The following is a 61,984-nucleotide window of genomic DNA, read 5'->3' as shown; positions in this document are numbered from 1 at the left end:
CAGTGTGTGAAACGTTGATGAACTGGGCACTTTGTACTGATGTGGTGTTTGAGTTCTGAGATCATCTCCTGACAGTCCTTAAAGACTTAGATTTGATATTTATCACTGAATTTAAATGGATTTATTTTTAATGATCTTAATGATATGCATGTAGTCAGTCCAGTGAAATCATTTTTAGAATTTAACAAGGAAGAATCTATGATCATGTACAGATTTACTTTCTTACAAATGCCATCAAAAGACTGAACAGTGTTTACCAGCCTGTGTTAACTCCTGTTCTAAATCTTTATCAGACAACATTACACACCACACTGTACATTCTGAGTTCAGTCTGCTCTAGGACAGGGAAATTATCTGACACTGTCTTGTATCTGGACCGAAGTAGCTCTAAATTCTCTCTTTTTTTTTCATTCAAATTTTCAGATGTTAGTTCAGATGTTCTGATGAACATCTTTCAGTAAGTGTTTTATTTTATGTTAACCGACTAGACACTGTGAGTTACTGTGCATGTGAGTCTCTGATGCTTCTCTCTGTGGTCAGTAAGTTGTCTGTGGTCAGTGAGCTGTCTGTGATCATTAAGTTGTGTTTGATCAGTATGCTGTCTGTGATCATTAAGCTGTCTGTGGTCAGTGAGCTGTCTGCTGTCAGTGAGCTGTCTGTGATCATTAAGCTGTCTGTGGTCAGTGAGCTGTCTGTGGTCAGTGAGCTGTCTGTGATCATTAAGCTGTCTGTGGTCATTAAGCTGTCTGTGGTCTCAGGCTTGCTAGTGACTGACTGTTTCTTGTGTCGGGGGATGTTTTTGTTCAGAGTAGACAGTGTTTGAACATGTGGACGGTGAAATTCTGTGTAGGCGGAAGGAGAGAGAGAGAAACAGAGAGAGGGAGAGGAATCAAAAGGGACAGATTAGGAAAAGGAACAGAGGAGAAAAGGGAGAAACTAGGAAAAGGAACAGAGGAGAAAAGGGAGAGATTAGGAAAAGGAGATGACCAACAAAAGACGATTTCTTTTGTGGCCTCTTTTTGTTGGTCTTTGTGTAGCTGTGATTAAATCAGTCAGCACTGACACACTAAACCACAGAGTGATACTGTCCTAAACAACAGCAGGTCACAATACTTTTGTTGGAGAAATGGAAGAAGGGCTCTGAATGTTGAAGTCAACGGTATACCAAAAAAGGGAATGGTTCGCATGGTTCGAGTCCTAGCTGGCTGACCGTTCTTACTAGGTTTCTTGGAGGGAATCGGTCTCCTCCCCCCGCCCTTTCCAGACTGTTGTCCAACAAGGTTCTGTACTTGGTCTGTTGGAGAAATGGAAGAAGGCCTCTGAAATGGAAGAAGGCCTCTGTAAGTTGAAGCCAACGGAAGAGGGCCTCGGTATACCAAAAAGGGAAAATGCAAAATCAGCAAAACATATGAAAAGAGTGAAAGAGTAAAATCTAGGTTATAGTGACAGGGAAGTATAAGTAATGGCCAGGATGTAGTTGCTTGGATGGACTAGCCCATCGCTTGATAACAAACACCTGCATTAAGGGTAAAGTATCTGAGGTGAGATTGGGGATATGGTTGAGCATTCAAGGTAAAATGAGGACACTGTTGAATATTATTTTTTTATTTAAACAAAAAAGGAAACTGCAGAAATAGTGATGTATGGAATAATGAATTCTGGGAAAATCCAGGGAAAATTCTGGAAGCGAATGGGTTGGACCATGCAAAAGCGGATGATGTAAGGGGTGTTACCATACAACCGTGTTATGCGCTTATTGGATACATAGGTTTAGCATGCAGGTAAAATTTTAGATATAAGTGCATGATTTTCTGTATTAGATTCAGTCACTCCCTGGGACCTGACTCAGTTTGTTGTATTTTGTTCACTACTGAATGCAATAAACTTACACTGCATTGGACTCCTGAAGATTTTGACTGCTTTTTGAAACTTAGCATTCATTTTAAACTCAGCATAAGAAGTTCAGCATTTAGTGTGGAGAAGGGTCTCGGTCATATCTGGCCCAGACCTGGGAGTCTCTCCCACAACAACATACATGTCTCAATGTCACACATATCAGAAGAGTCTCTCCCACACATTACGTCTCAGTGACAAATGTTTGTCCTCATACAGACACCGTAGAGTGTAAAATATACACACTTGTCTTGTGTTTTCTTGTGTTTCCATTATGTCATTATATGTGTAACATGTCATTATATGAGGAGAAATATGATGGACACCATATCAGCATATGTAACAGCATCACCATCACTCTACAGACACACGCTGTGGCCTTTATGAAGGATTTGGCATCAAAAACTTTTATTTAGGCATCAACTGAAATGGTTTACTGTTAGGACAAACTTAAGTGTAGTTTCCTACTGAAACAGACAAGCAACAAACAAAGCAAACCCTCTTAGAACAGAACAAAGGTCATAAAAACAGGAGAAGAAAAGGATTATAGCTAGTTAGCGCCCCCTTGTGGCCCGACATTGTATGGCCCTCTATATTGTTTTCCACTGCATGAGTCTAATCCAAAGAACAGACTGAATCTGGTCTCCATTTGAAAATGTCTTGATTGTTAGTGAACAGTTGCAAACACTGTTCTCTCCTCCTTTTATCCACTTGCACCTCTGACTGGCACAGCCTCAAACCAATCACTGTCTACTTACAGTTTCCTCAGGCAGCCAATGAGAGAGAGGGAAGACAGTAACCAAAACAAACAGACACACAGATGTGTATTAACCTGTCTGTCAGACAGAGTCAGTACAGATCATGTGTGGTTTTTCGCAGAGGAATGAAAATGTTTTGCTGATATTGTGAATATGTAAGTTCACATTCAGTCATACAGACACATTCACTGAATCAATACTCAAAACCTCAGCCCTCAGTTTAATGAGTTTAATATTCACTCAGTAGTTTGTTCTGAATAAAGAACAGACCAGGGGATTTAGAGAATCAGCCTCATTTGTAGGAACAGAGGAGTATGAGTGAACATTCAATTATAGAATAAATACAGTATACAGTAGTGTATATACTCTCTCTCTCTCACACACACACACACACAGAAAATAGCTGAGAGAGTTATAAAGGTTTTCACTGTATTATTCTACTCTATCTGATTACAACTGGATATTCAGCCTCTGTAAATACACAGGATGTAGCATGAATATGAATAAATAAATAAATAAATGACTAAATAAATAAACAGAATTACTTATCAACATGTGTTCAGTGTTTAGATAAAAAGATTGGCCACTAGATGTCACTCTGTCCATTGGATCAAGGTGCTGGCAGAACCCTACTGTAGCACTTGTGCAACTTATTCTCTATAATTACAGTAAATATGGAGAAATGTCACTCAGACTAGTCTGTGTGTTGTCAGATGGACGACAGGAGAGGAGGAAAACAGAGAGTGTGTGAACTGATTAATATGTTTATCATATGTTTAACCGGTTTAATATGATCAGGTCGTAGACGTTCTCGTTTGAAGATGAACGTCTGATCAGTTACTTAAACCAGTCAGTCAGATAAATCAGTCAGACAGAATGTTTTATCTGATCATGTGTTGTTGTCACAGTGGGCAAATGGCCAAACTGGTGATGCTGGAATTGGCTGATGTACCAGGTTACTCAATTAGAACATACGCAGCTCAAATAAAATCTTAGATACAATCTTCACTTTAGACTTGTTTCTCTTTAGTCTAAATGTTCTCTACTTTCATTTTCCTTTCACACTGTCCTACCTGTCATCAGGAGTGAAAACACTCCTCCACTCAAAGTCAGAAACAAACAACTTCTGAACAGACAGGTTTATCAGGATCCATGTAGAACTGGGAGGGACAGAAAACACAGCTAGACACAGTCAAAGATTTAATGCAGGACAATGTCACAGTTAAACACAGTCATAGATTTAACACAGGGCTCCATCACTGTTAAACACAGTAATAGATTTAACACAGGGCTCTGACTGAATGCAGTCCATAAGAGATCTGGTCACATGTTTCTGATTTCTCACATGGTGAAGAGTTTACTCCTGTGTGAGATTCAGATTTCTTACAGATGACTGTGGATTTCTCTTCTGTCCAATGCAGTTTTCTCATGTTCATCATTTTGGATGCAGTTTAATACCCTTTCACTTCTGTGCTGGAAATTTTACAGATTTTATAGCACAATATTCTTCCTTGACCTGGGTGAAATAAGTTATATTTTCAGTTTTTATGTACATCTTCAAAACAGTTTTTTTCTTCTAATAACTTTTAATCAAAACACAGTAATGTCTCAGATTTACAGCAGTCTGCTGATAGTTAAATATGGACCTACTGACACAGTGTTGATGAACAGCAGTCAAATATGTTTAACAGAGTTGAAAATAAGCCATGTGTACCCCCACGACAGAAAATGCTGATGCAAAAAACTGACTGGCACTTAAATATTTATTAAAACTGTATCAAAGCACTTTGAAATGTACAAATCATATACAAATCAGGGGGATATACAGATCAGGCCATCTACTCAAGATCGCACCACGGTTGCCTTTGGGTGGATAAGTAGACCTACTCTGTGTTGTATGGCATTAATGAGATTAATTGTTTCTTTCAGAACAACACCAGAACGACTAAACGCTGCCTGTGTCATTCTCCGTTCTCACTGTACGTGCACACTGAGAGCGGCGAGAGCGTCAAAGTGACCGGAAGTCATTCATTCTCTATGAGAGCCAGCGTCTTTAAGCGGCGAAGAGCGTCGCGGCAAAGGGCGTCACGGCGAGGGTGGTTTGGGCGTCAAAACACAGTTGAAGTTCGGTTAACTTTATGGTAATGAGATATGACGCGGCAACCAATAGGAATTTGGAAGTGCTCCGCTCTAGAGAATTTTAGAGAACACAACAGTATAAACTATTGTTCCCACAAAACTTTTGGTCCTAAGCAAAATGGAGGAGAAACTGATCATATCTGTGGCGGGTTTCCCTATGTTGTACTGTAATTTAGGTTATGCAGAAACGTTAGTGTTAATTAAAGACCCAGGCTAGTAAACGTGTCCTATAAACTCCATGCTGGAATTTGACCTAGCCTAGCATTAACACAAAAGACACACAACAAAAAAGCTTTTAAGTCGTGTTTTTCGTTAGTTTATTTTGTTACGAAATATGTAATTAGCATTGTTAATTTATTTCTGTCATCGATCGATTTCTGACCTTCACAATTGAAATATCTCATAAGGTTAACTTATAGCCTGCTGGTGGTCAGTCAGCACAAACATACCGCTCGACCTGTTTGTTTGCTTTGTGGCCCCTTTAAAAAACATTTGCATAACCAAGCTTTCCGAAGGAACTTGTACCCGCCTATTTCATCAACGTCAGAGCGTCCACAGTGTTCAACAGCGTTGTTGGCAGGGAGGTTTCAGCGTCTTTTAACGCTCTCGCCGCGCTCAGTGTGAACGTACAGTTATAGTCCCTACACTGTACTTGCTGCGTTTGTCTGCTATTACAAAGAGGAAGCAGAGACGTAAACTGGCGCTTTGTAGCGTGGACGTCACCTCATACACATTGTTAGGACTCTCCTAGCCGCGTGCTGTGCCCTTTTTCTATGACTGTAGAAAACGAGGAAGTTAGTCAGGGATTCAAGTTTCTGTATGTGACTGTGTCGATAATCATAATTAAACAATACACAAAACTATTAATCTTATAATGTCGCTCAAAAATGGGGTCTTTTTAGGGCGAAATAGATCTTCGATGCACGCTTCTTTGTCCGTTTGTCCGAAATGCACGGATTCTGGCATTTACGAGCAAGTTACGGTAGCAAGTGGCACGCAGCTATGCGTTTAAGTACGCTCACAGAAATGGAGACAGACAATTGTTACTGTAACATATTTCCACAGAATTCTCTTGTTTGTGACGCCCAAATACGAGGGCTGTATCTAGTTTGATAAACGTATGTAGGGGAGGTGTAAGAATGAGTTCGTCTTTTGTGATGTCATGAGTGGGCGGTGTCTTTTCTGTTGACTTTTTACCTGCCGCGTGGTGTTAAATGTGTTCTGACATGTTTCAGATAAAACGGTTAAACCTAAAGTCTCAGTTCGACCTCATTCACCAAGTCAGAAGTCTCTAATGCACACAGACACACTCACCTGCCTGATACGACACAGATGTGTAGTCAAAGTGACCTAAAGCAGGGCCACTGTGTAGAGTTCAAGTTCAGGTTCTTAGTTTATTTAAAGCCCAATATCACTGTTTACAGTCTCAAAGGGCTTCACATGCCCACAGGTTTAAAGCAAACAAAACAGGACAACACCGCCTGACTTAATCCTCAGGAGGATGATGTGCTGTACTTTCTAAATGGTTTATCAGATATGGATTCATATAATCTCAAATTAAAGATGAGTTCATAGTGAGTCAGATTACTGATTAGAACTACTGTAAAAGTCTAGATTTCATACAAAAAGTCAGGCCCAGTTAACCAACAGGGAGAAAAAGGATTTTATGTTTCACACATTACAATATCAGGGTCTCTCAATGCTTCATTATTAGGACATTTAACAAAAATATTTCATTGCAAAAAAAGAACTTTAACTGTTTTACTTTAAAACCCCATAACAATTTACCAAATAAAACACACAATTTAAGTTTTGATCTTTGGGACAGATTTCTTAAACATTTCATTTTTAGTATGAACACAGTAAAACACAGGTGCTGTCACTGTCTCACTCATAATCTCAGGATATTATTATAAATACAGAATAAGTTTAATTCATTAAGTTCAAACACTCTGTCATTGTCTTACTGTCGACATCAGGGAAAAACACGATCAGAATATTATTACTGATTGCTGATGTAGATGTCTGATAAATGAATCATGTGGTGTAATTATCACACATGTACAGTAATGTCTGACTGTGGTATAATTATCACTGATGGACAGTAATATCTGACTGTGGTGTAATTATCACTGATGGACAGTAATATCTGACTGTGGTGTAATTATCACTGATGGACAGTAATAACTGACTGTGGTATAATTATCACTGATGGACAGTAATATCTGACTGTGGTGTAATTATCACTGATGGACAGTAATGTCTGACTGTGGTGTAATTATCACTGATGGACAGTAATATCTGACTGTGATGTAATTATGACTGATGGACAGTAATATCTGACTGTGGTATAATTATCACTGATGGACAGTAATATCTGACTGTGGTGTAATTATCACTGATGGACAGTAATATCTGACTGTGGTGTAATTATCACTGATGGACAGTAATAACTGACTGTGGTATAATTATCACTGATGGACAGTAATGTCTGACTGTGGTATAATTATGACTGATGGACAGTAATGTCTGACTGTGGTGTAATTATCACTGATGGACAGTAATATCTGACTGTAGTGTAATTATCACTGATGGACAGTAATATCTGACTGTGGTGTAATTATCACTGATGGACAGTAATATCTGACTGTAGTGTAATTATCACTGATGGACAGTAATATCTGACTGTGGTGTAATTATCACTGATGGACAGTAATATCTGACTGTGGTATAATTATCACTGATGGACAGTAATATCTGACTGTGGTATAATTATCACTGATGGACAGTAATATCTGACTGTGGTATAATTATCACTGATGGACAGTAATATCTGACTGTGGTGTAATTATCACTGATGGACAGTAATATCTGACTGTGGTATAATTATCACTGATGGACAGTAATGTCTGACTGTGGTATAATTATCACTGATGGTGGACAGTAATGTCTGACTGTGATGTAATTATCACTGATGGACAGTAATATCTGACTGTGATGTAATTATCACTGATGGACAGTAATATCTGACTGTGGTATAATTATCACTGATGGACAGTAATATCTGACTGTGGTATAATTATCACTGATGGACAGTAATATCTGACTGTGGTATAATTATCACTGATGGACAGTAATGTCTGACCGTGGTATAATTATCATTGATGGACAGTAATGTCTGACTGTGGTATAATTATCACTGATGGACAGTAAAGTCTGAATGTGGTATAATTATCATTGATGGACAGTAATATCTGACTGTAGTATAATTATCACTGATGGACAGTAATATCTGACTGTAGTATAGGCCTAATTATCACTGATGGACAGTAATATCTGACTGATACACTGACATGAGAACATGCTCTAATGTTTACTTAACTGTTATTCTATACATGTCCTTTTCTATGAAATATGTGTTTTTAGATCATTTTTATGTATATTTTCAACACAGAATCTAAAAATGTCTGTGTTTCAGTATGTAAGCATTATCATCCTCTAAGGTTAAAAAGTGTCTACATTATTCCGATATTAAAATATTTCTTTGAAAAAAAGAAACTTTTTCCTGTGAAGATCCAAAAACATAGTTTAAAAAATAAATGAAAAAGAAAGAATGATATCTGAGGGCAAGGTGAAGACAGGAAATAAACATGTGGAAATCGTCACACTGGTAAACAACCAGCAAAACTCTTGACCCTGTAACTCAGAGAATGTCATAGACCTGAGCATGTCACTTCAGTAAACAGACATATTCATACAAGGTGTTTAGAGTAGAGTACAAGAAACATGTGGAACTAAAGATTGAACAGTGAGTCCAATGGCAGGTAGACCTATTAGACGAGAGAAGTCGATCAGTGATAGCCAAACTGAGACAAAGGTCTAAATGAGAGTGAAATAAGAACACTCCTGTTAATAAAAACAAGACAATTAATAACAGGAGAACTCTTCAAAAATGAGCTGGAAAAACTAACCCTATTGTCACTGAATTTCTGATCAGCATCCCCACAACTGCATAATTCATTTAGCCTGTAAGTTATTGTAATGACCAAAAAATTAAATCCAGTATTAGACGCTGTTTCAGTTGTTACACACCTCTTAATAGATACTGTTGGGCTGTGAGTCATACCTGTGTTCAGTGATGGTGGGAGAGAGGTGAGCAGGCAGGCAGGCAAAGGGGTAGGTGGGCAAGCAGACAAATATGCAGGCAGAAGATACACGGTGGTTTAAATCAAATTTTCTTGAAGGGTTCAAAGTAACCAAAAAACAGGTTTCTAAGCTTCCAAAAGTATAGAGCTTTCAAAATGGCAAAGTGGCCTGAGTCTGTAGAGGCGTATAAGCGAATTAGCGGTAAAAAAACAAAACAAAAACAAAACTGTTTGCTCTCCAGTGTCTAAATTGTCCCCGTGTTCAAAATGCTCACTTATTCACTCACTCACTCACTCACTACATAGTGTTTGCTACATGGAACACTCACTAGGGGATAATGGTTAACTGCTGTTGATATTTCATACACTATTTGGACGTTACGCTGCAACATAATTATGCGCCGGATATTCGAAATTATTATCTCTGTCGCACAGAAAAACGCCAAAATATCTACACCTAATTGGTCTGTAAAGACTCATTCGTTCTGTTGATGATCTCTCACTGTGCTGACAGCACTGAGTGAAGGTGTGTAGGTGTTCATTGTTTAAATACTTTAGATTTATCAGTAGCTAAGACAAAGGAAATGTTGATCAGAACCTGGATAATTATGATGGTGTTTGAAATTTACAAATACAAATACAAATATAAAATGTATAAGAGAAGGTAAAAACAGCAGTGTGACTGTGTCTGGAGTAAAGTGTAGATATGTGAAGTTTATGTGCAAGACAGTGGACTGGGTAACATCAGGCTGAGGTAATTTAGTGAAATGAGATGAATAAAGGACATGTACAATAAACAGTGTAGATGGAGGGTGTAGTGTAAAGGCCCAGGGTCCAGGGTCCAGTCCTAGTGATAGGTGATAAACAGTTTTAATTAGAACAGGCTCTAGCTAACACCTGACCCTTAGCTTTTATCCAACATCCTGTTAGCATCTGTTGGCATTGCATTATTAAATAAGGACATCTTTATTTTCAAATACCAAATGCATCACAACAGACAATACAAACTTATCATTCTGATTATTTATCACTCAGTTATGTTTGCCTAGCAGAATGAATTCTAACACAACTTAAGTTAAAAGTGTGTTATCTATGTAGGTGTTATTTATGGCATCATCTTGACGAAATATTTCAACATCGACCCAACACTGACTCTTTAGGATTTTGTTTGATTCAGTGTGGACTGTTGTGTCTGTTGGGTCAGTTTAACCACCAACAGTGTGGTAAAAGGCAGTGCAACTGAGTGAAAGGTGTATATATAGACAGATAAAAACAACATATGTGAGAGGAAAAGAAAGGAAAGAAACAATGAGAGGATTTAAAAAAAAAATTCTCCCTTTTATTATATTCTATTTTTATCCTTTATCTCTATCTTTTGCTCTTTTTATCATTCGGACAGTCGTAATAAGCATTTCACTGCACGCGGTACTGTGGTTGGGTGTGTGACAAATAAAATTTGAATTTCATTTGTTTTGAAATAATTCAGCGGGAAAAATAAAGTCTAGTAAACAGTCAGTTCATTCTTTTCTACCTACACAAAGAGTCAGCTGTTTATTTTCCCTGTATGAGGGCTGGTAGGCCATGCCTCTCTGGTCCCCATCACAAAAACGAAAGTGAAAGTCACCTGTAGTGTCAGAGCAGAACTACACTACTGTCATTATCTGATCATCTTATTATCACTGGGAACATCTGACACACCACCATCACACAGTTTGTTTATGGAAATGAACTGTCCTGTCGTGTGATGTGGGGATTTGACCTGTGTGTTATAAAGTGTAGAGCAATAAAACCTATAACTGGGATTCTGTGATTAACTAGATGTAAGTTCTAAAGGTGAAACAGGGAAGTAAAGATGAGTTTGTGGTAGTTGTGATGTCATTAGTGGGCGGTGTCTTTTCTGTGGAGTTTATATTTACAGTATGAGGTCTGAAGATTGTCTGGAATGTGTTAGTTGGTCAGTAGTGTTTCAGTCCTATATGATGCAGTGAAAGGTCATTGTTTTATCTCTGTCTAAAACTGGACACTCAGTGTGGACTTAGTCAGATCAGAGTGGATTTATATGTGTTTATAAGAGAATTCACACTACAGTCATATGACACACCACAGAACTTACTGTTTCACTTCTCACACATGAGAACTCACCCTCCTGTTCTGTTTCCTCATTCTAAACCAGACCAGGACTCTGAGGTCTCAGATCCAGACTGTGTTTATGTGGTTTTCAGACAGAAGACAAGAAATCAGTCAGCATTTTACATTACAGAGAATGAAAAATCAGTCAGCACAGAAACACAGAAGATAAATAGGTTTTTTGGCAAATATTTTAATATATGAAAAGTGAATGATTAATTTGTTTGTCTTAAAACAACATTTTTTTACAGATTAAATAACACACACACTGTAGGTCCTCTTGTATGCAAGTGGAAAAAATCACATTAACATTCAGTAACGATCTCATTCCCACATCCACCACACTCTAATATTAACCAGCAAAGCAAACACACACATACACACAGACACACACACATAGATAGATAGATAGATAGATACATACATACATACATACGTGTGTGTGTGGGTCACTCCGTGTCAAATTAGACAGAATCCAGGAAAGTGGTTGCAGCACCATCTCAGATTTAGTTTAAAGTTTGTCAATATAATGTTTGGCTTCCAAAACTAAAGCCTGTAAAATATTTTTGTTCAGTTCCAATTTTTTTATATTGTTTTCGCCCTTGATATTTTTTCATTTTTACACTCTCAAAAACGACTTATCTGGGAAACCATATTTGAGCATTAATATCTTGGCAGGTATAGAGCCTCACCAAACTTTGTAGGATGGAAGATAAACATGTTCTTAGTATGACTGAACCACTACAAGTTTGTGCTGCATGCCTGTTGATTGCATCCAGCCTCCTCCTCCAAGCCTGACAGAACACAAGACCGACCTTTGGATGCAGCAGGTGAACGCCAGATGGACCACAGACCAGGACGCAACAACGGGTCTCCTGAGAGGTGCAAGGAGTTTCTGGAGGAATGCCTCCTGTACTTCTCTTTCAAGGGGATCCGTGGGGACCAGGAGCAAACAAGTGTCATCATCGGTTGCCTGGGGTGGCAAGCCCTGGAACGCTTGATGGTGTCCCCAGCATGCTACCCAGAATTTTTCTGTGAAGCCAGCTTTGAGGAGTTTGTCACCCAGTTTCTCTTCTCACTTTTGACCCCCAGTTCATGGAGTTGGGGCCAAAGATTGGAGAAACTGGGAATACTCTGATGCCAGGGTGGCTTAGTGGAGGAGTTAGCAGCCAGGAACTGAACGAACGGGGTTCGAGTCTGGCCTGGGTGGTTCTGGAGCTAGCTCCTGGTCTTGATCTCTGGTCCTCTTGACTCCCTAGAGCCACCTTTAAAAGTTTCCAAAAAGACGCGTGGCTCTAAAAGACATTAGGTCTCTCTGCTGCCCCGTGCAATGGATGACGTCAAGCCCGCTCCAGTGCCTGTGCCTGATTTGCCCGCTCCCGAGTCCTGTCCTGCCCCTGTTTCTGTTCTAGGTCCTGCTCGTGTTGCCTCAGAGATCGTATACTCTTCTGGGCTTCCCATACCTGCTGATTTATGACCATGCTCCAGTTCCTGGTCCTCCCTCCCTCCCTCGGCTGCCGTTCTGGTTGCCTCGGAGGCCCCTCCTCCAGCTCCTGTCCCTGCTCCAGTCGCCTCAGAGGCTCCGCTCTTGGCTCCAGTCACCTTGGAAGTCCCCACTTCTGTTGCATGGGAGGCTTCTCCTTCGGCTCCAATCCCCACTTCAGTTGCCTCTGGGGTCCCTCCTGTACTGGCTCCAGTTGCCTATTCACACCCTCTGAACTCCAGGAAGAACACATAGATCTACAGAGGGAGTGTTTGGTCAGAAGTTACTGTTTTACTGAGACTGGTCTCACTGGTCATACCGGTCTCACTGGTCAGACTCCTGCTCTCTCTAAAACACAGTGATGTGGGTGATAATGGTATACTGTGAGACCAGAACAGAGTCAATGTCAGAACTGAGAGGTTTTCCCATGTTCCCCATATGTTAAACATATGACATTTATCAGTTAAACTGCCTTCATCACACAGCAGTTAAAAGTTGCGGTGAATGTTGTTGACCAGCAGATGTCAGTATCTTACAAATTTCACAAAAGATTCTCCTTTTGATTCTTATCAGTTCAAAGAGTCAAAAGGTCTAGAAGTCTACATGCTCCAGAGGTCTTTGCTCTGGCAATCGGTACAATACGCTCCCACTCCAGTGACTGTTCATTTACCAAAAGGAAAACTACCTAAAAAATGGGAAAGCATATGAAACAGGGTTCCTACACATTTTCCATTTCAAAATTCCATACTTTTCCAGACTCAAATTTCCAGACTTCTCGGTACATTTTTCAGACCATATTTGACATTGAGAACAAATGGCTAGATGTTTATTATGTAAATAAATGGTATTAAAATCCAACTGTTAACATGTATGCTACATTCTGACTATGTATGCTATTACTGCATGTTGCCAAATAATTGCCAGAGGATTGTAGCTATGTACTGTATCTCATACAAATCAGTTAACACCAAACCCAGACAAATTCACAGCATTTTATTTAAGCTACAATGCTAAAACAGTGCAGTGTTATTCGTTTTTTGTCATGTAAATTTAAATAGCTGTATTGGGCAGGGGGTGAGACACCAATTTACCCCCAAATGTTCAAAGAGAGGATCAGGGAGGTGCCCTGAGCCCCATAGTCTTGTACAGTAAATAAGAGAGAAATTCATGTTTTAGGTTACCAGGGGACCGGAGGTCAAAATTTAAATTTTTGTATTTGCCTCTCTATAGCAGGGGCTATGACAGACCAATTTACCCCTAAGAGGTTAGGGAGAACCCAAGGGAGCTCCCCTGAGCTCCAGAGCCTGAAATGTTGATTTATTTTTGATTTAGGAGTCTTCTAGTAATTTGGATTATCAGGGGCCAGAGAAATTTATACCTATTTTCTACGAGGATGGTGTTCGTGCCAGTGCCAGTGCCATGTTCAAGTTCAAGTTCAAGTTCAAGTTTATTTAGAGCCCAATATCACTGTTTACAGTCTCAAAGGGCTTTACAGGCCACAACAGTCAAATCAAAATATGACGGCACCCCCTGACTTAATCCTCATGGCGGGCAAGAAAAAACTCCCCAAAAACCCAAGAGGGAAATGGGAAAATGGGAGAAATCTTGAGGAGGACCACAGAGAGAGGAGACCCCTCCTTAGTCAGACAGGTGTGCAATAGGTGCCGACCACGTGGGCAGTTACAGCTGAAAGTAAATTGGGGCATGAACAAAGGGGATGGCGATGTAGACAGGAGGCTGACGGGGGATGGAAGATGATAACACCAGGATGGGTCGGTCCACAGGGCGGGAGGAGTCAGGATCACTGGTGTCTCAGGAGTAGCATGTGTGGCTCGACAGAGAGAGAGAGAGAGAGAGAGAGAGAGAGAGAGAGAGAGAGAGAGAGAGAGGGAGAGAGAGAGAGGGAGAGAGAGAGAGAGAGAGCGAGAGAGAGAGGCACATTGTTAGATGTTCATTTCCACATAATGGTTAAGGTAAATATACATCGTGTGCCGAGTGCAGGCAGGGACTCCAGCAAGACTAACTAGTACAGCATAGCTAAAAGGGAGAGCTAGAAGGTAATATGGACATGATGGCACTCTGGGACACAAGGCGGCCACCCACTCCACAGTCAACAAACCTGAGTGAACATGTTAAAGTGGGGGGGCGACAGCATCCAAACATCCCAGTTCACCAAACAATCTATGCCCGAGAACCCTCCAGATCTGCTCCTTTGCCTAGTAAAGAGCTATTAGCAAAAGGCTTGGCTAAACAGATAAGTTTTCAGCCTTGACTTAAACATAGAGACTGTGTCTGAGTCTCGAACATTAATTGGGAGGCTATTCCATAACTGTGGGGCTCTGTAAGAGAAGGCTCTGCCCCCTGCTGTAGCCATCATAACTCGAGGTACCAACAAATAGCCTGCACCTTTTGATCTAAGTAGGCGTGGTGGATCATAAAAGACCAGGAGTTCGCGCAGGTACTGTGGCGCAAGACCATTTAATGCTCTATATGTTAATAGTAAGATTTTATAATCAATACGAGATTTGACTGGGAGCCAGTGCAGTGTGGATAAGATAGGGGTGATGTGATCATATTTTTTGGTTCTAGTAAGAACTCTGGCCGCTGCATTCTGAACTAACTGTAGCTTATTTATACACCTAATAGAGCATCCAGACAGTAAGGCATTACAGTAGTCTAATCTAGAGGTAATGAAAGCATGAACCAATTTTTCAGCATCTTGAAATGACAATGCATTTCTTATCTTGTTAATATTTCTAAGATGAAAGAAGGCTATCTTGGTAATATTATCTACATGAGCTTCAAATGAAAGACTGGAGTCAATAATTACACCAAGATCTTTTACTGCCACACCTGATGAAAGACAAAGGCCATCCAGAGTAACTATGTGGTCGGAAAGCTTACTCCTAGCTGCATGTGATCCTAGTACAAGTACTTCTGTTTTTTCAGTGTTGAGTGAGAGGAAATTCATAAGCATCCAGTGCCTAATATCCTTTAGACATTCCTCAATTTTGTTAAGTTGGTGTCTCTCGTCTGGCTTCGCTGAGACATACAACTGTGTGTCATCAGCATAGCAGTGGAAGCTAATACCGTGTTTACGAATAACATTACCTAGAGGTAGCATATATAAAGAGAAAAGCAGTGGGCCTAAAACAGAACCTTGCGGGACTCCGAACTTTACCTCAGTATGTGCAGAGGACTCACCATTTACATCAACAAACTGATAACGATCAGTTAAGTAGGACCTAAGCCATAAGAGGGCCGTTCCCTTAACTCCAACAACATTTTCTAGTCTATCAAGGAGAATGGTATGATCAATGGTGTCAAAGGCTGCACTAAGGTCAAGTAGCACAAGCAAGGAGACACAACCCTGATCAGAGGCCAGTAATAGGTCATTTGCAACTTTAACCAGTGCTGTCTCTGTGCTGTGATGAGGCCTAAATCCTGACTGATACAGTTCATGGATGTTATTCTTATGTAAGTATGAGCATAACTGCTGTGCTACAGCCCTTTCTAGGATCTTGGAAATAAAGGGGAGGTTAGATATTGGCCTGTAGTTGGACAATGAACAGGGGTCAAGGTCAGGTTTTTTAATTAGGGGTTTGATAACTGCTAGTTTAAAAGATTTTGGTACATAGCCAGTACTAAGGGAGGAATTGATTATTTTTAGAAGCGGTTCGATGACTACTGGCAGTATCTGCTTAAGGAAACGTGTAGGTAAGGGATCTAGTACGCAAGTTGGTGATTTTGATGAAGAAATTAGTGAGGTCAATTCAGTCGCCTGAAGGGGAGTAAAACATTCTAATCGCTGATCTGATATAGGCCTAGTTATATTGTTATCTACAGTGTTAGTGATCAAATTATCTGGTTTAAAATTTATAGCCTGGATTGTTTGCCTGATATTTTCAATTTTGCTATTGAAAAAATTCATAAATGCGTCGCCACTGAACATTGATGGTGTGCCTGTTTCCGAGGTGCTTTTATTCCCAGTTAGTTTTGATACGATATTAAATAAAAATCTAGGATTATTTTTGTTGTCTTCTATTAGGGTGGAGAGATACATTGATCTAGCGGCACTAAGAGCTTTTCTATAGCTCAAGAGGCTCTCCTTCCATGCTAACTGGAATACTACCAATTTAGTTTGGCGCCATTTACGTTCTAATTTTCGAGTGGTAAGTTTTAAGGCGCGTGTGTGCTCATTATACCAGGGAGCTAGTTTTTTCTCTCTGATTATTTTCCTTTTAAGTGGGGCCACATTATCTAAGGTGTTGCGGAATGTTAACTCTAAAGATTCAGTTGCCTGATCAAGTTCTGTGGGGTGTGACATTGTTCCAGTCAAAGTTGATAACTCTGGGAGATTATTGATAAAGTTCTGCGTAGTAGCTGGCGTAAACGTACGTTTATTATGATAGCGTGGCGAGCTGCATATATTATTACTAAGAAATATTTTGAATGAGATAAGATAATGATCTGAGATAGCTTCAGATTGTGGAAATGTGACTATACTTCCTACATTTAGTCCGAGTGTTAGTATAAGATCGAGGGTGTGGCCACCATTATGAGTGGGCCCTATGACCGTCTGATTAATCCCTACTGAATCTAGAATGGACACGAACGCTGTTCTCAGAGGGTCCTGTGGGTTATCAAAATGAATGTTAAAGTCTCCGACAATTAGAGCTTTGTCTAAAGAAATAACAAGGTTTGAGATAAAATCTGCAAATTCACAGAGGAATTCAGAGTACGGCCCAGGCGGTCTATAGATAATAATTAGTGTGATAGACTGGGTATTTTTTTTGGCTACATATGTTATGTTTGTATAATGAACTTCAAACGCATTGAATTTATGTAGAGGTTTTTGTATGATGCCTAGATCATCATTATAAATAACTGCAACGCCTCCTCCTCTGCTAGTTACACGAGGCTGGTGTATATAACTGTATCCGGGAGGACTAGCTTCATTTAATGCGACGTACTCATTTGGTTTGATCCACGTTTCTGTTAAACACAGTACATTAAACTCCTGATCAGTAATAATTTCATTGACAATGAGCACTTTAGGAGTAAGAGATCTAATATTTAACAGTCCTAGTTTTAGATCGAAGGTGCTGGCGGTACATTCAGTATGATTTAAATCTATGTTAATTAGGTTACTAGAACAAATTCTCTGAGTATTTCTACATTTTCGTATAGGTCGGGGAACAGACACAGTCTCAATATAGTTTAACCTGGGTGACGACTCTGTGCAGCTAGCAGACGGTCGGTTTAGCCTTTTTGCCTGCTCCCTGGCCTTGGCTCTGGATTGTCACGGATTAACTGTTCTGAGACTATGCGCTATGTTACAAGAAATGAGAGCAGCACCTTCCCGAGTGGGCTCTGCCTCAGTGCCTTTTGAGAAGCAGCCCACATTGTGACAGGTTTCAGAACTGAATGTTACGTAGGGAAAGTTGGGTTGATTTCCATGGGGAAAAAATCAAGGTGGACAGAACGCATCTGCTTTGCTTGCTTTTTATAATCTTACTTTTACAGTCATGAATGCTCTCCATTTGTAGATTATTTGCCTCACAGGGTGGAGCTGAAATCTTTTGGAGATGATTTCAGATAGCTTTCCCCAGACTGATGTCCTCTGAGATCTCCTTTCTTCTCGGCATGGTTCACCTGTATGGCTTTGGTAAGACTAACCTGACCCGGTTTCTTCTCCAGTTTAATCAGTGCTGCCCAAACTCTTTCATAAAGATCTCTGATTTGATTGGTTAATTAAGCACCCAATTATGTCCCACCTGATTCTATTACCTACTTGAATCAACCAATGCAGCTAGGGGTTCACTTACTTTTGCACCTACATTAATTCTTTTTTGATTTCGTTTTTTGACTACGCACACGAGTCCCTTTAAACAAATCAAAGTAAAACAAAAGCACTCAAGGGGTCCATGCATGTATGTGCAAAAAAAATCTAAAATTTTTTTTTATTAAGAACAGACTGAGTGTGAAATACTTCCCATGAAACATTATGTCACATTCTGAATTCAGAAAAGCAGAAGTTTGAGTCATAACAACAGAAGAGTTAAACTCTGAGAACCTTTCACAGTTTTCACACCTACGTACAGACGTTTTTTAAAAACGGTGTCATTTTCTAAAACCTGTGACCTCAGTTGTTTTATGAGTTCCCTCTGTGTGTGTGAGTGTGAGTGTATGAGTGTGTGTATGTGAGTGTGTGTGTGTGTGTGTGTGTGTGTGTGTGAGTGTGTGTGTGCGTGTGTGTGTGATACACAGGGAGAATGTGGATGATGAGGGATTTAAGAGGCTTTAAATGGTCCGTGGCTGTCAGTGTCTGATCCACTGGAATGAGAAACAGGAACCTGCTGGTGTTTTCACAGATCAGACTCACAGACATATAGAGAAAAGTCATCCACACAAAACACACCCAGCCAACAGTCTGATACATCTGACTGAAGAAGCTGATAACATGACCAACACACAGATTACAGTCAGTCACTAATAACACAACCAACACACAGATTACAGTCAGTCACATAATGAAACACCAACACACAGATTACAGTCAGTCAAATAATAACACGCTAACACTCAGATTACAGTCAATCAGACAATAACACACTAACACACAGATTACAGTCAGTCAGATAATAACACACTAACACACAGATTACAGTCAGTCAGGTATTAACACACTAACACACAGATTACAGTCAGATAATAATACACAAACACAGAGATTACAGTCAATCAGATAACAGCACACTAACACACAGATTACAGTCAATCAGCTATTAACACATGGGGGGGGGTCTTGTTCCAGTGAAAAGGATGAAATGAACAGAATATAAGTGTGTTTGAATGTTGTAGGGTCACTGGTATCAGTCACTCCAGTATAACCATGTGAGTAACAGAAACTCTGTTGGGTTACTGACACACAGCAGTGTCTGTGGTTTATACCCAGCATTGTCCACCTCTCAGATAAACATCCGGCCAACAGTACAGCCTGTGGTTGGAAAAAGATGATTGGTTACAGAGACTGACGGAGACAGACAGGCATTGGGCAGAGTGACGGACAGGTTAATAATCAGACTGATCTCACTATGTCTGAATGTAGAACTCTAGTTTTAAAAAATATCCACTTTAACTGTTCAAAGTGGAGTTTAATAACACTAATAAAGAATGTGAAACAAACTCAACCCAGCATTTGTCTGTTATGCATGAAAAGAGTTTTAAGAGGGTTTGAGTGGTACATAGTTGCATGAGGAGAGTGAATAGTGAGGTGTGAATAACCGTTAACAGTCAGGGCTGTGGTATAAACCAAGAACAACAACACTGCTAGTGTTTTTCACACTTAGTAACGTCACAGGCGTATGGAGAAGAGTCCAGCACTGAGAAAACATCCACACAACAGCAGGTCTGTGGTCAGAAACAGTTTACGGTGAAAGAGACACAAACAGAGGCTGACATGAGATGGTCAGAGACAAACACAACATTAAAGTCACTAACTAACAGCTCTGTATAACAGTCACACTCAAGAAAATACACAATACACACATCATAGTTTCAAACACATAAGAAAACACAACACACTTGTCACAATGTCACACACATCAAAATACACAACACACATGTCAAAAAACAATAGTACTGAAAATGAAAATAAAAATCTAGAGAAAAGCTTTTGACAGCTTCTTCAGGTTTAGTTAAATCATGAAATGTCATTTCACTCATTCATGGATGTAGAGTTTTTGTGTTAGTTTGACTGTTACTGTCTGTTATAATTGCTGCGGACAGTCATATTAGCTGAATTTTTATTGTTGTCATAGTAACTGATATCCTATTGTCGATACATAAACTGAAATCTAATCATCTGAAAAGGGAAAATGTTGAGGAGAGAGAGACCTTACAGACAAACTCTGGCTGAACAAGACTAATGAAGTAACACAGTCATGAATGACCATGGATATGACAAATATATAGACAGGAGAGATTTTTAACAAAAATAACCTCAGGTTCCTTTTTGATACAGTATCTAAACTTACCCAGAATCACTCCCCTCAATCTAGCCCTTTTACTGCAAATGATTTTGTTGAATTTTTCTTAATTAATTTTCTTAATTTTCTTTGACTTAATTGGTCGTGATATTCAAATTAGTCTCTCAAATCAGACTGCCTGCACACTGCTCTCCGTCACTGCACCTGAGATTAATCATGATATGTACCCTTTAACTCAATTTAACCCTACCTCTCTAGATGCGCTGTCGAAATTTGTGCACTCTGGTCAAACAGTCAGTGAGAAATTTTCCTGTCTGGATGCCACTTTTCTGCTTTTAATTATATCTCACAACAGCCATAGACTTGTGTTCAGCTCCCCACAGAACAGAGACCTGGGGGTAGTCCTGGAAAAAAGAAAAGCTGACCTATGAACTTTCATCATATAAATGTGCTAATTGGTTTTTTTTTGGTGGGGGGGGGGTGGCTGAACATAGATGTGAGGTGTTTAAGCTCAATTATGAATCGTTTACAAACTTCCATCTGAAAGTAGGAGACATGGTGATAAAAACTGTATTTAGACTTACAGTTGTGTGTGTGCGTGGACGCGTGCATGCGTGTGTGTGTGGGCCCACTCAATGCGGCCTGTATGTATGTGAATAGTGTGTAAATAGTGTAAATTTACTGTTTAAGTGGTGTATAACTGGGGAGGAGAACTTCTATTTTTGACAAAGTTTTATTTTGTTTTAATATTTAATAAATAACTCATCATTATTAAGTCTGTGAGCAGTGCCATTTGTGTTTATCGTCAGGTCAAAGTTTTTCCTCTGATTAAGCAGATCTTTGGGGTCCTGCATCACCCTGATCACCTTATTTCACTATAGTAACCTGCTCGCGGTAGGTTATCCTGCTAATTACATGGCTACTTACAAAAGAAATCAATCATTTGACACAAAATATTGATCTAAAAATGACTTCCACTAAAAATAGTTCCATAGCAATGGTCTGTTTTACATAGCAGCGGTCTGCTATTCAGAAATAACAGACTACAGAATGCCGTAATTGACCAATCAGAATCGAGTGTTCAACAAAGCCATGCAATTAACATACTGATACTATTTAATATTATACAGTGGACAGAAAAAGTCTACACCACCCTGTTAAAATGGCATGTTTTTGTCATGCAAAAAATGAAACCAAGCTAAATCGTGTCAGAACCTTTTATACCTTATGGTGAAATATAAATTAAAGTGAAAAACAATAAGAATGATTTTAGGGGAAAAAATGAAAAATAAAAAATATATAGATGATAATATATATAAATATATGAAGCAGGCCCAAGATTATCGATATTCAGCATTAGAAAATATCCCAGGGACCTTCCCATACTGTATACATGAGAGGGTAGGAGAACTACAGTTAAACTATCCTTTATACACACATCATAATTGCGCGCATACACAGTATTTTTAGGTACAGATTGGTAAAATTAATCTGAGTTATAACTTTAGATAGAATGAGAGCTGAAACTGGATGGAACTGTAATAGTTTGGACTGAACATATTGTACTGTTTACATATAACAGGTCAAAGGCACTTTATAGTAAAACAGGACAGAGGAATGATGGTAAGTGTGTGAGGAGGGCAGTGTCAGTGTGGTGGTTCAGATGAAAACTGTTCTAATTTTATCACTGTGGTTTTGACAGTTCCTTTAACGGAAATGATACCGTAGTTTCTTTGAGCTTTGACATTTGAGGTCAACTTCCTCTTTTTTTTCATCCCTCTCTCTGTCCTTTTCAATGGCTTGTATCTGCAATTTGTAATTTACTTTACACAGCTTTACAGCTATAGTTTGTTTTATATTTGTTTATATTCACTATTTCACTTTATTCTTTATTCGTTAAGTTTATTTACATACATAGAGACACACACACAAATATACTCACAGAGCTTTACTTACAACACAGAACAAACGCACATAAAAGAGTGTTAAACTGCCCAGTGAAAGGAGTTGTCTTATTCCAATATTTATCTTACAAATGAAATCAATTACTAATCCTTTACATGCACTTTAAATCTGCTCTTAATACATTTCATGTATTTCTTTATGACAAGAACTCTTATTCTCAATATGAATAATTTGCATAATCAGATCAATTAATTCAGCAGAGCATACCACCATTAGAATATATTAGTCTCTGAATAATTCACCATTTTCAGCTCTCAAACACAGTCTGGAAGGTATCAGGGATAAACTCACATTTTTATCTACTTTAATTAAAGTTTTCAGAATAAATATTGTTGTGTTTTCTTCACAAGCATGTGAAGAAGAGTAAACCAGGTGAGTGACTATGTGAGAGGCAGCAAGAGAGAGAGAGAGAGAGAGACAGAGAGAGAGAGAACACTTTAGACATCAGATGAAAATACTTCTCATCCAATTTCATTTACAGGATATTCTGACCTAAAAACTACATAGAAACCAGTTTGACCCACAGAAACCAGTTTAATCCACAGAAACCAGTCATAACCAGTCTAAACCTCGAAAATGAAGACAGTTTATTTATTCAGTCAAAGCAAATATTACAGAATAATATAATAGGAAAATATTTTTTATTGAAAAGTAGCACTACAGATAAACCACAACAACACCAGCTGTAAAATCTCTGCTAGCACTGAAGAGGCCAACAGCGTTAAGTTAAATCTAACTACAGGACAAGGCAAGCTTGCATGTCAACACATCCTCAACATCCAAAAAACCAAAATAAAACAAAAAAACAGCACACACTGTGATGGGGATGGAAAATTTAATTTCAAATCTGATTTTCTTTAGGGACTTAGTTATTGAACTCCTCTCTTAAAGACATCACAGAAGTCAGTTTTACGGTCTGGCAAACAGAAGGGTGTCACTAGTATGTGATGGACAAAAGGAAGCCAGCTGGTGTCACATGACAAATGGAATGATGGGAAATGTAGTACAGGTACAACATGTCACCTTTAGTTACAGGAAATATGTCAAATTGAATCGACACTTAAATTTCTACTTCAAAATGCACTGTGAGATTTCCGTTGCTATGGAAAGTAACTAACAACTTTGAGGTCTGAACAAGATTAGTAACAAGACACCTAAATGTCAATTAGTCACACTACAAGTTTACAACAATAGTATTATTCATAATATTTAAAATACATTTTGTATCATCCCCACCATTTTTGATATGTTTATTGAAGACAAGGCATATCTCATTATTAGCTAGCTCCGCTAACCAATTGTAATATAAACATGTAAATCGATTTGATACACTGGTATGGTACTGAAATTGTTTTTCATTTACGACTCCACATGTAAATGATGCTGTTCAAAACTCTTTAAAAATTACTTGGTATTTTTAACAATCAGTTCAGTTCTTCTCACTGTCATTACTGTCTATGTTAATGCTTGTCTCCTGTAAAGACAGGTCACTTGTTGCACCTGTTTCATATTTCACACTGTCCACAGAACAATTAACTCCTAACCCATGTGTGTGAAGTCAGAGACAGGAACACCACAGGTAAATACTCTTCACACCTCCAAAACTTTCATCCAATCAGAGCCAGTGGTCAGTTCTTTACCTGTGCATAAATGACATCTGATATTTGGAGGCCAGATGTGACACCTAATTCATAAAAAATATTAAAATATAGATCAATTCAAATGTTCATTAATGTAGAAAAACAAATTTCCATGACAACAAGCTCCATGCATTTGTTCATAACAGTGAGGAACTGAGGTGTCCATGTAAGGGTGGGGCTAGAGTGACATCACTGACCTGAGATGACCTGTGGAGCTCTCTGATTGGCTGCAGAGTTGCATTTGACTTCAGAGTACACTGAGACATTTGCTCCCACGATTCCTAGCTGCACCTGCTTCCTATTGGCCCTCTGGAAATGTCTGACAACAGCATAGGTTAATTCCTGATAGAGAGAGAGAGAGAGATCGAGATCAAACAAACAAACAAAAAAAAAAATAGGATAATCTCTGGACCATCAGGCACTGGCCTCTCTGCTGATCTTTTACCTCAGGAGTAATGAGTTACAGTAAAATGTGAAACAGTTTTCTCTTCACACCAGTTTGTAATAAACATGAGGGCGGAGCTACAGTGACATCACTGACCTGAGAGTTCTGTATTGGTCTCATAGACTCATATACTGAACTGTCTCCTCCCACTGTCCCCTGATCCACCTCCCCACTGGTCTTCTGGAGATGTCTGACATCAGCATAGTTTAACTCCTGACAGAGAGAGAGAGAGAGAGAGAGAGAGAGAGACAGAGAGCGAGAGAATGAATTCATTATCACTAGTATAAACATCTGCATGTCCAATTTGCGACACCTGAACTCATATAGCGCTATTCCACTAGGACGGTGCTGGTGCCCGTGCCGGTGCGGAGCCAGCGCTGCCTTGGTGCCTTTTGAGAACCGGCCCGCATTTCCACAGGTTTGGGAACCGAATGCTACGTGGCGAAAGTCTGGGTAAATTCCGTGGGGAAATAATAATGTCAGACAGAAGGCATCTGCTTGCTTCTTACTTTTATGCTAGGCTTCCACACAGCGAAACACCTCACAAATTTTGCCCAAAAACTTTGCGCTCTGGGGCGTAATTCATGAAAATAGTAAGCCTGTCACCTAGCTCAAAAGTTTAAAAGAGTGTTCAAATGATGGTCTGCAGTGACCTATTTGCACCAGCCAGAGCCGAGAGAGTGAGTGTTTTTTCTACCACTCTGGGTCTGACTACGTTCATGTAACATGTAAACAACAGCCCGTATTGATGTAGACACAAACTGTTGTCCATACATCTTTTAATCATATGCATATTTCCATGCTACATACAGCCTTTAGCCTACCACTATCTTGGTCAGATTTTTTTTTTTGTTACTCCTGCCTCTCTAGAGAATGTAACGTAGCAAAGGCATCAAACGCTGAACTGATTGGTTCTCGTGTAGTTTTTATTTGCATAGTCTCTGACATCAGCGGTTCCAACTTTTAGGACCAGCAATTCTGTGGTGCCGTGCCGGTGCCAGCTTTTCGGCTCCGGCACCAGTATTTTGTCAGTGGAAAAGCGCGGCCCCGGTGCCCGATTAGGCACCGGCACCGCGGCAGTAGAAAAGGGGTAATAGAGGCAGATATTAACATGGACTGAGAGCAGGGGTTGGTTTCCATGACTACCGCATTGTACCCTAGAGAGATTTAAAATAAGATGAAAATCACATTAATATCAAAAATAAGTCTGTGTTTAATAGCTGTCCTGAATGGTCATTATATTTATATCACAAATAAATCTATGATGGGAATCGGTTTTCATTAACACTCAGACACTGACACAGTAAAATACCCTGCAGTGTTCACAGACACAGACACAGACACAGACACACCCACACACACACACACACACACACACACATACACTCACCATTTCTCCTTCAGTCTGTTGGTCTGATGCTGTATAAGAGAGAAAATAAAATGAATAAATGAACATAGAAACAGAGAATAATTGTTAGAGGAACAAAAACAAAAATATGGTTTTCTAACATAAAACACAGAAGATAATGTAATGATCATACAAATTATACATGGTGAAGAAACACACACACACATGCACACACACTTACCATCATTCCTCTGTCCTGTTTTACTATAAAGTGCCTTTGACCTGTTATATGTAAACAGTACAATATGTTCAGTCCAAACTATTACAGTTTCATCCAGTTTTAGCTCTCATTCTATCTAAAGTTATAACTCAGATTAATTTTACCAATCTGTACCTAAAAATACTGTGAATATTAATCTGGCTGTAAGGCAGTGAACTTTGAGCCCCTGTAGTCCAGTCCTGAGCTGTGATATGTGTATAAACAGGTTGGTGAAAGATGCCATCTCTTTACACACTGTTCTGGAACATGTGAACAGGTCAGACACCTATGACAAAATTTTATTTACAAACTAAAATCTTTAATAATATTATCTGTCTTATAGTGTTACTGACACTCAGAGATCTGGACAGTGCAGGTCCATCTGTGAAGACTGACTGGATTTTCTCACAGTCAAACCAACCCCTCACTGAAATGTTCACCTGAACTCTTCAGACAAACAGAGAAACACAGCAATTTCACTAATCTTTTACAGTGATGACACCCCAGTAATGTGACTGATCTTTTACAGTGATGAGGGCTGGACAGCACATTCCAGAAGTCACATCTTGATCAATACTGATGGTGAATTAGTGATAGTGAGTCACTCCCCAGGTTACAGATCTCTGAGCAACCAGTCTACAATAAAAACCAGTTTAAACCCTAAACTGGCCTGGACCAAGTCTGCAATAAAAACCAGTTTAAACCTTCAACAGGCCTGGGCCCAGACTGGAAGAAACCTCCAAAAATGCCTCCGGTTTGTCCTGCTATAGAACTGTGTAAGTCCACAGACACTGGTTTGTACCTCAGAACCAGAGACAGTCCTGACTGGTGTCCACATTGTGCAGTATGATAACTCCACACAGTACAAGACCTTACAGTGTGGGATGATCTGAACTGAACATCACATAAGATCTCACCAATTAATCTGATCTACACCATCCACTGTTAGAACAAAGTAAATACTATGAGACTGTATGGAGTCTGACTGCTGCTTCTTTCTGAGACAAAAAAGACACTCAACTCATGGAGGTCCAATACATTTAAAGTAATGGGATTAGGTTAAGTATAAATAAGTTATGTGTAACAGTTCATTTACATTTAGCTTGCTGGAGTAAGAACTACAACACAGAAAGGACATTAGATTTAATATAAACGGTATGGAACCCAGGGCACCCCGTGCAGTAACAAGTATATGGGCTGGGGGGTGTTACACTTGTAACAGATAGAGGATTCCAGTCACCACAAACAGAGACTGCTCTCCCCTGTGAATATATTCTTCTTAAAAAAAGGGTCATACAAAAACATTCATAATCATCTCATACAAAATAAAAGATCACTCACCCAATTCTATTTTTCATAAAGCAGAACACCAAGGCTACAGCTACTGCCACTGATACAGTAATTCCCCCAATGATGATTATACTGACACCTTCTCCACGGAGAGGCTCTCTCACTGTAGACAAACAGGAGGTTTATTGCTTTATTACTGAATTCTGTTATATAGTGATTTCTGTGTTGACAATTTTCAAGCACGTTAACAGAGCTGCGTTATAGCGGTAAAAACGGCCGACTATGAAGACTTTTTAGTTGGGCGCCAGACGCCTTCCAGGAGGGTCACAGAGAAAGAGAGAAGAAGGGAAAACTAGAGAACATGGGCAAGTCTACAATAGGCCACTTTTTCCCCTATCAGACTGGCATATTATGTCTAATAGGGCCAAGGTTCCTATGCAGCCTGTTGTAGGGCTTGCACAGAGTACTCGAGCATTCAAGTTCTAGAGCAGTTACATCAGTTATCGAGTTTCTACATTATCGTCAAGTACTTGCTAGTCGCGTGATGCTACATCTCGCGCAGACTCAGTTTCCAGTTAAAGCCCTTGGCAAACAAGAGGAGCGATGGCTACAGCATAAAAGGGTGAATTTATTGTTTGTTTGTTTTATTGTTGTATTTCACTGTGCAAATGTTCTTTCCCACCTGTCGTTGTGATGAAATAAACGTGTAGCATTTGTGAGTTGTGGACGGATTTCTCATGGATGACTCTAACATCGAGTCTGTCATACTACAGACTAGGCTAAACAAATTAATGTTGTTAAAAGAGAGATGCAAGCAAATATGACTAATTTCATTTTTAAGTAGGTTAGGCTTTCTAATGAGACCAAGCAAAAAACAGCCACTAAATCTAAACACAATAAGAACATTTAACGGAGAAATAATTGTGCGTTTCCAAATTTACCTTTAACCCACTACAGTGTGCACAACACACTTTGTTAACAGAGTTTTTCAGGAAAGGAGTACTGGAGTTGTAAACTTATGTTCTTGTGCAACCCCTAGCCTGTTTCAGCCAATTTCTTTTCACATATTGAATTAAGATTTGTTTAAGGTATGAATAATTATTGAATGATTGGGATCGATAGTTTTGAGTTTATATTTATGTTTCATGTGCCTAATATCGTGTTCGATGCCACGTAAGAGGGCAAAGGCTGTCTGACGTAAGGCAGTTGAATTTTTGGGTTGAGCCGATGGAAAATGGGTAGCTTGGTTAAACACACTATATTGACCACACTACTCCTCACCAATTCATATTGCAACCAGTTTTCCGTTATGTATGACTACAGTGATTCATTTACAACCACTTTTCATTCATCTTTTGTTGATGTAAACAGACAAAATAAATTATATTTTCAAGTGAGTGAGAACTCTGCGTTAATCCAGCCAGGCTTCTACATTTTTCTACGGCAATGGTTGTCATACTCTGTGTCGTGCGCTACAGTGTTTATAAACTCACAGTGAAACGTTACCTGTAACTGTTAGATGATGGTGAACTGTTGTGTTGAGTGAGGTGACACTGTTCCAGGCTGTGCAGGTGTAATTCCCACTGTGTGTGGAGTCAATCTCCTCTATGGAATATGAGGCTGTAGTTTCTCCTGTTTCTCTTCCATTCAACATCCAGATGAAGGAGGCAGGAGGTTTGGATTCAGCGGAGCACGTCAGAGTCACCTTTGACCCCACCTCCACCTCATTCTGTCCACTGATGGAAACGTTCTCTGGTCCATCTGAAACACAGAGGCATCATGGGATGGTGTTAATCTGCTACTCTGTTAATTTCCATTGTCTCTGCTATTCTATTCATTTCTATAGTGTCTGTGTTAGTGAATTATCAGTAAAGTGAATGTGTGTGACACTCACAGTTGACCGTCATTGTGTAGGCTGCATTGTCAGAGCTGACAGGGTTACTGAGTCTACACTGGTATTCTCCACTGCCCGATCTCCTCACTGGACTGATGGACACTGATCTCAGATCAGCAGAGAAGATGATGCTGCTGCTAGGAGACAGAGGTTGACCATCCTTCATCCACTCTGTGGTGATGATGGAGCCAATTCCCTCACAGGTTAAATTAGCAGAACTTTGATCTTCTATAAGGGGTTCTGCTGGACCAGTGAGGGAAACTCCAGATATTCTCTCTGTAGGAGAAAAAGAGAGTGATTTTTATTTTGTAACAAGGCATAAATAAATGTCATTGGAAATCTGTGTTCTATAGAGAATCATTGTGTCAGTGTATAGTCTATAGAGAAACATTTTGTCAGTGTGTAGCCTATAGAGAAACATTGTGTCAGTGTATAGTCTATAGAGAAACGATGTATCAGTGTGTAGTCTATACAGAAACATTATATCAGTGTGTAGTGTTTAGCTCTGATCTGCATATCAGAAGATTTCTATAAGTACCTTCTTTCTCAGTTTGTGATTCTGGGTTTAATGTAGATACTGAATTTGGCATCTACAGCCAGATCCTCGCATGTAATATTAATGTTTTTTATGTAATGTTCATGTTTGTTTACTGAAAACTAGAAAACTTTGTCTGAGATGTTTTTTATTTTAAATTGTTGATTTATTTTTAATCCTATCATGTACTGATCAGTCATTAGCCTTAAAGGAAACAAAACTTGACATTTGAAAACAGGTGTCTTGGTTTCTAATGTCCACTACAAAAGCTGTATACATTCATTTTCCACTTTATTAGAAACACCTACATTTGACACACATTCTCTGGCCACTCTATGAAATATATCTACCATATACCTACCACCCTAACCTCCCTCATACCTACCACCCTAACCTCCCTCATACCTACCACCCTAACCTCCCTCATACCTACCACCCTAACCTCCCTCATACCTACCACCCTAACCTACCAAATACCTACCACCCTAACCTCCCTCATACCTACCACCCTAACCACCCTCATAGCTACCACCCTAACCTCCCTCATACCTACCACCCTAACCTCCCTCATACCTACCACCCTAACCTCCCTTATACCTACCACCCTAACCTCCCTCATACCTACTTACCTAACCTCCCTCATACCCACCACCCTAACCTCCCTCATACCTACCACCCTAACCTCCCTCATACCTACTTACCTAACCTCCCTAATACCTACCACCCTAACCTCCCTCATACCTACCACCCTAACCTCCCTCATACCTACCACCCTAACCTCCCTCATACCTACTTACCTAACCTACCACCCTAACCTCCCTCATACCTACCACCCTAACCTCCCTCATACCTACCACCCTAACCTCCCTCATACCTACTTACCTAACCTACCACCCTAACCTCCCTCATACCTACCACCCTAACTTCCCTCATACCTACCACCCTAACCTCCCTCATACCTACCACCCTAACTTCCCTCATACCTTCCACCCTAACCTCCCTTATACCTACCACCCTAACCTCCCTCATATATACCACCCTAACCTCCCTCATACCTACTTACCTAACCTCCCTCATACCTACCACCCTAACCTCCCTCATACCTACTTACCTAACCTCCCTAATACCTACCACCCTAACCTCCCTAATACCTACCACCCTAACCTCCCTCTTACCTACTTACCTAACCTCCCTCATACCTACCACCCTAACCTCCCTCATACCTACTTACCTAACCTACTTACCTAACCTCCCTCATACCTACTTACCTAACCTCCCTCATACCTACCACCCTAACTTCCCTCATACCTATCATCCTAACTTCCCTCATACCTACCACCCTAACCTCCCTCATACCTACCACCCTAACTTCCCTCATACCTACCACCCTAACCTCCCTTATACCTACCACCCTAACTTCCCTCATACCTACCACCCTAACCTCCCTCATACCTACCACCCTAACCTCCCTCATACCTACCACCCTAACCTCCCTCATACCTACTTACCTAACCTCCCTAATACCTACCACCCTAACCTCCCTCATACCTACCACCCTAACCTCCCTCATACCTACTTACCTAACCTCCCTCATACCTACCACCCTAACCTCCCTCATACCTACCACCCTAACCTACCAAATACCTACCACCCTAACCTCCCTCATACCTACCACCCTAACCTCCCTCATACCTACCACCCTAACCTCCCTCATACCTACTTACCTAACCTCCCTAATACCTACCACCCTAACCTCCCTCATACCTACTTACCTAACCTCCCTCATACTTACCACCCTAACCTCCCTCATACCTACCACCCTGGCCTCCCTCATACCTACTTACCTAACCTCCCTCATACCTACCACCCTAACCTCCCTCATACCTACTTACCTAACCTCCCTAATACCTACCACCCTAACCTCCCTAATACCTACCACCCTAACCTCCCTCTTACCTACTTACCTAACCTCCCTCATACCTACCACCCTAACCTCCCTCATACCTACTTACCTAACCTACTTACCTAACCTCCCTCATACCTACCACCCTAACCTCCCTCATACCTACCACCCTAACGTCCCTCATACCTACCATCCTAACTTCCCTCATACCTACCACCCTAACCTCCCTCATACCTACTTACCTAACCTCCCTAATACCTACCACCCTAACCTCCCTAATACCTACCACCCTAACCTCCCTCATACCTACTTACCTAACCTCCCTCATACCTACCACTCTAACCTCCCTCATACCTACTTACCTAACCTACTTACCTAACCTCCCTCATACCTACCACCCTAACCTCCCTCATACCTACCACCCTAACGTCCCTCATACCTACCATCCTAACTTCCCTCATACCTACCACCCTAACCTCCCTCATACCTACCACCCTAACTTCCCTCATACCTACCACCCTAACCTCCCTTATACCTACCACCCTAACTTCCCTCATACCTACCACCCTAACCTCCCTCATACCTACCACCCTAACCTCCCTCATACCTACCACCCTAACCTCCCTCATACCTACTTACCTAACCTCCCTAATACCTACCACCCTAACCTCCCTCATACCTACCACCCTAACCTCCCTCATACCTACTTACCTAACCTCCCTCATACCTACCACCCTAACCTCCCTCATACCTACCACCCTAACCTCCCTCATACCTACCACCCTAACCTCCCTCATACCTACCACCCTGACCTCCCTCATACCTACTTACCTAACCTCCCTAATACCTACCACCCTAACCTCCCTCATACCTACTTACCTAACCTCCCTCATACTTACCACCCTAACCTACCTCATACCTACCACCCTGACCTCCCTCATACCGACTTACCTAACCTCCCTAATACCTACCACCCTAACCTCCCTCATAGCTACGCTGTGTGAGTGTCTAATTACAGACCACAGCCTGTCTGTTGGCATGCACAGTTTGCCAGTCACTGTTTACCCTGTTCATCACTGGTATGAGCTGGTGTGAGTGCGTCACACACAGCAGTTTTACTGGGGCTTTTACACACGTCAGTGTTCCTGCTGGGCTGACAGTGAACCAGCCAACAGTGGTCCTGTGGTCAGAACCAGACCGCTGATGAAGAGCTACAAAATGGATAACATACACTGTGCATGACAACAGATGGGCCATGGTCTCTAACTGTGCACTAATGAGGTGTCTCCAGAACATAGGTGTTAGTAAGAATGTGACCAGTGAGTGTTTGTGTTGTCGGACAGAGAAGTAAAAACACTGTATGAAATGATTAATTAAGACTCATTTTGTCCTGTGCAGTTTCAAACTTCTAATGAAACTGCTACAACCACTGTAAGATAATTCACATAAAACTACCCCAAGGAGATCAAAACCTGGCCCTTAAATCCAGATTCGGTCCTGCTTTTTCATATCACTGGTAATTAACTGAATCATCTGTGTCCCTGATTCATCACCCTGTCATAACCCTTGACCACGAGAAAGGAGGTTTGTTCAGTGTGAGTTCAGCGATTCAGACTTAAATAATAATAATCATCAGAAATCTGTTTTTGACAAATTAGCCAGGCCCTGAAGGGTAATAAGAAAAACAAAAAGGAGGATGTGACCAGTGTGGTGATGCAGTGATTCTTACCAATCACGTCTAGTGTAGTTTTGCCTCTCATCTCTGGATCATTAAGAGTTTTGGTTATGGTCACTGTGTACTGTCCACTGTCACTCACAGTCACACTTAGTAACTCTAGTGAACCAGTGTGTCTGTTCAGTCTGACTCTGCCACGGTAAACTGGGTCTGGAAGGACACCAACAGAATCAGATGTGATAACAGGTTTTCCATTAAATGTCCAGTGGACTGCTATAAGTGGTTTGTCAGCAGGACTGATGGTGGTGTTGATCCAAACACTTCCTCCTACTGCTCCATACACAGGTCCAGTAGACAACACCACATCACCACCTAAATACACACCTGAGGAGACAACACAGAGTCACGTTGTATAATCACAATTGGTTTATGTAATATAAACAGTCTTATTGTAGGGAAATTTGGAAAGTTTAGACCTCTCAGTTTACTAAGCTTTAAACTGTGTGCAAAACAGATATTAACACAAACTTTTTTTTTCAGTTTTCTGTTCATCTCGGCAGCAGAGATTAAATCATAGTTTTGTTTTTATATTTGGGTTATATTTATATTTACTTTCTTTTCTTGACTGCCTAGTCTAATGTCTCTAATTTCTATATATCCAATATTATTAGTGATAGATAGATCTGTGTGTCTAAATTTATATTTATAGTTATATTTATACTTAGTTATGTTTTGACTATGTTTCTCACCAGTCATCAAAGATTCTGTATGGTGCTACAGGTTAAGTATTCTCTTTCCTGGTGTGGTTTACTTAAACTGACATGACAGAGACAAAATCAGATTTTTAAAACAGCAGAAATAATATATTCAAAATATGTTTATGGTTTATAAGCTACAACTCTAACCACTTCATCCAGACTATATCTGAGAGGTGCAGTGATGGTAGGAAGAGAATCAATTCTATCAGAATCAATCATGTTGAAATAACAAATGATCAATGAATCATATTCAAAAATGTAAACACCCTCAGACATATTTGAACGATTTTTAAAGAGAACAGAAACGTCCAGAAGGAATACTTCCTTTTTCTGTTTGAGGGAGGTATGAAGCATCGTGGTGAATCTTAGTGATTTTTAGTAAAAATGAAAAATAAAACCTTAGATGAAAAATGAAACTGTGAAATACATCAGAATTAAAAAATGTCCTGGATTGGACAAGAAGAGATTTGTTTCTTTATTTGAATCTGTCATTAAAAAATGTTCAGCTATTCCTAAAAATGGAGCTTAATACTGTTCTTTTCTACTGTATACAAAGGTACAGGGGAAATTATTCTTCACCAGGGGTCTATGTTAAGGGCAAAACAGCAAAATTCACTTTCAAAACATTTAATACTCCATCACTAACACACACATTTAATAAATCATCACTAAAACACATATTTAATACTCCATCATTAACACCCACATTTAATACTCCATCTCTAACAGACACAATTAATACTCCATCACTAACGCACACATTTAATACACTATCACTAACACACACATTTAATACTCTGTCACTAACACACACAGCTAATACACCATCACTAACACACATATTTAATACTCCATCACTAACACACACATTTAATACTCCATCACTAACACACACATTTAATACTCCATCACTAACACACACATTTAATACACCATCACTAACACACACATTTAATACACCATCACTAACACACACATTTAATGCACCATCACTAACACACACATTTAATACTCCATCACTAACACACACATTTAATACTCCATCACTAACACACACATTTAATACACTATCACTAACACACACATTTAATACTCCATCACTAACACACACATTTAATACACCATCACTAACAGACACATGACGGACAAAAGCCCAGAGTTCACCTCTAAATCTGAAAACAGATCATTTCATTGACAGAGACATTTTATCTTACAGGGTTCGCAACAACCCTCAGAAAACACAATCAGCTCCACCATCAAATTACTCTACTGCTTCAGGTTTATCTGGAGACTGTTTGATTTGAAATATGAATCCTCTTAAAGGAGATCCACACGTATATAGTAAGACATGCTCAAATGATCATAGACAAGTCCAATTCACCAAGTCACTCATATGATACAATATAAAGTAGAGTGTAGTAAATACTGTGTGTTGATTCTTACCGTGAAGATAAAGTGAAAAGATGAAATAGCTGAACATATTCAGATCCATTGTGAGTTGGAGTAGAGGTGTGATTGTTACTGTAGTTATAACAGACTGTGTTGTGTTCTTACTCTACCTGACTAACACACACAGTCATTAGAGAACCTCCCCTACACATTTTAACTCACACTGCTCTACTGACACACACGGTCATTAGAGAACCTCCCCTACACATTTAACCTGACACTGCTCTACTGACACACACAGTCATTAGAGAACCTCCCCTACACATTTAACCTGACACTGCTCTACTGACACACACAGTCATTAGAGAACCTCCCCTACACATTTTAACTCACACTGCTCTACTGACACACACAGTCATTAGAGAACCTCCCCTACACATTTAACTCACACTACTCTACTGACACACACAGTCATTAGAGAACCTCCCCTACACATTTAACCTGACACTGCTCTACTGACACACACTGTCATTAGAGAACCTCCCCTACACATTTTAACTCACACTATTCTACTGACACACACAGTCATTAGAGAACCTCCCCTACACATTTAACCTGACACTGCTCTACTGACACACACAGTCATTAGAGAACCTCCCCTACACATTTTAACTCACACTGCTCTACTGACACACACAGTCATTAGAGAACCTCCCCTACACATTTAACCTGACACTGCTCTACTGACACACACAGTCATTAGAGAACCTCCCCTACACATTTAACCTGACACTGCTCTACTGACACACACAGTCATTAGAGAACCTCCCCTACACATTTTAACTCACACTGCTCTACTGACACACACAGTCATTAGAGAACCTCCCCTACACATTTAAACTCACACTGCTCTACTGACACACACAGTCATTAGAGAACCTCCCCCACACATTTAAACTCACACTGCTCTACTGACACACACAGTCATTAGAGAACCTCCCCCACACATTTAAACTCACAGTGTTCTACTGACACACACAGTCATTAGAGAACCTCCCCTACACATTTTAATGCCTAATATCAGGGTTTTAGTCTCTTACAGGCTGACATTTCTATAATGCTGATGTGCAGTTATGTTTGTGTTTCAGATGAAAATCACACTAATCTTCACATCTGTGACTGACAGTAAACTATATATTTACATATTTCAAGTATTTTAAGACACTTTGCAGCAGTTTAAGACACTAATATAGATAATCAGGTCAGATCATTATTCAGGTCTGGATTTTACTGCCCCTGTGTGGCTGAGTGAACTGTCATTTCACCAGAGAGAGAGTTTTTTTATGTGTTTCAGAGTAGTAACACTGAATGGTACAAACACATGCAAATTCTGTTAAACTCATCTTTCCCAGATTAATTTATGCAGAGTCATTAACATCAAGCGGAAGAAACAACAGGCCATGAAGTTTGGAATATTTCCACTAATTCTTTTAAAATGGCAGAGACCATCTGCTGACTTTGACATGAATTTACTCGTCCTCTGTACCCAGTGGGTCTCCTACAGGAACATTTGTGTAACCAAAGATCGTTCAACTTTGTCATGTCAGATTTAATAACCAATCCTAACTTCAAAAAATTATTGCAAATTAACCGCGTAATGAACCTTATCCATTCGTAAATGAAGGTGTGTTTACAAGAATTCTGAATAAACTTAATTGACAGTCCCATATATGGCCCGCCTAATTGTCTTGGCACATTTTAATAAAACGACGTTCTAAACATGTGTATTGATGCGTTTTCTTCGTTTATTCCGTAACGGCACAGAAACATACGTCACTCCGACAGTTTTTCCGTGTCTGTTCTCGCCCCCTCCCAAGCCTTTCCTTCTACACGTTACTGTCCCAGCCAAGACCGCGCTTCATCCATTTACCTCTATTCCCACCTAGTGCTCAACACATGCAACAGCATGAATAATAACGCAAAAAACCCTCTACAAAATCCTGGAGGGGACACAAAAAGCGCGGGCATGGGGGATGTGCCACATAAACAACATGTTTGCAGACCATTTATGAACGTACTGAACTTGTTATTAAGCTTGGTGAATTAAAGAATTTGCTGAAGAACTTGTCAAGGAATGGGGAAAAACGAATGTAGCGTCACTTGAGTTCCGTGCTGTCACTGAAAAAATGAAATTTGATATGACATTGAAATTAAATCAAACAAACAAACAAACAAAAATGAGCCGGTCCATGACCGTAACGGGAGAGAGTCATGAGAAAGTCTCCGTCTTGCAGATGAACAGGGAATAGGCCTGCGTGTATTACGACAGAGATGTTGCCTTGTCAGTTTGCGATATTGATATTGAAATTATACTACTAAAACAATGGTGTTATGACCCTGGGTCATAAATGTGTATTATGTTGTGTGCTGTTGTTTTTCTCCCCCGGCCTGTGTGTGGTGCTGTTTCCTCCCCTGTCGTGTTTCCCCCGTATGTTTCTCTGTGTCTTTAATGTGTTGCTTCGCAGGTGGCGATCGAGGATTGGCCCACGGTTGACGGCGCCGGTTTTAAAAGACGTGCCATCCAAATGCCGGTGGCCTCTCGTTTTGTCCTGGCCACTTTGTCCGTGTCCGTTCGTTGTGATTTGATAATTCGTTGTGATTTGATAATTCGTTGTGATTTGTTTCAGAAAGATTCGTTGTATGTGTTTTCGAGAAAGATTCGTTGTATCGTTTGTAAAACTTTATTTGTGTGTATGTGATTTTCGTTGTTGTAAAATAGTTGTAAATATATTTCGTGTTAACTGTTCGGGTAGTGGTAGGGGGTGTGACGCCATTTTGTTGGATCTTCTTTTCTCCTGTTTTTCGTTAGGGAGTCAGGGAAGGTTTCTGTATTTTCTTTTCTCTTATTTTCGGGAAGTAGGTTATTTAGTTTGTAAAATATAGATTGTTTTGTTTGTTGTTTTGGCCGCGCTCACCCCCGAAGCTTTTAACTACCACTTCTGTAAATAAATCACTTTTTGGATTATAATTCGTGGGCACGGGTCATCACTGGGTACAGGAAAAGGGGGGGTCACTTTTGTTATGCTCGGTACCCCTAGGCTGGGCATAACAATGGTCTCAAAGGAGAGTTTAGATTTATGTTAAAATGGTGTTAGATAATTAAATTCTAAATTACATCATAGTTGACCTAGCAGAGTAAAACACTCATATACCACTGTCGAACAGAATAATCAACTCATGCATTGTAAAGTTTATAATGTTTAATGTTATTCAGCTCAAAATTCCTGTGGAGTAATGACATACATATAATACATTAGCTTTTGGGAACAGAAGACTAATTGCACGCGTCGTGTGACGGGTCTGGACTACTCACCAAAAAGAAAATCTTGAAAAGAAAAAAAAAACAAAAAACTGGTCGATGCCACAAGTTTGAAAAGAACAGATCTGTTTGTGTTAGTGGTTCTTGCATGAGGATCAATGTGTGTTAAATTTGGGGACAGTCACGGGAGCCAAAAATGTGTCCACTTTGGCCATAACATGAGGCTTGATCATCCCTCTGGTGACACCTATTTATATAGGCAATGTGTGTGTATGTCTTGGTTTGAACAGTTTTCCCCAAATTTTGAAAAAGGAAAATTGTATAGCAGAGAAAAGTAATTTGAGAGAAATAATAGTTTAAAAGAAGAATTTAAAGAGTGAACTGACCCTTCAGTCTGTGCCTTGTTCAACTGCCCGTTTCCTTCTCTGTAACACTGCATGACCATTAAACTAAGACTATAAGCCCCGGTATGGAAACAGCATGTGTTATCCAGTTTGATTGTTAGTATTTCAGTTTGATTGTATGAGTATAGCTGTCTTTCATTATTGTATTTTTTCTTTTTTTTCTTTCTGTCTTTTTTTTTTTTAATTCTGAAAACTGAGTGGGTGTGGCCCTTCACTTGAGCTTGACGTCACTCCTTCCGCTCTTTCGTCCGTCAGTCCGTGTTCAAGGTTCTGGTGTTCCTTGCAGTAGATATTAGCGTGAATAAACTCCGAAATGTTCACAGCTGGAAAATTCAAGGTATAAAACTTAGTTTTGATTATAGTGTTTTAGAGCTACTCTATTGCATTTAACAGACGAGTGACGTTGGAGCAGACTGTCTTTAAAACGAAAGTGTCTGAACTCCTGAAAACGAAAGCTTCAACTCACTGGACCAGAGCGATGTAATGTAAGTGGACTTGTATATTAAATAATAACAGTGTTATAGTTCCAGTATACCACATAGCAAATGACTTGTAATTTATTAGTTTATTCCTCTCACTTAACGCTTCGCGAAACGCGCTGTTAATTTACGGTCACGTTTTCACAGTACGGCGGAGCGCGCGTCTTAGTGTTGACCAGATAATGTAAGAATTTTAGGGTTTTTTAGTCTGGTTAAGATTTTTACATATTTCTGTCTTGTTTACGTTTTGAAAAAGAAAAAAGAAAGACTGAAAAGAACATCCGTATCCGATGCATAAACGTTTAAATGATTTACAGTGTATTTTTTGAGAGTAAGATAATGACTTCCTGTGTTTCCGCGTTTTGTCGTAGCATGTCACTGTCAATCCAGCGCTCAGTGTCCAGGGTGATCCGCATATGCCCCATTTTACTTCTGATCTCAGGTTTGTTTGTTTGTTTATTTACTTACTTACGCTCAGTCTGATTCTGTATTTGTGTTGTTAAATGTGCAGTGACATCGCTGTCATTTTAATCTGTACGTGTTTAATCCCACATTCTGAGTTTCACCCTCACACACTGTCTCCTCAGGTGTGTGTTTGTGTAGTGATGTGGTGTTGTCTCCTCAGGTGTGTGTTTGTGTAGTGATGTGGTGTTGTCTCCTAAGGTGTGTGTTTGTGTAGTGATGTGGTGTTGTCTCCTCAGGTGTGTATTTGTGTAGTGATGTGGTGTTCTCTCCTCAGGTGTGTGTTTGTGTAGTGATGTGGTGTTGTCTCCTGGACCTGTGTATGGGGCAGTAGGAGGAAGTGTTTGGATCAACGCCACCATCACACCTACTGATAAACCACTTAGAGTCGCCTGGTGGAAATTTAATGACACAAAAATAGTTTCCTCAGCTCTGAGCAACATCACTCCTGGTGGTAATTACAAAGACAGAATCACACTGGACACTTTGACTGGTTCATTAAAACTGTGGAATCTGACTGTGAGTGACAGTGGAGAATACAGCGTGACCATATATAAAACTGAGAATGATCCAGCAATAACAGGCAGAGTCACTCTGATAGTGTCTGGTGAGTAATGACTTTACAGAGACATTACTGTGTTAAACTGTTTCATACTATACCTGTATGAGTGACTTATTCATATCTTTATTCATGTTAGATTACCATTAAATAAAGTGTGAACTCAAATCAGATCCACAAAAGCTTCTATTGCCATGTGAAGGATGACCTTGCGTCTCGGAATAAAAGGCAGGACCACTGCTGTGTGATGCCAAACACTGTAGATTTTATTTGTTTCCGTCAGTGATTCTCCCAGTGATGAGGGTCCCAACCAGCCAGTAACAGGTGCCACCAAACCAAAAACAATAAGCAAAACTATTTTCCTCCAAAAATGAAAATAATAATAATAATGATGATAAATGGGGAAAAAAAAGGATTCCCTATTTACAAGTGTCAACAATGTTTTTCGGGGATTTTTTTAGGTCTAGATTCACCAGCTCAAGTATAGTATTCCTCTCGCTCTCCTCGCATCTCACTCCCCCTTGTGTGAACTGCACTGGGGTTTTAAGCTGGGGGAAGAAACCATTTCTAATTGAGGAAAAACAACACAAAAAAATTACCTTTAGACCCACAAAAGAAAGAAAGAAAAAGAAACATATGGACACAAGCACTTACAAAACTTAAAATTATAATAATTTACGCAATTAGAAATGTACTCATTCATATTTTACAAATTAGAGTTCCGTGATTTAAGACCAATTTAAAATCCCCCCATGTTTCCCAAAACTGCTACAGTCCACGGGAATGACATCATTTCCTTAAAATTACAAATATCCCCGCAACCCTGCAGTCGGGTCTTTCACCTGTGACCACAAACACCGTAAGTATTTGACCAGAATACATTATTGCTGAGAGAAAGTGTGAAATGATAACATTCGACTAAATTTCCTAACCGTCTAGTTGGCCACCCTAAACGTTAGAAAAGCGATGATTGTAGTTATATTTTCTGGTGCAGATGCCGCCATTGCAGTTCCGGTTTTGCTACCGCTTGCCAGTAAGCTTCGGGGGTACACAATTAAATGTTTGCCTATTCCTTTTTAGCTGGAACGGGTCGTAGCTCCGTTACATGCCATGTACTTTTCTTAAGAAGTTTCATTACCTGCTTCAGTTTACTAAACTGGTCTTTCTTAAGTCTAATATTCAAGGTTTCTGTATTGTAATGATCAAAAATGAATTTATTTAATAAATTCCAACAATATTATTTGAAGGATGTTTAAAGTCATGTGAACAGGACAGTGAGTCTGAGTTTCTGGGGCTTGAAAAACAAACAGTGAATCAGACAACAGAAACACTTACTGGAGTGACTGGGAAATGACCAGTGGATGGAGAACAGTGGTTCTGACTGTAGAGTAGATTACAGTGTACAGTTTGTGTAGTCAAATGCATGCATCATCTTAACTCAGTTTTATCATCTTTAACTCAGATTTACCACTTGACCTAGTAAACTGAGGCCCTGTTTCTAGTAAGAGTTGTTGCTCTAAAATCAGTGTAAATTAATATGTGAGAGTTATCGTTCACTTACCAACATTGCTCTGAAGTTCCATCAGGCATTTGTGATTGTGCCAAACTCCTACAACAGCATCAACACAGATCTCAGATCAGGCATTTTAGGGTTACACCTACAATAGTAACATGGCTTACAATAAAAAATATTTGATTAGTTTAATAAGCTACTTTAGACTTTTCTTCCTTTCCCAGTAAAGTCATTTGTCAAAAAGGCAGAATATCTGCCTATTGTTTAGATATTAACACAGGAGAATATATTTGTGAGTTGTGTGTAAACGGAAAACAGTGTGTTCTCTCAGTGCTTCTGACTTTTCTCAAAGTTTAAATAACCTGTGATTTCATCCCTTACTTAAAAAATGACCAGATAATAAAATGACACTGTTCTCTTTTCCGTTTCACAGGTAAGAACCCTGACAGAGACCAGTCTGCTGGAGATACCACTGATGATACTGGTCATAGTGGTGTTGCTGGTATTGTCCCTGGTGTTGTTGTTGTTCTTGTTGTTGTTGTTGTTGTTTTTTATCTTCACAAAAGGGGATGTTTTACTCAGACAAGACAAAACAGTGACTACGAGATGGCTGCTCATTGACTTTATTATTGTCCTGTGAGTCAATATGACACTCAAGACACTAATGTCAGTGCTAAAGGTGCTAATGGAAATCAGCTTTTCTCACCTTAAAAAACCTGAAGGGGACATAAGAGCATAAGCTGATTGATTACATAAAATAAAGGACCTGAACTCAAACTGAAATTATATGAGAATATTGTAACATGTGGCCCTGCTGGGCATTAGTGTGGGGTTAATATAGGTGAATAACATATAACTCATGTAGTAACTGTATTGCATATTCCTAAATCCTCATTTCCTGCTGTGTTTTGATCAGAACTGCTCCAGTCCCATGATGCTGTGGGGCTGTGAATAATGTTGTATTTGTGTGTTTCCCATGATGCTGTGGGACTGGATGTGAGGTTTGATGTCATTGACCAATCACTGCTCTGTCTCTGACTGTCCTCCAAGTTTCCTCACACTGTCAACATCTGTTTTTAATCTTAGTCCATCTCTACTCATCATCATCTAATGTTTTATGCTTTCATGATGTCATACAAGTTTGTCCTGCACTTGTAGTGAATGGAAACATTATGACTGGAATAAACAAACTGTCTGTGACCATTTTATACAAACGTGACATGTCCTCAAACACCAGAATGTCTGTTACATGAACACAGTGTGTGTAGGAGGACCAGGGAACTGGTGTATTTGTAAAGATGATAATATGAGTGTGAAGCTTCTCAAACTTTAATGCTGACTTTATGAAAATGCTTTACTCTTGTTTCATTGAATCTGTCCTCACATTCTCCTTTGTCAAATGGTATGGGTCACTTAATCTCAAAAACAGAAACAGACTGAAGGGTATTGTCAAAGTTTGCCGCAAAATTGCAGGTACGACCCTGAATGATTTAATCAATCTGTACAAGGTCAGGACTTTGAAGAAGGCCCAGTCAGTCGTGGCTGATCTTAGCCATTACCTGTTCTAGGAGTTCAGGTTGCTTCCGTCTGGCCACACATACAATTTGCCGACATGCAGGACAAACGGATTCAAGAACTCATTTATCCCAGCTGCCATTGACCTTTTAAATAAGTCGATGTGATTTCTAAGTTGTAGTCATCATCCACTGGCTCTTTACTTTAACCTTGTGGGATTTGTATGCTGCATTTACTGTTCATTTATTATTATTTATCTGATGTTTTGTGTGGATACTGCTGACTGTGCAAACAAAGTGCCTTTCGGGAATGATAAAGATATCCTTGATCCTTGAATTCCCACTTTTCATTAATTAAAATACATACAAGCAAACAGAATAACTGAAAATTGTTCTGTTCACCGGTGAAAGTATTTTTTTATTCTTATTCTGTAACTCTATCCTTACGCCTGTATTTGAAATGATATCCTGAGTATATGAGTGGGACAGTGACACTATGTGTGCTTTGATGTGTTTGATAATGTACATTATGATATCTGTAAATCGTAAATAAAATAGAGGATTTTAATGGGATAATCCTGTAAACCAGGGCTCAGCATCATTGATGTTTTACAAATACACTGAAAAATGGATTTCCTAAAAGTCTGTCTCAGAAATCCAAACGTAAAATGTCTGTTTTATCGGGTAAATTGTTACAAGGTGTTAAAGTAAAACAGTTAAGGTTCTTTTTCCATGATAAAATATTTTCATTAAATTAATAATGAGACTTTGAGAGACCCTGATTTTGTAATGTGTGAAACATAAAATCCTTTTTCTCCCTGTTGGGTAATTGAGCCTGACTTTTGTATGAAATTTTATTAGGCTTTTATTGTAGTTCTAATTAGTAATCTGACTCACTACATACCATAGTCGTCATCTTTAATTTGAGATTGTTTTCATCCATATCTGATAAACCATTTAGAAAGTACAGCACATCATCCTCCTGAGGATTAAGTCAGGGGGTGTTGTCCTGTTTTGTTTGCTTTAAACCTGTGGGCATGTGAAGCCCTTTGAGACTGTAAACAGTGATATTGGGCTTTAAATAAACTAAGAACCTGAACTTGAACTCTACACAGTCACCCTGCTTTAGGTCACTTTGACTACACATCTGTGTCCTGTCATGCAGGTGAGTGTGTCTGTGTGCATTAGAGACTCCTGACTTGGTGAATGAGACCGAACTGAGGGTTTAGGTTTAACCATTTTATCTGAAACATGTCAGAACACATTTAACACCGCACGGCAGGTTCAAAGTCAACAGAAAAGACACCGCCCACTCATGACATCACAAAAGACGAACTCTTTCTTACACCTCCCCTACATACGTTCATCAAACTAGATACAGCCCTCGTATTCAGCCGTCACAAACAAGACAATTCTGTGGAAATATGTTACAGTAACAATTGTCTGTCTATACCTCTGTGAGCGTACTTAAACGCATAGCTGCTTGCTACTGTAAGTTGATTTAAATCCGCGAACTTGATAGAATCCGCGCATTTCTGACAAATGAACAAAGAGATGTGCCTCGTGGATCTATGTCGCCATAGATGTCACCCGCTTTTTAACGACAATTAATAAGTGTATTGTTTAATTATGGTTATCGCCACGGTCACATACAGAAACCTGAACCCCTGACTAACTTCCTTGTTTTCTACAGTTATAGAAAAAGAGCGCAGCGCGCTGCCAGGAAAGTCCGAGCAATGCTTAGGTCCAGACTATGAACCTTCGGTTTACATCTCTTCCTTCTGCTTGTAACAGCAGACAAACGCAGTGTTTGGGGCTCTACGACAGGCGGTTAAAGTCGAGGTCAGGAAATCCTCGGTGCAGTTTGGCCTTCTGCGTACAGCGTTGCGTCTCTGATAATTTCATCTGAGATTCGCATTCTGAGAACGGAGAATGAAACACGCAGCGTTTAGTTGTTCTGGTGTTGTTCTGAAAGAAACAGTAAATAGCATTAATACCATACCTGGTTGTGGCGAGCGAGGCTGGGGAACCAAGGATAGAAATAAATGTGTATAGAAATTGGAATAGAAATGAAGGTTTAGTATTAAGTTGTCGACAACGCCACCTTGGGGAATCTCACCCGTAGGTGACTACTTCAATCAAAGAGACACGACGACGTGTCATTCTGACCTTTTACCTGAATGTGAAATTATATATTCACAATGTTAGAAAACCATTTTCATTCCCCTGAGAAAATTCACACATGACCTGACTCTGTCTGACAGACAGGTTAATACTCGTCTGTGTATCTATTTGTTTTGGTTACTGTGTTCCCTCTCTCTCATTGGTCGCCTGAGAAAACTGTAAGTAGACAGTGATTGGTTTGAGGCTATGCCAGTCAGAGGTGTAAGAGAGAAGTCATTTCAGCTGCTCTGTGTTTACAACTGTTCACCAACAATCAAGAAGCTCACACTGCAGTTTCCAAATGGAGACCAGTTTCAGTGTGTTCTTTGGATTAGACTCGTGTGGTGGAAAACAATATAGAGGGCCATACAATGTCAGGCCACAGGGGGCGCTAACATGCTGAAATCCTGTTCTTCTGGGGTTTTTTTGTTGTTGTTTTTTTTTTTTTTTTTACATTTGTTCTGTTTTAAAAAGGTTTGCTTTGCCTGTTGCTTGTCTGTTTCAGTATGAAACTACACTTAAGTTTGTCTTAACAGTTGACGCCTAAAGAAAAAGTTTTTGATGCCAAATCCTTCATAAAGGCCACAGCGTGTGTCTGTAGAGTGATGGTGATGCTGTTACATATGCTGATATGGTGTCCATCATATTTCTCCTCATATAATGACATGTTACACATATAATGACATAATGGATACTATGAGAAAACACACGATAACTGTGTGTATTTTACACTGTACAGTGTCTCTATTACTACAAACATTTGTCACTGAGACATAAAGTATTGTGACCTGCTGTTGTTTAGAACAGTTTCACTCTGTGGTTTAAAGTGTGTGAGAGTGCTGACTGATGAGAAATCGTCTTATGTCGGTCATCTCCTTTTCCTAACTTCTCCCTTTTCTCCTCTGTTCCTTTTCCTAACTTCTCCCTTTTCATTGCGTCTCTGAGAACGGAGAATGAAACACGCAGCGTGTGTATTGTGTAGACATTAAGGTGTAGTATTAAGCTGTCTGACTACTTGGAAATCAAAGAGACACGACCACGCTCACTCATCACCTAAGCTAGGGGCAATTTAGTGTCTTCAATTCATGTCTTTGGAATGCGGGAGGAAATCCATGCAGACACGGGGAGAACATGCAGACTCCACACCAAAGGACCAGGAATTGAACCCAAGACCTTGCTGTGAGGCGACAGCGCTACTGCACCACCGTGCCGCCTATAATGCAGATTAGCCAAACCAAATTCCACACCACGCCACCAACGCCGAAGCCAAGCTCACAGGAAGGGCGGAATGGGAGAAGACGTAAGCCCAGGAAGCAGTAACCTGCCTAGATATACCACTAAAAGCGACCGCCCAGTAATCAAGGCGCTCACCAATCCGCAAATCCCCACACAGAAACAATTAAGGGAGCAGGAGGGGAGGTGGAAAACCTAACCTGCTACTTATCCACCCAAAGCTGTGTCAGTGGGTCCATATTTAACTGTCAGCAGACTGCTGTGAATCTGAGACACAACTGTGTTTTGTTTAAAAGTTATAGGAGAAGAAAAAAACTTTTGAAAATGTACATAAAAGTTGAAAATATAACTTATTTCACCCAGGTCTTGGAAGAATATTGTGCTATAAAATCCATATGAATTTCCGACACAGAAGTGAAAGGGTATTAAACTGCATCCAAAATGGTGAATATGAGAAAACTGCATTGGACAGAAAAGACCAAATTTATGATATCATTTTTAAAACTGAAGACGATGCTTTTGTCTGTTAACTCCTGAAATAATCAGCATCCACCCTCTGCTTCTATGTGTTAATCTTTTGTGAATGTAGTTATAGGAAAACTGTATGTCAGAGGGTCTGTGATTAAGGTCAACAGTCTGTTCAGATGATGCTCTCATTGGTGACAGAGGAATACCATCCACATGTAATCAGAGCCTGTGTGAGGAGGCAATGGAGTTTTAAAGGAGTGACAGAGTTCTGTGTTAAATCTATGACTGTGTTTAACTGTGACAGAGTTCTGTGTTAAATCTATGACTGTATCTAGCTGTGTTTTCTATCTCTCCCAGTTCTACACTGATCCTGATAAACCTGTCTGTTCAGAAGTTGTTTGTTTCTGACTCTGTGTGTAGGAATTTTTTCACTCTTGGTGAAAGACAGGACAGTGAAAGGAAAATGAAAGCAGAGAACATTTAGACTAAAGAGAAACAGGTCTAAAGTGAAGAGTGTATCTAAGATTTTATTTGAGCTGCTAGTATGAGTATGTTCTAATTGACTAACTGAGTAACCTGATACATCAGCTGGTCCAACATCACCAGTTCGGCCATTTACCCACTGTGACAACAACACATGATCAGATAAAACATTCTGTCTGACTGGTTTATCTGACTGACTGGTTTATCTGACTGACTGATTTATCTGACTGACTGGTTTAAGTAACTGATCAAACATTCATCTTCGAACGAGAACTTCTACAACCTGATAATATTACACTGGTCAGTTCACACACTCTCTGTTTTCCTTTTCTCCTGTCGTCCGTCTGACAACACACACACTAGTTTGAGTGACATTTCTCCTTATTTACTGTAATTATAGAGAATAAATTACACAAGTGCTACAGTAGGGTTCTGCACCTTGATCTAATGGGTAGAGTGACATCTAGTGGCCAATCTTTTTATCTAAACACTGAATGGTTGTAGATAAGTAATTCTGTTTATTTATTTATTTGTTTATTTTCACTCTGCATCCTGTATATTTACAGAAGCTGAGTGTCCAGTTGTAATCAGATAGAGTAGAATAATACAGTGAGAACCCTGATAACTCTCTCAGCTGTTCTCTCTCTCTCTCTCTCTCTCTCTCTCTCTCTCTCTCTCTGTGTGTGTGTGTGTGTGTGTGAGAGCGAGAGGGAATATATATACACAGTAGTGTGTTATGTATACACACACACACACACACATATATATATATATATATATATATATATATATATATATATATATACACACACACACATTTATATATACACTACTGTATGTTGTATTTATTGTATATGTGAATGTTCAGTCATGCTCCCCTGTTCCTACAGATGAGGCTGATTCTATAAATCCCCCTGGCCTGTTGTTTATTCAGAACAAACAGCTGAGTGAATATTAAACTCATTAAACTGAGGGCTGAGGTTCTGAGTATTGACTAAGTGAATGTGAACTCAGTGAACTCTACCGCTCTGTAATAAATAATCTAACAGTCATTCTGACCTTTACCTGAATGTGAAATGACATATTCACAATGTTAGCAAAACCATTTTCATTCCCCTGAGAAAATTCACACATGACCTGACTCTGTCTGACAGACAGGTTAATACTCGTCTGTGTATCTATTTGTTTTGGTTACTGTGTTCCCTCTCTCTCATTGGTCGCCTGAGAAAACTGTAAGTAGACAGTGATTGGTTTGAGGCTATGCCAGTCAGAGGTGTAAGAGAGAAGTCATTTCAGCTGCTCTGTGTTTACAACTGTTCACCAACAATCAAGAAGCTCACACTGCAGTTTCCAAATGGAGACCAGTTTCAGTGTGTTCTTTGGATTAGACTCGTTTGGTGGAAAACAATATAGCCATACATACAATGTCAGGCCACAGGGGGGCGCTAACATGCTGAAATCCTGTTCTGTTTTTTGGGTTTTTTTTTTTTTTTGACATTTGTTCCGTTTTAAAAAGGTTTGCTTTGCTTGTTGCTTGTCTGTTTCAGTAGGAAACTACACTTAATTTTGTCCTAACAGTGAACCATTTCAGTTGATGTCTAAAGAAAAGTTTTTGATGCCAATTCCTTCATAAAGGTCACAGCGTGTGTCTGTAGAGTGATGGTGATGCTGTTACATATGCTGATATGGTGTCCATCATATTTCTCCTCATATAATGACATGTTACACATATAATGACATAATGGATACTATGAGAAAACACAAGACAACTTTTTGTATTTTACACTCTACAGTATCTGTATAAGTACAAACATTTGTCACTGAGACATAAAGTATTGTGACCTGCTGTTGTTTAGGACAGTTTCACTCTGTGGTTTAGAGTGTGTGAGAGTGCTGACTGATGAGAAATCGTCTTATGTCGGTCATCTCCTTTTCCTAACTTCTCCCTTTTCTCCTCTGTTCCTTTTCCTAACTTCTCCCTTTTCTTCTCTGTTCCTTTTCCTAATCTGTCCCTTTTCTTCTCTGTTCCTTTTCCTAACTTCTCCCTTTTCTTCTCTGTTCCTTTTCCTAACTTCTCCCTTTTCTCCTCTGTTCCTTTTCCTAATCTGTCCCTTTTCTTCTCTGTTCCTTTTCCTAATCTGTCCCTTTTCTCCTCTGTTCCTTTTCCTAACTTCTCCCTTTTCTCCTCTGTTCCTTTTCCTAATCTGTCCCTTTTGATTCCTCTCCCTCTCTCTGTTTCTCTCTCTCTCCCTCCGCCTGGACAGAATTTCACCGTCCACATGTTCAAACACTGTCTGCTCTGAACAAAAACACCCCCCAAAACAAGAAACAGTCAATCACTAGCAAGCCTGAGACCAGAGACAGCTTACTGACCACAGACAGCTTACTGACCACAGACAGCTTAATGATCACAGACAGCTTACTGACCACATACAGCTCACTGACCACACACAGCTCACTGATCACAGACAGTTTACTGACCACAGACAGCTCACTGATCACAGACAGCTCACTGATCACAGACAGTTTACTGATCACAGACAGCTTACTGACCACACACAGCTCACTGACCACACACAGCTCACTGATCACAGACAGTTTACTGACCACAGACAGCTCACTGATCACAGACAGCTCACTGACCACAGACAGCTCACTGATCACAGACAGCTCACTGATCACAGACAGTTTACTGATCACAGAGAAACATCAGAGACTCACACGTCCTGCACAGAAACTCACAGTGTCTAGTCGGTCAGCATAAAATAAAACACATACTGAAAGACATTTATCAGAACAGAGTGTAAAAGAGAAAATTTAAATGAAAAAAAGAGAGTTTAGAGCTACTTCAGTCCAGATACAAGACAGCGTCAGATAATTTCCCTGTCCTAGAATACTATACTTATACTATATTACTCTCATGTGTACTACACATTTGCTATTGGTTGGGCTATTTGTTCTGTTAAAAACAACACACGACTAGAACAGACATCTGTCAAAAATAGCCCTATAAGAAAGTATATTTTTACACCAAAATATGCAACTGATACATTTATATTTGGAACAGCAGCTGAAGTTGAGGCTGGAGCCACTGCTGTTGCTGTCCACCATGTTTTCTGAAATATTTGGCAGCTGGAAATGACTGCGTTGTATTATGGGATGCAGTAACCGATGAAGTGAGCGCTGGCTGTATACTAGAAGTTTTCGCCAGAGTAGTGCATCATCTGGCTAACTGTCGTGTACTGCAAAATTGGTATTTTTTATGTACTGCATACTACTTATGCCATACTACGTCAGCTACTGCATCCCAGGACGCAACACGATGGTTTCCCACTTTCCAAAAATTAAAAAAAAAAAACATGGCGGACAGAGACAGTCATGTGACTGTGTAGTAGACTACATGAAAGTTCTCATACTTGCATACTATACTGTATACTAAGATGGGGAGTAGTGTGTACACAAAGTGTATACTGGGCCAGTATGCAGTATGCAGTACACTAGTATGCCATTTCGGACACAGCCTATATGTTTTCTGCAGTGCCAGTTGTGAAGTGTCTGGCATTTCCTGAGTTATGTGGTCAAATGTTTTGTTTTCCTGATCTTTTACCTGTGTGATGATTTCTGCCTGTTTATTCCCTGTCTTTCCCTTGCCTTCAGATATCCTTTTAAACTGTTTCTCATTCATGCGTTTCTCGACTATATTTTAGGGTTAGTACTGTGCCTCTGACTGAGCCCAGCTAGTTTTGAACTGTGTTCAGTGATGACTCTCCTGTTAATGGGTTCGTGTGTTGTGTGCATCTTGTTTCCCTCCCTGTGTTTCGCCTCTCTCTCCTGACAGGTACCCGGCTGTGGCACGCTGTCAATCCCATCTGGCCTGGTGTTGCGCCCCGCCTCTTCTCTCCCGTTCGACCAACCAGGGAGGGAGAGCCCCTCTCAGTTCGACCAACTGGATGCAGAGCACCAGCATTTAGAGAAGCTGGATGTGCTGCGTTTCAGATTTTGAACTCATTCTGTTTCTGTGCTTATCATGTTTTTCTCTGTACGACTTTGAATTGTCATTTACTGACTTCGTTTGTGGATTGCGTATTGGCTTTGGTGATTTGGTTATCGCAGGGGAAAGGACAGGTAAGGTAGGGGATCCCCGTGGTAGTGTTCACTGTGTATAGGGGCAGGTTAGATAACTAGTGTAATTAGGTTTCCTTTGGCTCTGCCACCTTTTTGTGTTGTAGTCTAGTGTGTCATTTTTGGTGTATGGTGGTTTTTGTTTTACTAGTTTCTTTTCTTTGGCATCGTCTGTCGTCCTCTCCCATCTTTGTGTGGGTTTTTTTTTTTTTGTGTGTGTGTGTTTCTAAATATACTTGTACATATTTTGTAAATATCACTTTGTAAATATTCCCAATATATCGTGCAGTTTTTACACATTGATTCCCTGTGTTTGTGTCTTTCCTCTCTCCATCACACCGTCCCAAACCAGCACAGGTGGTGGGTTTCCCTTATGCTACGTCCCCCTCTACAGGGGATGTAACAACAGTGTCTCTCTGTCCATACAGGACACATACGCTGTTACTAAATATTATTGTGTACTGCTTTCCCCTCCTGGAATTGCAGCTTTATCATGGTGGAAGGGTTTGTGATCCTGGAAGCTGTGCTGCCTGGAGCATGTAGATTCTGATTTTACCTTCATCAACCTGGTTGTTCATGAGTGTTATGGGTTTAGTAGTGTAATTGTAATACATTAGTACTGCAATGCTCTCTAAGACTGTAGCACAGTGTTACAGCTAGCGTATCCCATTAATCTTAGTTGTTTAATTAACAGAATATTGAACACCCAAATTAATGGTTAATAAATTATATGAGACTGATTTATGAGACTGATTTATAAATCCTATCATACCTACATCTTTTGGTGTCCCTGTGTTAGGATTGCAATTGTACCTACATCTTTTGATGCCCCGTGTGAGGAATGGTATTGTTGGCTTCTGTGATATTGTTGCAATAACAGACACAAATTCAGTTTGCTTAGCAATCCTAGGTCTACCAGGTAACATTTCTGGTCAATTCTGAAATTAAAAGAATTTATAAATTCCTAGACCTGCCCCTTGGTTTTGATGCTTGATAACCTAAAGCCTGTCACAGGAGTAGTATTCCAGTTGTGCTTATAAACAAGTACATTTTGGTGATTGTGGTTTGAGTAATTTCAACTAGTTAAGCTTACATGTTAAGAGAGAATTTAGTGATAACCATCGCTCTTGTACTAATACCCATTAAGCCTTGATAGTGTTGCCATCCAGTGCTTGCTATTGCTGTCAGCCAGTCCAGTGAAGCCCTCTCTACAGAAACTGGAAGAGTTTCTGTCCAGTACTTGAATACTACAATATTCAGTACTAGTTCAGCTGTTAGAATTAACCGCCTTAATTTAACTGCTTCTTTAACTTAGCCACAGCGTGCTGACGGCCCTGTGAAGCTAACTGAAGCCATAGAGTTTTGTACGCAAAGCTGTTTCTTCCATGTGTTCCAGCTTGAGTGAATGAGTGAATTGAAAAGCATTGTACCGCTTAGCTGTTACTGCCCTGTGTTTCAGCTCATGTGAACCTAAGAAGTTGTGTACTGCCAAGCTATAAGCTCTACTACGTAGTCTGGCTTGTGGCAGAAACCAGTAAGCTATATGTGCCGCAAAGTTGTTATTGTCCCCACAGTTCAGCTTGCGTTATTCTTGGTGGTCGACCACCAACACTGTTGTAACTAAGGTAATGCTGTAGCTACCCTGTACTATAGATAGTTACCATTCAAAGAGTGTGAACAAGCCACTCTGTTTTGGTTAGGCTAGTGTACTGACCCAGCTACACTGCAAGGTGCTTGCCGCTGCAACACCATAGCCATCCCTGTTAGTTTTCTCACTGAGAAACCTTTTAAGCTACATTGCAATTGTACCTACACAGTTGACGGCGCTGGTTGCCTCTCGTTTGTCCTGGCCACTTTGACCGTGTCTGTTCGTTGTGATTCGATAACTCGTTGCGTGTGTTTTTCAGAGAGATTCGTTGTGTAGTTTGTAATTCTTTATTTGTGTGTTGGTGATTTTTCGTTGAAAGTTTTGGCAGACTTTCGTTGTAAAATAATTGTAAATAATTTTCGTATTAACTGTTCGGGTAGTGGTAGGGGGTGTGAAGCCATTTTTGTTCGCTCTTCTTTTCTCCTGTTTTTCGTTAGGGAGTTAGGGAAGAGTTCTGTATTTTCTTTTCTTTTATTTTTGGGAAGTAATTTATTTAGTTCGGAAAATATAGATTGTCTTGTTTGTTGTTTTGGCCGCGCTCACCCCCGAAGTTTATTACTACCACTTGTTGTAAATAAATCACGTTTTGAATTGTACTCGCTGGCACGGGTTTTCACTGGGGATAGGGAAAAGGGGGGGTCACTTTTGTTATGCTCGGTAACCCCTAGGCTGGGCATAACAGGCATGAACAGACATGTTTATCAGGATCCACATAGAACTGAGAGACAAAGAAACAATTAAACACAGAGTCATAGATTTAACACAGGACCCTGTTACAGTTAAACACACTTAGAGATTTAACACAGGGCTCTGGCTGGATGCAGTCCACAAGAGATTTGGATTCTGATTTGTCACGTTCTGAAGAGTTTACACCTGTGTGAGTCTCTGTTTTTCTTGTAGAAGACTTTAGATTTTCAGAGTAAGAGAATTATAATGGACTAAACATTTTTTGCAGTATTCTAAAGGGATACCGGTTTGTAGAGTGCATTTAAGAGTGTCCCCTCCTGGAATCACAACCTTATCATGGTGGAGGGGTTTGTGAATCCCTGTGATCCTGGGAGCTGTGCTGCCTGGAGCATCTAGCTCCTGGTAGGGTCACCCAAGGCAGAGAGGTCCCAGGTGAGGGGCGAGACAAAAAGTGATTCTGAAAGCCCTTATGATCAGCACCCACAAAGATACAGGCACCTCGCCTGGAATAGGGAGACCGGGGCCCCCTCCTGGAGTCAGGCCTGGGAGGGGAGCTCGTAGACTAGCGCCTGGTGGCTGGACCTGCCACGGGGTCCGGCCAGGCTCAGCCCGAATGAGCAACGTGTGGCTACCCTCTCGTGGGCCCACCACCTGTGAGGGGAGAAATAGGGGCCGGGTGCGATGCCACACGGGTGGTAGGATGGGGCGAGGGCCCCAGCGGACTGGACTTGCGGTGCAGAAACTGGCTTTTGGTACGTGGAATGTCACCTCTCTGGGGGGGAAGGAGCCGGAACTTGTGCGGGAGGTGGAGCGATACCAACTAGATATAGTTGGGCTCACTTCTACGCACAGCCTTGGCTCTGGAACCAAACTCCTGGATGGGGGCTGGACTCTGTCCTTCTCTGGAGTTGCCTGGGGTGAGAGGCGATGGGCAGGTGTGGGGTTACTTGTTAGCCCCTGACTGAGCGCCGCTGTGTTGGAGTTTGTCCCGGTGAACGAAAGGGTTGCCTCACTGCGCCTTCGGATTGCAGGGGGGGAAATCTCTGACTGTCGTGATGACGTACGCACCGAACGGCAGCTCAGGGTACCCAGCCTTCCTAGATACACTGGAGAGTGTCCTAGTGAAGACACCATCTGGGGACTCGTTCTACTGGGAGACTTCAATGCTCACGTTGGCAATGATGGAGAGACTTGGAGGGGAGTGATTGGGAGGAACGGCCTACCCGATCTGAACCCGAGTGGTGCTTTGTTGTTGGACTTCTGTGTGAGCCATGGATTGTCCATAACGAACACTATGTTCAAGCATAAGGCAGCTCACAAGTGTACCTGGTACCAGAGCTCCTTAGGCCAAAGGTCGATGATCGACTTTGTACTCATCTCATCAGACCTGCGGCCTTATATGCTGGACACTCGGGTAAAGAGAGGGGCAGAGTTGTCAACTGATCACCACCTGGTGGTGAGTTGGATCAGATGGCGGGGGAGGCTGCCGGACAGACCTGGTAAACCCAAGCGCATAGTGAGAGTGAACTGGGAACAACTGGCTGAGGACCCTGTACGGAAAATCTTCAACTCACACCTCTGGAGGAGCTTCTCCCTGATCGTGAGGGAGGCTGGGGACATGGAGTCTGAATGGACCCTGTTCAGAGCCTCCATTGTTGAAGCGGCAGCTTTGAGCTGTGGCCAGAAGTTCGTCGGTGCCTGTCGTGGCGGCAACCCAAGGACCCGGTGGTGGACGCCACCGGTGAGGGAAGCTGTCAGGCTGAAGAAGGAGGCCTTCCGGGCTTGGCTAGCACGGGGGACTCCGGAATTGGCTGAGAGGTACCAGCATGCCAAAAAGGCTGCAGCGACAGCTGTCATGGAAGCAAAAACTCGGGTATGGGAGGAGTGTGGGGAGGCCATGGAAAAGGACTTTCGGTTGGCCTCAAACAGGTTCTGGCAAACCGTCAGGCGACTCAGGAAAGGCAGGCAGGGCCTCGTCCAGGCTGTTCTCAGCAGGGATGGGGAGGTCCTGACCTCAACTGAGGATGTGGTCGGACGGTGGAAGGAACACTTTGAGGAGCTCCTAAACCCGACTGACGCGCCCTCCATAGAGGAGGCAGGGCCAGAAGATTCAGGAGGGTCGTCACCCATCTCTCTGGCAGAGGTCACTGAGGCAGTTAGAAAACTTTGTAGTGGCAAGGCGCCAGGAGTGGATGAGATCCGCCCTGAAATGCTGAAGGCTTTGGATGTTGTTGGGCTGTCATGGCTGACACGCCTCTTCAACGTTGCGTGGGAGTCAGGGACAGTGCCTGTGGAGTGGCAGACAGGGGTGGTAGTCCCCATTTTTAAAAAAGGGGACTGGAGAGTGTGCTCCTACTCCAGGGTACTGGAAAGGAGACTGCGGCCGATTGTCAAACCTCGGATCCAGGAGGAACAATGTGGATTCCGTCCTGGCCATGGAACAGCGGACCAGCAGTTCACCCTTGCACGGATACTGGAGGGATCATGGGAATTTGCCAATCCAGTCTACATGTGTTTTGTGGACCTGGAGAAGGCTTACGATTGTGTCCCCCGGGGTGTCCTGTGGGGGGTACTGCGGGAGTATGGGGTGCCAGGTTCGCTGCTGCGAGCCATTCGGTCCCTGTATAACCGTAGTGAGAGCTGTGTCCGTATTCTCGGCACAAAGTCAAACTCATTCCCAGTGAGTGTTGGACTCCGCCAGGGCTGTACCTTGTCTCTGATCTTGTTCTTAATTTTCATGGACAGGATCTCAAGGCGCAGTCGGGGTGGGGAGGGTGTCCAGCACGGTGGCCTTAGGATTGCATCTCTGCTTTTTGCAGATGACGTGGTTCTGTTGGCCTCATCAAACTGTGACCTCCAGCACGCATTGGGGTGGTTTGCAGCCGAGTGTGAAGCGGTCGGGATGAGGATCAGCACCTCCAAGTCTGAGGCCATGGTGCTATGCCGGAAAAAGGTGGCTTGCCCCTTCCGAGTTGGGACTGAGTTCCTGCCTCAGGTGGAGGAGTTCAAGTATCTCGGGGTCTTGTTCACGAGTGAGGGTAAAATGGAGCGGGAGATCGACAGGCGGATCGGGGCGGCGGCGGCGGCGGCGGTCATGCGGTCGTTGTACCGGACCGTCGTGGTGAAGAAGGAGCTGAGTCAGAAGGCAAGGCTCTCAATTTACCAGTCGATCTTTGTTCCAACCCTCACCTATGGTCACGAGCTCTGGGTAGTGACCGAAAGAATGAGATCGCGGATACAAGCGGCAGAAATGACCTTCCTCCACAGGGTGGCTGGGCGCACTCTTAGGGATAGGGTGAGGAGCTCGGACACCCGGGAGGAGCTTGGAGTAGAGCCGCTGCTACTCCGCATTGAAAGGAGCCAGTTGAGGTGGTTCGGGCACCTAGTCAGGATGCCTCCTGGGCGCCTCCCTATGGAGGTGTTATGGGCGCGACCAACTGGAAGGAGACCCTGGGGAAGACCCAGGACACGTTGGGAAAAATATATATCTCGGCTGGCCTGGGAACGCCTTGGGATCCCCCAGGAGGAGCTGGTGGATGTAGCCGAGGAAAGGGATGTCTCGGCTACCCTCCTCAGCCTGCTGCCACCGCGACCCGGTCCCGGATAAGCGGGAGAAAATGAATGAATGAAATGAATGAATTTAAGAGTGTCTCCACTCAGAATTACCACCACTGGATCAAGACCACAGAGAGAAATGCCATTTCTCCTTGTTTTGCAGTATATATTAACGTACAGTCATGGCTGAAAACTCATTGATTTTATATTAAATATGCTTCACTAACTCAGTTCTCTCACTGTCTTGATCTTTTTCTGGTCGGCCGTTTCTTTTTGTCTCTGTAAAACAGGTTTCATGTTCTGCTTTCTGTAGAGGATGTTTGTTCTGCTTTCCTGAATGTTGTTTTTCTAACACAGTAAGTTTAGAGAGGAATCCATTCAGTAACCTCATTAATATCTTCAGTTGTTTGCCTGGAATATGTTCACTTGGGAATATAACCTTATAGGCTGATTTAATTCTGGAATTGGGGATAGAAATCTGTGAGAAATGTATGGATTTTGTTCACAACATGACAAAATGTGGAATGAATGCAAGTAGTATCTATCTATCTACTAACTAACTAATACAATTTAACCCCATCACAAGACACAAACATACACATAGACACTTACCTAACATTTCACAAAAAATCGCTCAACTACATTTGGTTCATAAAAGATAGAAACATGCCAACAATAAAAACAATCTTTTTTAATTTTACAAAAAAGAACACCTTTACAAACATACACGCAATAAAACGCTGTGAACTTCACAAAACACTGTCTTTAAAGAAAAAAAAAGACTCGCACTCACTCACACTCACTCACACACACACACACACACACACACACACACACACACACACACCAGAACAACAGACTCTTTTTTCATCTCCCTACTGTCTCACTCTGTCTATCAGTGATCAACTTCTCAGGTCTGTCCATACAGGACACATATACTGTTAATTAATATTATTATATATTGTCTCTCTGTCCATACAGGACACATATACTGTTAATAAATATTGTTATATACTGTCTATCTGTCCATACAGGACACACATACTGTTAATAAATATTGTTATATACTGTCTCTCTGTCCATACAGGACACATATACTGTTAATAAATATTATTGTATACAGTGTCTCTGTCCATACAGGACATATATACTGTCAATAAATATTATTTCATACAGTCTCTGTGTCCATACAGGACACATATACTGTTAATAAATATTATTGTATACAGTGTCTCTGTCCATACAGGACACATATACTGTTAAATACAGAAGGAGAACTAAACTGAACTAAACTAAACGTGATTGGTACAAATTAACAGGGGTGCAACGAGGTTAATAAATGGAATAAACAGAATCAGGTGAAAGGCGGAGACACATGGAACAGGAGCACATGACATTTCAAAACAAAAGTCCAAAACAAGGTGCAGGCTGTAACACCTGTCACCCCACCCCTGGGCTGGTTCTCCTCTCTCAATAGTGCAGTCACTAAATTCTACTGGAAAAACCAAAAACCACAAATTAAACTATCTACCCTCCAAAAGCCCAAACAGTAATGAGGACTTTGGGCCCAAAATTTCTTCAACAATTTCCTCTCACACCTATATCTGTACATCCACCACTAGACAAATAACACCAATCCACCTTGGCTAGACATAGAAAATACTTTAGCTAAATAATTGAGCTTCAAAAATTTCTTCTTTCTTCTCAACCTGGAATGAGAGAGGAGTAGCCAGCCTGGGACAGTTACTCAATGATGGCTTGCTCATGACCTTCGACCACATCCAAAAAAAATACAACATACCGGACCACTGTCACTTCCAGTATATCCAGTTAAAAGAAGTCATAAAAAAACCCATCATCACTCAGAATTTTAACAATCATAGCCCTGCCCTCTATTCAAAGTTCAATCATTCAAACCTCAAAAAAAGTTATCCCAAATATACAAACTCCTAGCATCTGAAGAAAGCACAATATCAATCCCTATGGACAAATGGACCACAGACATAAATAGCCTACCAACAGATATTAACTGGCAAAGCATATGCAATAACACATTCTCTATGACATGTAATTCTAAAACCCAACTTATACAGTATAAAGTCCTTCATAGAACCCACATTACCACTCACAAACTTTACCGCATGGGCTTTAGCCAAAGTAATATATGTTCACACTGTCCATCCTCAGCAGATGATTACTTTCATGCCATCTGGCTCTGCCCACACGTCCAAAACTTTTGGTTGGAGGTCATGAGGTCAAGCTATCTGAGATCCTTAGCCTCAGCATCCCCTTATGTCCCATCATAGCTTTACTTGGCGATGTCTCTACGCTACACACACTGAAACATCTCAAATCATTCATATTAATAACGCTAACCATTACCAAAAAAGACCATATTACTGAACTGGAAAGATAGAACCAAGATATCCATAGCTCACTGGCTTAACCTACTAAGAGGCCATTCAAGTCTAGAATAACTTACCGCATCTCAGAAAAACAACGTTAAATGAAAACACCTGGTCTCCCTTTCTACAATAACTTCAACGCTGATTCCTCTCCCCACAAGTGACCCTTAACATTACTATTCTTTTCAACTTTAATTTGTTTATTTATTTTCTCCTCTAATAAACATAAACAAGCCTACATGAAACACAGTGTGCAGTTTGTCCCACCAGCCCGGCTTGTCTGGTCTTGTCTGTCTTGTCCCATCATGTCTTGTCCGTCTGTTATGCTTTGTTCTTTAACCTATGTGTGTGTGTGTGTATATATATATATATAAACAAGTAGGATGTATTTATTTTACTTATTTATTTAACTATTATTATTATTATTATTATTATGATGATGATGATGATGAGGATGATGATGTTTTCTTCTTTCCTTTTTGTTGTTGTTGTTTATCATTGCTCTTTCTTTTTTGTCTTTATTTCTTGTTGTTGTTGCTTTCTCTGTTTGTTAGTTTGTTTTGTTTTCATTGTGATGCATTGTTGTACTTCGTATTTTGTAATGCTGTATTCAAATAAAACAAAAAACAAACAACAACAACAACAACAACAACAACAAAAGAAATTATGGTTGTAAAAGTGGCCAGTAGGTGTCAGCGTGGAGATGAGTGTTGGATTGTTTCAAAACTTTTGAATTTTCCGGCACAACTGCTTCGAATGCTTCAGTGCTTTGCTCCTGTTAGACCATGTGCAACAGGAGTTCAGCAGAGAATACTGAATAAAACATTGTCTCAGTTACACAATTACAGACAATAAACTTCCAGAGAGTCCAGGGTTAAATCTAGGACTCTGTGTTTAACTGATTCTGTCTCTCTCAGCTCTACATGGATCCTGATAAACCTGTCTGTTCAAGTCCTGTTTGTTCCTCATTGTGCGTGGAGGAGCGTTTTCAATCATGATGAAAGGTCGGACAGCGTGAAAGGGAAACAAAAACAGAGAACATAAAAAAATGAAGAGCACTCTCTTTACAACAGAATATCTGATAAACCTGTCTGTCTAGATTGTTAATAAGTTTGTGTGTACGTGTGCGTGCGTGTGTGTGTGTGTGTGTGTGTGTGTGTATTGTGGGGGAGGGAAACTGACATCTGACATATGTTAAAGGAAAGAGTAAGTAAAAATAAAATGAAAACTGAAGAGCAGTCAGTGTGTAATGTGGTGTAAAGCTGAATGTGTTTGAATTGAGGAACATGGTGGATAAACTGGTCCAGTCCATCAGCCTCCGTGACTCATCGAT

At 40.6% G+C, this 61,984-nt stretch overlaps 1 protein-coding gene across 1 annotated transcript; it reads right to left on the bottom strand.

The window, feature by feature from the left end:
* Positions 1 to 12,367: 12,367 nt before the first annotated feature.
* On the bottom strand, positions 12,368 to 34,246 carry LOC115821826 (carcinoembryonic antigen-related cell adhesion molecule 6-like). The gene is made up of 5 exons (XM_030785612.1): positions 34,240 to 34,246; positions 33,545 to 33,700; positions 29,378 to 29,653; positions 29,015 to 29,244; positions 12,368 to 12,763 (listed from the first exon to the last, which is right to left on the bottom strand). The coding sequence occupies exons 1-5, from the start codon at positions 34,244 to 34,246 to the stop codon at positions 12,368 to 12,370; spliced, it is 1,065 nt and encodes a 354-aa protein (XP_030641472.1).
* Between the last annotated feature and the right edge of the window lie 27,738 nt (positions 34,247 to 61,984).

The sequence above is a fragment of the Chanos chanos genome, chromosome 9 (genome assembly GCF_902362185.1).
Source record: "Chanos chanos chromosome 9, fChaCha1.1, whole genome shotgun sequence".
NCBI lineage: Eukaryota > Metazoa > Chordata > Actinopteri > Gonorynchiformes > Chanidae > Chanos > Chanos chanos.
Note: the sequence above shows the minus strand (reverse complement) of the source record. Positions and strands in the feature narration are given on the sequence as shown.

Excerpts from the sequence above, each read along its gene's own strand:
- LOC115821826 (XM_030785612.1), bottom strand. Across the intron at positions 29,654-33,544 it reads AACTACACTAGACGTGATTG|AGAGAATATCTGGAGTTTCC; the intron begins GTAAGAATCACT and ends TTTCTCCTACAG. Across the intron at positions 29,245-29,377 it reads CTACACAATGACGGTCAACT|ATGGACCAGAGAACGTTTCC; the intron begins GTGAGTGTCACA and ends TCTGTGTTTCAG.